At 56.3% G+C, this 53,785-nt stretch overlaps 2 protein-coding genes across 3 annotated transcripts; both read left to right on the forward strand.

The window, feature by feature from the left end:
* Positions 1-237: 237 nt before the first annotated feature.
* On the forward strand, positions 238-24,469 carry LOC119112099 (max dimerization protein 1). Of its 2 annotated transcripts, XM_037236110.1 has the most exons (7): positions 238-530; positions 994-1,105; positions 1,491-1,520; positions 11,728-11,842; positions 15,181-15,379; positions 20,776-20,940; positions 22,664-24,469. In XM_037236110.1, the coding sequence occupies exons 1-6, from the start codon at positions 476-478 to the stop codon at positions 20,916-20,918; spliced, it is 654 nt and encodes a 217-aa protein (XP_037092005.1). In that variant the 5' UTR covers positions 238-475; the 3' UTR covers positions 20,919-20,940; positions 22,664-24,469. The 2 variants fall into 2 exon arrangements, with proteins under 2 accessions (XP_037092005.1, XP_037092006.1); XM_037236111.1 differs by lacking the exon at positions 20,776-20,940.
* A 16,681-nt stretch (positions 24,470-41,150) lies between these two features.
* On the forward strand, positions 41,151-53,250 carry LOC119112161 (inner nuclear membrane protein Man1). The gene is made up of 8 exons (XM_037236216.1): positions 41,151-41,320; positions 42,121-42,326; positions 43,221-43,395; positions 44,209-44,354; positions 44,690-44,809; positions 49,556-49,758; positions 50,599-50,783; positions 51,580-53,250. Exons 1-8 carry the CDS (start codon positions 41,227-41,229, stop codon positions 51,726-51,728), a joined length of 1,278 nt encoding a protein of 425 aa, XP_037092111.1. The 5' UTR covers positions 41,151-41,226; the 3' UTR covers positions 51,729-53,250.
* The last annotated feature ends 535 nt before the right edge of the window (positions 53,251-53,785 follow it).

The raw sequence follows: 53,785 nt of genomic DNA on the forward strand, positions 1-53,785 counted from the left end.
GCTTAAATCTTACCAGTCTCTAAGTTTCTTGTATTTTTTGTACTGAGACCTGTGATTCACGGCATATTCATTGTTTTCGGAAAATTAAATTTTATAAAAACCTAGGGACTCATTTGGGTGAACATTTGCCATGCGGGCTGGAAGGACCGCCGCACAACGGTGGGAAATCTTAATCAAGTTGTGCAGCAGATGCGTTCTATGACGTCATCGCAGCCTTCTGCTGCAGTTGGAGACCTGTGCATTGAATCAGTTCGTTGTGGAGCACGAGGAGAGGGGGTTGGGCACGGGCGCTTCTGTTTGTGCTGCGAGGCTACGATTTGTTGATTGGTGAATTTTTTGACGGGAAGAACGTGCAGTGCTTAAGTAACGCTACCTGTTCTGCATTTAAGCCCGTTTTATACGTGGGTTCTGTTTCTGGTAGGAGAGGTGGGAGAAAGTGAACGTTGAAAGTTATTGGAATCAAGCGGCCCCAATTATGTCCATTGCTGCTCTAATTGAGGCTGCTGATTTTCTAGAGAGGAGGGAAAGAGGTAAGGAAATCCCGTATGTCTGCTAATTTTATAAATCCGTTGGACTTCCGAATCGATCCAAAGCAGACTCCAGGCATGTGTGAAAAAGTAATTGTTGTCTGCATAATCCTTGACTTAGGCCTGCACCAGTCAGGTTTCATACCAAAATATCTTCTTTTTTAAAGAGCAAGTTTTTTCTGTAGTCCATTTGGATGCGTTGCTGTGTCAAAGTCAATTTGTAGCCAGCATATGTGATATGCTATTCATGTATGCTCATGAAGATGATCCATTCCATGTGAATTGATATTGCTGGGTCAAGTTATCTTCTCCATATCTCTCTTTTTATGGAAAATTATCAGTATCCCAATGGTTTGAAAGTTATTGTGCTTAAAAATGTCATTGTTTAAATGCCCTGTTAGTCATATCACAATTTATTTTGATCATCCTATATGTGCACTGTGTTGTCATGTTTTCATTTTTGCAGAAGCAGAGCATGGCTATGCTATTGTGTCAATCATTCCTGCTGATATTCATCGGGCTGACTCCAAGCACAAAATCAAAAAGCATCTCAAGGCCAGGAAAAGCTTTAACAGCAGGTTAGTAAAATACTTTGTTTGCTTCAGTGATCCTTCATGAACATTTAGGTATACCAGTAGAAAGTGGTAACCTTTGTTATTTTCTACATGTGGTGAACATTTCCAGAGACATACTGCACAAGTTCTTGGTTTCATTTAATGACTGTGGTTACTCCTGTCATATTGGAGCTTTCAGATAGATGTTAATAGACATGTGAAATACACATGTGAAACAATGCAAATCTCATACACATGTGAAACAATGCCTTGCTGGTGCTGTTGGCATGCATGCCTTTTTACAGTTTGGGGGAGAGATGTGACATGTTGGCTTTTTAGTCTGAGCGGCAGTTGGGGATGTAGTATGTTGCATCATTTTTTTTAAAATCATGGTTCTGTCATGTTCCAGGTCCACTCACAATGAGCTGGAAAAAAATCGGTGAGTGACGGAAACCACCAGTGGTGGCATGGTGCGCTCCATGTATGTTGCACTGTTCACCTCAGGTCTGAACCTCAGTGAACTGCTGAACCATGCACGTGGCTGTGGCGGGCCGGCGGCAACCGGACTGGCCGTGACGCCATGTGCCGTGCCGTGCCGTGCCGAACCGTGTCGTGCCCACTGCGTTCCGTCCGTCCGAGCGTCGCTCCTTTGTTGGCCGAGAGCGTGCCGCGGCCGCTCTGCCTTGCTATTGATCACGTGGCGGCCGGTCAGCTGACGCGGCGCGCCGGCGCGCCGCGCCCGCTTTGTCCGCCGCGCCGCGCGCGCTCTGTTTGGAGGCTTGCAAACGGCCTGGCCGGTGCCCCTGGGCCGGTTCAATGGCACCATTAGGGGCGCCGCGGACGCCAGTGCGGGCGGAGCGGGGCGCCGCCAGTTTCACGGCCGCGGCGCCGCCCCGGCCTCGCGTGGGCGCCGGGACGGCCGGGCGTCATGGGCGCCAGCGCACGGGGCGATCAGGCTTATTGTGGGCCGCGCTGCCCCGGTTTGAATCTGGGCGGCCCCTGACTGGCGTGAGAACTGAAGTAGGTGCGTGCTGGTGATGATCCTTATCGTGGCCGGGATGGGCACATACCGGGCAATCGTACCAACAGCACACAAAGGCAGTCACCCAGCGTATTTATCGAGACATCAGTTCATTGTAATCGTGAATGGAAAGCAGAGATGGCTGGCTGATTGACGTGCGTGCGCTTGATATATTTTGACAATGGTAACGGAATAGTTGCGCAGTGCTGGAAGGCGGGTAAATGCGAGTTGAGTTGAATGTAGAGGATATCAGATGCAGCGCGTAGTCGGGGATATCACATTCAGCTCCCCGCTCATCTTCGGTTTACAGTTTTACTGCCGTTCGTTTGGCGTAGTTTTCATGTTTTATCTGGTGCTATGTCTCTCCTCCCCACCCCCTCCCCCGTGGCGTGCGTCCAGTTTTACAATTATATCATGACGGTGAAAGGAGAGCGTGGGCAAGGGCTATAACTCCCAATTTTCATGTCGGTTAAGCACTAATCCTATGGTCATGCGCGGAGATGATACAGCTGCGAGGCATGCCCCTACCCCCATACGCACGCGTTCTAGGACGTTCCTACGTCTCAGTAGCGTGGACTCGTCCGGGTATCTGGGCCGTTGCTGTTGCCGTCATGGCCTTGGCGGGACTTGCCGTCCGGCTGGACGCTGGCGGTGGGGCCGGCCTGCTGAATATGGGACGGACTCCGGACGGTCGGGTGGCGCGCCAGACACGGCCGCCGGTGCCGCTGAGTGCCCTTCTGTCTGACTTTGGCGGCGCGTGTCGCCTGCGGTGCGGGGGACGCACCCTGAATGGTGTGCCGCTTCGCTCCCCCGACGGTGGCGGGCGCCGACAGTGGAGCGGCCGACCGCTCCCAGCCGGAGGGGGCGCGCTCCTGTCTGTGCCGGCTGTGTACGGCGCGACCGCGGCCGCTGAAAGGCCACTCGGTTCGGTCGAGCGGTGTGGGGCACATCTGTCGTCGGCACCTCTCCGCTGGCGCGAGGCGGCCGTAGCCGCCTGATACCGGCCGCGCCGTCTAATAACGGCAAAACACTCGAGTTCGGCACACTAATGGCCAGCGATAACGGCGGCGGTAGTCTCTCTAGCGGCGTGTTTTTGCTGTGTCGTGTTGGGCCGGCTACCTCTTGGGTCGATGCCAGCGCAACTCGCAGTCTTGCGGTCAAGTGTGTCGGGCAGGAAAGCCCCAGCATATGTCGCCGGTGACGTCGCCCACGCCGGTCGGCTTAGCTTGTCCGCTGCTTGGTCGCTCCTGGCGACGCTCACCGCGTGATGTGCCACTTGGTATCGCCGCCTGCGGCGTCAGCTGTTAGAAAGTGTGCGTCAGTTGCCGCCTGCATCGATGGGCGTCAGTTGTTATTTGTTGCAGATTAAACGGAGCTCCACATTTGTGTGAGGTTTTGAACTGAAACAGCCGTGTTGAAGATCGTGCGCTGCAGTTCACAGCCCTGCCCTTCTTAAGGCTTAAGCCCTGCTAGTTCCTTAGTAACACGCCCGCGAGGATGTGAGGGCTATTTCGGGAGACTATCTCAAGATCATCCAGGCATCCATGACGCCATATTAACGTCACTCAAGCCGTCATTCCATTAGCCATGCGGCGATCAAGGCCAAGGACAATATGATTGTCGAGTCGTTGATATCTGGCATTCGTGAACACGATTTCCAGATGTGATTGCCGCCATTCAGCTCTCAACCAATGTTGCAAGGCGCTACGACGCAATAAAACAATGACGTATTGAGAATCATATTTTCTAGACAGAGAAGTTGTGTTGTCTAGAGCAGGCTCCTCCACCTACAAGTATATCAATGATTACGCGTGAGCTTACCTCATCATCATATGCGATGCATCATGTCTGAGGAATGTCAGTGCAGCACCGTGGAGACATAATCATGACATCAATTTTGTCTATTTGCGAGTCCTAATTGCGCTGTCAACCCTTTTGAAGGGACTGTACTTTTTCCCTCCAGTCGCGACCACCGTCATACAACCACCGCGCGCACCCCTTCTGTTGCGAATAAGAGAACGTCTGTGATTGGCCCAGCAGACGATAGCCTGTTACAGAGGAGTGCATTGGTTGAAACTTGACCAGCGCGTCGCATGGATCATGTGGTGCTCCCATTCCCAAAGCCAAAGTGCGTCTCGAGAAGAGCTGCTGTGTGAAACGCCTGGGATAGAAATCAAAGCTATAGTAAAACGTTCCTTGAATTTGCTGGCTACCACCTTCATGGACGCATACATTTTTCTCTGAACAGAGTGGTTCAGCTTCCGTAGCGTTTATTGCACAAATATTCGGCACATATGAGTGTTGCAAACGTTACAGAGCACGCACGATGGAAAAAGCAAGGTAAATGAAATATATTACTGCGATATTGGTGCGCAGGGGGTGAAGTGAGATTTCTCCCGCAGGGTCGACTACTTCAAATCAAAACTCTAAGCTACTTAGAAGGATTTCGAGAAAACTGGTATTACTAATACAATTGTATGCGTCTGAGTGACAATAAGTGGAAGGTACAAAAAGGTGGGATGCTCCGTTTGACGAGTAGATGCGTCTCGGCAATACCGTGTAATATCCGCGTCGGATGTTTGTTCTACCTGCCAACAAGCTTGCGCAAATGGGAAACTTGCTTTGCCACGCGCCGTGAAGCTCAATATTAGCGGCGAGATCAGACTGGCGCCGGCGGTTAAGAACATCAGTTACGTTTGAACATCTCTAACGGCTCGTCTTTTGTGTGAGGTCAATATGACGGCTTCGATTGAAAGGGGGAGTTTACGCAGCTGATTTCTTGTCTCCAGTAGTTAAAACTGGCGGCTGGGTTACGCTATATTTGCGCGATCAATGACTACGGGGTTGTCAGTGTTCGACTTCGAGGCGTCTGTTCATGCCCGTCTCCGAATCCTTCAAGATCCGAGTGGCGTATCCGTAGGCGTGCCACGCAGCACGCGACGGACGGCAAGTCAAACACTGGGCGGAAGCGGCCGCTTGCCTGCCTCGCAGCTCTGATGAATCAGGTGTCAAACACGTGCAGGAGCCGGTGCCGGGCGCGCGGCTTGAACGCCACATCTGTCGCAAACGCGGCGCTATTTTGGTGGGCTGCCTCCGATCCCAGCTGTTTATGCCCGGGCCCGTTTTTCTGCGTTTCTTTGGCAAGGGCCGAGGAGCGGGGCCATATTTTCCCTCCAAACATTTGGCACCGGTGTGCGGGGCTGCGCGCGCGCCGGGAGGGCAAGGCACGACCGCAGCGTAATGAGCGGGCCGGCTAATTGTACCTGCCATTATGCCGGGCACAGCGCGGCCCCGCGGCCGCTGGAGGGCAAGGCAACCGCAGCGGCACGGTCGGCGGGGCGGCGGCCACCCGACACTGCGGCCGGCTGTCCGGCCCGGCCCGACCGGCTGCCAGCAGCTGGCTCCGGCTCCGACTCCGGCTCCGAATCGGCGTGACCGAGAGCTGCGCGGTCGTCACGTCGTGCGGGCCGCCGCCCGCGGCCGGCAGGTGCGGACGTCTTACCTGCTCGGGATTTATGGGGCGGCGCCCGGCGCACACTTCCTGCGCGCTCAGCCCGGGACGCACTATTATCATCCCTCCCCACTTCCTGGGACGCTCAGCGTCGCCCGAAACGGCATTTTGGCGGTGGAGAAGTGGGATGCGCTTTGTTTTCGCTGCGCGCGGGGCGGCCGGCCGCGGCCGTTGTCTCGATTCCAGTCGCGTTGCCGCGCCGCCACCCACTGCAGGGGGGCGGGGGGGGGGGGAGGGGTCGGCACCGTCGCGCGGAGGCCCCTGCTCAGATCTTGCATTGACCGGCACGCGTAGCGAGGTTTCCGGGCCGAATCGGGCGTGTCCCAGAAGCAGCTGTCGTGCACTGAGCGGGCTTGGAAACTGCGCTAAGGGGTCGCCAGGGCGAGCTCACTGGGAGAGTCGCGACCGATCGGCGGCCGCTCAGCTGAGCTGCTGCCCGGCCGGCTCGTGCCGTTGTGGGGGGCCGGCCGGTAACCGCCCGAAGTCACCGGTCAGGCCGTGTCGGCCCGTTTCATTACGGCTCTGCCTGGACCAGTTTTTCTGGGGCCGGTCGGCTACTTCAGAAGACCGGCGCCGTGTGCGTGCGGCGAGGTCGGCTCGAAGGCCAACCCGCCGCTGCAGCCGCGTGAGCCGGTTGCGCCGCGTCGCGTTGACGGCGGCCGAGGCCGGCCGGCAGCCGCCCCGCTACCGGTCTATTGTTTCCGTCGACGCTGGCCGATGGTCGATCGCAGTCACTCTCCTCGCGGGAGTGCCCGCCGTATCCGCCGCTTCCTCCGACCTCGGCTGGCGGCCAGGGCGTGCGTGCGCTAATTGCACGGGATGCGGCGATGGGGCTGAAAATCCGGAGGAAGCGGCGGCCAGCTGGCCGAGCAGCTGGACACGCGCCGGCCGCCTTCCAGGCCGGTCTCTTCCGCCGCTGGAGCGCGACAGGCAACGCGGGCGCCGCTGCAGCCGTTTCCGTTTGAATGACCGCATGCCTCCTGGATGCGTAAACTATCTTTTGTTTGGGAAGCCTCCGGACAGCTAATTAGACATAATTTGAAACATGTGAACTCGGTGTCCCTATTTGTGGAAATAAATCGAGGCCCGGCGCGACGTAGCGTAGCGCCTTGGACATTGACGTCGTGTTTCCCTCGGCACGAGCCGTGCCTTGTCCGTTGGGTCGGACGGCGCTGGCTCAGCTGCGGAGACGATGACGCATTAGGCTATCGCGGTGCGGTTGATTCGCTTCCCGGGCTTCGGGCGCAACAAATGACACCTTGGTGACAATTGTCACTTTACTCGGCATCGGCGTTCGGGTGTGAACGGAGCGGAGCGGTGGCAGGTCTGGTGGGGAGGGCGACCAGCACTCACGCCCGCACCCGCACGGGCACCAGCACCAGCACCAGCACTCGCAGCCGCAGCCACAGCGGCAGCCACGCGCGGGCCGTGCGCACGTCCAGAGCGGGACCGGTCCGGATCGCGTGGCACTGCCTGCACTAACTGGGTCAGACCGATCGATGTGCGTGGGGCGGCCAGGCCGGGGTGCGGCGGCGGTGGGCCGACTCACGGCCGGCCAGGCCGGGGTGCGGCGGCGGTTGGCCGACTCCGAGCGGCGCCCAGCCCGCCCATGCCGGCGGTGTGGCCAGGGACGTCAGCCCACCGCAGGGCCGGGCTCCCCGATCGAGTCGGCCGGCCGCGTGCGATGAAGGGCTGAGTGGGGCGTGGCGGGGCGCATAGCGGAGGGCGTCGCAGTCCGGCGCGCTCCGCCGCCCCAACATTGTCAGGTGTCCCGCATCAGGCGCCCGCTAACAAAGCGGCCCGGTTTTCGAATCCCGTTCCATTAAGCTATTGTATAAACGAAGACAAAGCCCGCCGGCACTAACGACTCATCTAAGCCGTTGCGGACGTTCAAAAGCCGCTGTCCCGTGCTCGGTTTGACGCCGCGGCCGCCCCGAAGCGACACCGGAGCGGCGCTCGAGGGCGGGGCGGCGGCCGGGCCACTAAGCAGCCACTTGGCACTGCCCCCTCCCTCCCCGGCCTCCAGCAGAGGGCAGTGGGCTGCAATCGATCAATCGATGGCGTGAGAAGAGCGCGCGCCGGGACGCACGAGTGCGTGCGTGGGTGCAGCTGGCGGCGGCCGCAGCGGCTCGTGCCGCCTCTCCGGCGGCAGCCTCGGCGGGGTGCTCGCCGCGGCGCTGGAGGCGGCCGCAGCCGCTGCGCTGCAAAGCTGCCGCGGCGTCGGCGTCGGTCGTGGAATCCCGTGACGCGCGTTCACAGCCCCTGCCCGGCTCGGCATGCTCGCCCGCGTCGGTCGGCGACGCTCGCGGCGCGGTCGCGACGGTAATTGGCGGGCGGTGTGCAGTGCGGCCTTTATGACGCTCATGGCGCGCCGCTCGGTGCCTGATCGCGTCTCAGGACGGTGCGCCGCCGGCGGTGCCGCTGGCCGCGTGAATCTGCTACGCAATGAGCTCCGCGCGCGGACCGGGCGCGGGACCAAGAGGGCCTTGGCGCGCGCGGGAATACGTGCGTCGTTTAATTAGCGCGGCGCTCCGGTGACCATCCCGGATATGGACGCCGGACGCGGAAAGGAAGCGCTCTGTTCTGAAGCACCTGACGTAAAGGGTGGACCGCCGGGGTGCTGATGGGTGTCGTGCCGCACCAGGGACCGGAGAATGCGCGCGGGACCTGAGACCGGCGCTTACGGTCTAGGAGCATGCATGAGGCGCGTGATGGACGCGCTGGCCAACCAACGACCACGCTTCGACTGACCGTGGCCGTCTGCGCGTATAGATCGCAGAACCAGCAGCGGTACCGCCGGCGGGTCGTGCCCCGGGGCGCCGGCTCGCCGTTAAATGGACGTGACCGGCATGCTGGCGTCGCGTTTCGTTTTAATTAGCATGCTTAATGCTTGTAATTGGGCGTCATAGGCGGAAACGCTGGCACTTTCCGGGCGGCGTGGCCACTGAGACCGGTCGCCGGCTTCCTGGCGGTGCAGGGAGCGGCGTGACAGTGGCCGGGCCGGCGTGGGGTGAGCAGCGCGCGGGGTCATCCACCGGCGGGCTGGACCGGGCCGGACCATGCGCCGGCTGCAACGCTCCGGCCCCCTCCCTCTCGCGGCCCGGCTCGCGCGGCTGCGCGGCCGGGCATCGAGCCCGCGCCACCCTTATTCAAAGTTGAGCGAGGTCATAGGTCTTGGCACGGCTTGCCCTGACGATTGTGGCGCGGAGTGCTGTACAGGGACGACAGAGGGCCTGCTTCTGCGACAGTTTACCTTAGTGGCGATGGTAGCGCGTACTGGGCAGATAGCGCAGAGAGCACCTTTTGTTTCAATGTATGCTGTCGGCGATAGCGGCGCGGTACAGAGACGACGTGGGCGTGCTCCGGGCACCGTTTGCGGAGGCGAGGTGGAGGTAGGCGGTGTCGGATTGACCGTGATGGCGTCGGGGGGGGGGGGGGGGAGAGGGGGCCTCCGTGGGTTAGATCACCTCGGCTCGGCCCCGGACGCCCAGCCGGGCAGCGTCGCCACTGGCCCCGCTGTCGACCCCGCCGCCCGCACTCACGCACGCACGCACGCACGCACGCACGCACGCACGCACGCACGCACAGACTGTCAGCCAGGCCCGCTTTGGCAGGCGAGCCGCGGCCAGTTCGACGGGGACGCGCCAGCTACCAGGTTACAGGTCCGGGACGGGTGTGCTAGTAGGTTGCAGGTCTCGCACCCGTATCCTGTTTAGTGGCCGATGGCGGCAATTCAACCCAACGTCGCCCTTGGCATCCGACGTTTTTGGGCCGCTGTTTTTGGCCTGCGCCGCTCTCGCCGCCGCCCCGTTTTTCTCCAGACGACGGACAAAAAGCGCGGCGGCGGCGCGACGTTGTGCCGCCCGCCACCCACCTATGTGCGGTACCGAAGCCGGGCCAGCGCCGCGGTCGCAGCCGGCCCTGGCCGCGGTCGGGCCTGGCCGGGGCGCTGACGGCCGCGCGCCTGCTGGCCCTGGAGTCCAGGGGCCGCTCGGACCTGGCTTCGACGATAGGCAACAGGGCTTCGGTTGGCGTAGATCGCCTGTCTGGGAGGCTCAGAGGCCGGAGAAACGTGGTCAGTCCTGGATGCAAGTTAACAGAGTGGCGTTGTTTGAATGGATGCCGTTAGCTGAGGGCGGCGTTCGTCAGCCTGGCGGTTTCACAGATGTTGCTGAGTAAACGATCGCGTGCACCACATGCTAACTACGATAATAGCAATACGAGTATACATGTATCGCGCATTGCAGTGCACTAAGTAACGTAGTCAGGTGTGTTCACTCGGGTCCATTTGCATCAGTCTTTGTAAATTGCGGATTTTCGTGTTGACGTCGAATTACTCAGCCTCCGGTCCGTGTCGAATGCTCAGCGACCATCTGAGGCGGCGCGCGGACGGGGTAGCCACGCGGTGCTCCGATCCTCGAGACCCCCTCGCTACATCCCATGTGACCTGCAGCGGGCTGATGCAACCGGCGCTTTCGTCACTCCATCGCCCCCCCGCGACTTGGCTTTAAACACAGCTGTATTTGCACGTGATGCTTGTCAGTGAGCCCCGCGACCTGTGAGCTCTGCGTCATCACAGCCTTCTGTCAAGAACGCAGTACACAAAGCTGGCTAGTGCCTGCAGTAGCCGTACCTAATCTATCAGAGCACATGATCACCGATTAGTGACGTGCCTGTCGGGGCCGCGGGTTGACCAGATAAAACCCGAACCGTAATTATTCATCCGACACTTGGCGCTTGGAGCCTGTGGACCCGGCGCCACGGCTCCGGACGCGCGGCGCGCTATTTTAGGCGGCGATTCCATGGTCCGCTGTGTCGTGCCGTCGGTCTCCAGGTGGCCGGCCGTGCGAGGCAGGGGGCGCGAGCGGCCGCCGATGCCCACTCGGTCACCCGATGGCGGGCGGGCGGCCGCGCTGGTCTGCTCTGTTGACCTGGCACGCGTCTCAGGCGTGGCACCGGATGCGCCCGGCAAGCGTTGCGCCGCCATGCCAGCGCAGGCGAGCAGCACTCTCCGGCCGGCCAGCCAGCGCCCCCCGTTTATAGGACAATCCGACAGCTAGCCTTGGGCAGCGATCACGCGCACGGAACACCTCGTTTGGTGCGACACGGCGTGGCCTGGTTGGGAGTCCTTCACAGCGGCCGAGCCGCGCCGGGCCGTGACCTCGGCCCGGCGGTGCCCCGATTCGTGCGCCGGGCGGCAGGGGTTGACCCCGCCAGCGGCGCCAGCTCGGTAACGGGCCGCCGCGGACCGTGCGTGGCTGATGGCGACCGTGCTGCCGGCCGGTCTGAGCGGAGCCGAGCGCCGCGTCGGCCGTTCTCTCCGTGCCGCCGTCGCGCTCTCGCCGCGGTCGTGTTTGTGTTGATCGTCGTGCGTTTGTGGACGGGCGCGAGGCCGCCCGCCCGCCCGCAGATGAATGAGGCCGGGTGAAAGTGGTGACTGTGGCAGCACGCGGCACAGCGGCTCGCAGCGCCGGCGGAGGTCATCGGTGCCGTCGGCCAACAGCCGTGCGCGGGCGCGCTGGCAGAAGACGGCCGCTGTCCGACCCGCTGCCTTGCTTGTATCGTCATCCGACGCGGACAGTCACAGCGCCAGCCACCTACTGTCATCTGGCACGGCGGCAGCCGTGCGCTGTCATCTGGCACACCGCCAGCCACACACTGTCATTCGACATGCGTTCAATGGATACACTGGGAGATAGGTGTCAGCCGGTATACCCCGTCATCTCCCGACAGCTGCCCAGCCCACCGAGCGACCCATCGCGCGCCGGAGCGCGGCCGAGCCGCCGGTGCTGCCCACCAGCCCACTGCCAACCAGCTGACCCGTGACGGCGCCGCGGCGCCGCAGGATCTGCCCGCCAGCTGTCAGATCGCCGGCCAACCCCCCTCGCGCGGCCCCCGCCCCGGGTGACGCCGTCAGCCGCCGCGACCCCGCGCCACGGGCGGCCGGCGACGGGGCAGCCGCCGGTGAAAGGCGCCGCCTCCGCCCGATGGTGCAACGCTGCGTTTTCGGGCCGTGCTGGGGCCGATTGGGGGCGACGCGCCGTGCCGGCGGCGTGCGGCAGCCAGCGGACTAACGCACGCGGCGTTTTAACCGCCTGCGTGTGTGCCTGGCAGGCGGGCGCACCTGCGGACCTGCCTGGAGCGGCTGCGCGAGGATGTGCCGCCCGGCCCGGACGCCAACCGCCACACCACGCTCGGCCTGCTCACGCGCGCCAGGGACTACATCCGGGTAAGCGGCGCCCGGTGACGGCGCACTGCAGGCTGGCACGGCGCGCCCGTGGCGGAGGCGGCGGCAGGGACGCTCCAGGCGGGGGGCGCAGCGCACGACGCCGGTGAGGTGGCGGACGGGCGCGCGCACCGCGCCGAGCTGACGGAGCTGTGCCGCCCTCAGGACTCACGCCAGCTGCCAGGAACGGCACCTCCTAGGTAGCGCTGCCATCGGAGCGACATCGGTGCTTGTCCGCCCCGGCCGGTGAAATTGCGTGTCGGTCTATCGGCGCGAGTGCGTTGGCAGCCGTCATTGTTTTCTCATTCATGCTTCATCCTGAACCCCGCAATGCCTCGCCTATCCGGAGCCAGCTGCATGCATCAGCTTGAAGCAGGCCTAGGTGCCCCTAGCGACCGCAGAAACTCCGAACAGTGTTCTGTGCGTGGCAAGTCTCGACAGCGGGGCACTCCTAGATGGATACAGTCGTCCCAATCACTTTCCACTCTTCATCACATGGCCCGAAAATAGCCATTGCCAGCCTAAAGAACTATCGAACCCCAGCCAAACAAAATATGCGGTGTTTCGCCTTGTGTACACGCATAACGTGATAGATGGCTCATTTAGGCTCAAATTGTATGGTGTATCAACAGGTGAAAGAGTCATAAATCCAAAGGCCTTACAGGGTCACTTGCCTTGTTTCTGTTTCTGCTGTGAACTGCGCGATGAGGCGTGGAGCGTGGCTTAAGCGCTTGAAGTATTTTCGTTAAAACCAGGGATGTGAGGGCGGTAATTTGCCAATCCACCATTCGCTTGGTGGCGCGTGTCCAAAACGAACACCACGACCGGTAGTTTTGACCACATGATTACGACTGTGGTAATAACTGTCAGGTACGTCGAGACGACACGACTTCTGTCCCGCTGTTTGTCGTGCGTCCATGTCGGCATTGTTCCATTCAGCGTATCCGTGGTCGGAAAAGTCGTCTGTTGCACTTCCGTCATCTCCCGTTACTTGTCCTAACGGCAATGGTATTAGTGCTATAGTACCGTATATGTACTCGTGCTAATGTACTAGACTACTAGTACCAGAACATAAAACATAAGTGACCGGGTGACTAGGCGAAATGCTCGAGATGAGCAGTTCAAATTTTGAATCAATGCATGATGTCGGTTCAGGTATAGTAATGGGCAGGGCTCCATTATTTCATTGTCTGCGCGATGTTAAGATAGCGCGATTTGCGCTAGATATACCAGCAAGCGTAACTGTCGTGTTTCACTTTGGTTCTTGGGTCGCGCAGCAGCAGCAAATTCGTTCACTCCCGAGTGCGTGCTGTATAACCACTCGACTGACGCTTACCAAATCCAAGCTCTACATTATTTGACTGGGTGCTGGGAGGCGTCATGTGACCGCGGGTCACCCGATCCGCCTGGGGGTCAGGGGTCGACTGCGGCGGCGGCCGCCCGTCACGGAGGCAGGGGCGGCGGCAGCGGCGTGAGCTAGCGGAAAACATAACAGTAACATCCAATTACAGCCCACAAATGAACATGACTGTGTGGCCAGTGCGCGTGAGCCGATCATCCACGTCCGAAAACTGCTTCCTTATTTTTATTGTAACGAAGTGGCCGCCGTTAGCCGGCGCTCCCGATGAGATCTCGTATGGCTGCGGCCGATTAATTACGTTTGTGAGACGCGGCCATCGGCCGAGCGAGCCGCGGCCGGCTCGACAGCGGCCGGCGCCGGCTCCCTGCGTTCGATCGGCGCAATAGCCGCGCAGCCCCCGCCGCGTCTTTGGCGTAAATCAGGCCGATAAAGCGATTACGGTGCGGTGCCGGGACGGCGCGGACGCGTGTAATGGGATTCGGTGGGCCGGCCCGCGGCGGCACCCCGGGCCGGGCGAGAGCGGGCCGCCGGCCGCCGGCCGCCGGCCGAGCGTTTTTGCTCCGGTGGGTGCCGCCGGCCGGCCGGCTTGCCGACGCACTGACCGCGGTGCCGGAGAGCCACCGGCCGGCGGCGGCTTGACAGAGGACGCCGCGGCGGAGTGGTGCGCTGACGGCAGCGTGGGGGCACTCCCGAGGTTACGGTCGGCGCTGGGCAGGGTCAACCTGGGACCCCTGGCCGGGGACGGGCTTCTTACCGCGCGGCGCGTCGCCGGCCCGGGGCCTGCCGGCTGTCATCGGCCGGAGGTCAGGTGCGGCTTTACCGGGGCTTTGTCTGTCAAGGATAGTCTACGTCATCCCCCGTCCTTGTATGGAGCTCAGGCGTATCTGGGTGGACTGATATCTGAATTATGAGTCAGTTCTTTAGTGCATAAGCTACCCTTCGGGACGATCTCGTTTTAACATGTCATGACCTGGCAGTCGCAGCTCTCTAAGGTTCGAAGTCTCAACACAGTCATAGGCTATCGCACACGGCGGGGGAACGTCCCAAAAAGTGCCTGGAACCTACCCCTTTTCGGGGTCAGCTCGCTTCGTGCATCGCCGTTTGGTTGTTGGCAAGCTCCCACGAAAACAGTGAGTGTCATGGGCCCGGGAGCCGCTCGGGGTCCGTACGCCTCTCCTACCTCGGCTCTGTGGCCCACCGGCACGGCGTTGCGCGGTCGGGTGTCGGGGGAGCAGGCGGCGGCGCGCCGGCTGATCTTGACGCGGCCCTGCCGGCGCGGCCTCGTTCCACCTGCACGTAAACAGAATGCTGATCGCGTCGTGGCTGCAGCAACCTTGGGATGCTAAGCTGCCTGAGTAGGACCCGAGAATTAGGCCACGACCGGGACTGAGCTGTGAGCGACCGCAGCGTGCGAGGGCGCCGCTGCCGTGCCATTCCCTCCCCGTCCCCGCCCCGATGACCGCGCTTGAGTGGCCCCGTCGGCCCGCGGAACACCGGGGCGTATTGTTGTACCGATCGGCTGATTGACAGGGATCAGGGTTCCGCGTGACGCGACCATATCGGCGCCGGCCGCTTGACCGCCCGCGGCGGGCGAGCGTTCACCCCGGCTGCCACTCGGACGGCCGCCGACTTTGTGTCGGCTGACGTGTTTGGGGCGGCGTGCGTGGAGGGGGCGGCGGGCGGATGCGGGAGGCTCCGCTGTCGCAACTTCGCCCACGCGTGCCGCGGCCGGCCGCCAGCGAGGTGGCGCAGGAGCTGCTGAGCTGGGCTGGGTCGCGATCAGCTGATCGGGTCACTGGGCCTGGTCAGCTGTTTGCCGTCGCTGGGATAGGTGCGAACTGAAGGCTAGGCCAATGTATACGCGCGTTCAGTTCTGTATCAGTGTCTGTTCTGGATCTGGATCAACGTCAGGCTTGTTTAGGACAGCCGGGGTCAGCGGGGCATGACATGCTGCTGACCGCGTCTTCGCCTCCGTCCGCAGTCGCTCGAGGAGAAGGACCGCATGAATGACCGGTACAAGGACCAGCTGGCGCGTGAGCAGCGGTTGCTGACCGAGCGGCTGCACGGCCTCATCAGCTTCAGCTGGCGGACGCCGAAGTCGCGCGCCTCCAACAGCTGCAGCTCCTCCTCCTGTTCGTCCGTGTCGTCCGGATACGCCACCTCCGAGTGGGCTGACTCAGGTGAGCGCGGCGGCGCAGCGCGGCTGGCCGCAGCGGCCGTGCCCAGTTTAGCACCGGATGGCGCGGCACGGTGCGGGCCGGTGCCGCGGCGCCGTTGCTTGGCTCCGGCCTAGCGGTCCGTGTCGTCTCCGCCCCTCCGGCGTCAGGTCGCTGAGTGCGGGTCATTGCCGCCTGACTTATGAGCCAGCCACCTCCTGCCTCACGTCAGAACCGGCCGCGACGGCGCGACCCCGCGTCACCCGGCGCGCGCGCGGCCTGCCGGCTCCGATCCTTTGTCCGCAGCGTGCCGAGCGCCGCGTGGCGGCCGGCGCCGGCGTCATGGGGTCCGCCCGGGGTTTGCTCCGACGCACGTGAGCCCCGCCCCGCCGATCGGCGTCCGGCGCGGTGGGCGGGGCGCGAGGCGGCCTCGTCGGTTGGCGGCGGCGGCGGCGGTGCGTGCGGCCGCAGCCTCGGCGGCGGCGGCGCGCGGCGTCAGCTTCCACGAATCTCTCATGCGAACAGGGCGACGCGTTCGTCCGTGCCGGCGCGGCGGTTTTTGCGCGGCCGCTCGCTATCTGACCGAGCGGCCACGGAATACGAAGCCGGCGACCGCTGTCGCCGGGTCACGCTGACAGGCGTCGCACGGACGCGAGCCATACATGGTCGGCGGACCGTTGGCCGCTCGGCTCGCCGTGCAAGCATTAGGGCCGGCGTTGAGCGGCGGGGTTGGGTGCATGGTGGGCCTGCAAGCCGGCATGCGCCACACCACAGCGCCCGAGGCCACTATCAAACGGAGTTTTGCAGACGAGCTGCTTATCCTTTCGGGGACGTCTGCAGCTCAGGCGCTGCACGTGCAGCTTTGCAAACGGTTGGAATTAAAACAAATATGTCCCCGGTGTTGCTGGACCCCTGCAGGGTACCGCGCGACATGTCCGTCAACTTAGCGTCGTATTCGTATTCAAATGCAGTTTTCAGCTCATATTTCCAACGGCGGTTGCGTCGGTCAAACACTTCGAGCCATTCACGAATCTGCATCCCTTTTTCTCTAAGTCATTCAGTTTGACTTCCACAGGTTGATGAAAGGTCAAAACTGGGGTATACTAGCATTCTTTCGTTTATCGAAAGCATCCATTAAAAGGATCGTTTTATATTGATGCTCGAGATGTCCGCTTCCGTTATCTCTTAGCAAACAACTGCTAAGGTTAAGAATAAAAAGTAAATGTCATCTAAAATTGGATAACCTGACATTTCTTCGCTCATGAGGAAAGTACAAAAAGGGCGTCATATTGATGCTAGTGTTGTCCTCTTTTGTCACATCTGCAAAAGCTAACTTTCAATGCCAAAGGTCAAGGAAGCAAAAAACACTGTACCTTAACATTTGGGTGTCGACCGAAGAAAACAAACAAAAAGGGGCACCATACTGATACCATTGGTATCTACTTTCACCACACCGATGGACAAAATCAAGTATAAGGGTCAAGGCTATACAAAAGCGGTACCTTACCAGTATTTTCGTTGAATGAAGCAACACCACAAAACGGGTATCACATTGATGCTCTTGTCTGCTTTTTTCATACAAGTAGAAATTAACTCAAGGTCAGTGGTCGAGCTCACACAAAACGCGGTACTCTGGAATTTTTAAGGTCGAAGGTCAATGTCGCAAAAACGCGGTACCGTGACATTTATTCGTTTGCCCAATTAATGCTGCAAAAAGGGTAGCATCGATCAGTGCTCGTAAGGTATCCATGCTCAAGACGTCGGCCATCGTCACAATTTCATAAACTAAGTCAAGGTCAATGGTGAAGGTAACACAAGCGCGTTACCCCGGTATTTATTCTTTCACTTGAAAGATGCCACAAAAATGGTATTATATCGATAATCAGGATGTCCACATTTGTCACTCCTAGACACAATTATTTAGAAGGTCAATGGCCAAGGTCACACATGTGAACCGTAGGTATTTATTTGTTTGCTTTAAAAAAAACAAAGACAAGAGGGCATCATACCGATGCTCAGGATGTCCAATTTCGTCACACTGGGTGAAACTAAATTCCGAAGCAAAAAACCCAGCTCATTCAAAACGCGACACCCTGAAATTTATTCGTTTACTTGAGAAACACAACAATATTCTCGTCATGTTGATGTTCGGAATGTCTGCTTTCGTCACCCTAAAAAACTAACTCAGCGTCGAACGTCAATGTCACACAACACATGGTAGCCGGGCATTTATAAGTTTACTTTTTAAAAATGCAACAAAATGTGTATTTTAGTGGTGTTCGTGATATCCACTTTCGTCACATCTAGAGAATTGCTTTCAGGGGCGAAGGACAAGGTCACCAAGAAGGCTGCACCATTCCATCTATTTCTTTACCCAAAAAATGCAACAGAGGTCGTATTTATTGATACTCGATGTCTATTTTCGTCAGACATGTTCAAAGGTCAAGTTTACAGAAAACAGGGTACCCTGACATTTATTCTAAATTACTACATGCCCCAAAAAGTAGTATATCGGCACTCAGACCAATATAATATGCCGCATTAAAGAACTAGTCTAGTTTCAAAGGTCAAGACCCTACAAAGCGCTACACCCTGGTATTTGCTTCTTTACTTAAGGAGTGGAAAAATCGGTATCATGGTGGTCGTCATATCCACGTGTCTTATCGGGAAAAAGTGTTTCCAAGGTCAAATATCATTGTCACAAAAAACGTGGTAACCTGGCAATTATTCGTTAACCTTGAGATACCACGTAAAGGGTATCATGTCCATGCTCAGTATGTCAACTTTCGCCACACCTAGGAAAACTAATTCTGGAGGCAAAATTCAAGGCCGCTCAAAATGGGTACCCTGGCATGTATACGTTATCTAAGAAATGCGACAAAAGTCGCATTTTATTGATGCTCTGGATGCCTGCTTTGATCACTCTTTAAAACAAAATCATCTAAGTCAAAGGTTAAAACTTTTCAGAAGACGATTCAAAACAAGACCAAAGGGCACAGCTTTTTTCATTTCCTAAGCAAACGAAAAAATTCCAGGGCATCGCTTTTTGTGTGACGTTGACCTTTGACCTGGAGTAAGTTTTTTGCCTGTTTGGGGAAAGGCAGACATCACGTGCATCAATATGAAACCCGTTTTATTGCGTTTCTTGATCAAACAAATAAATGCATAGTTGCCGCCTTTTGTATGACCGTGACCTTTGACCTTGAACTTGTATTTTGGTGTAACGGAGGCGGACGCCACGAGCACCGTTATGATGCCCATTTTGTTTCATTTATTTGGCCAAGGAATAGATGTCAGGGCACCGCGTTTCGTGTGACCTCGACATTTGCCTTGGGAATTAATTGTTTTTTTTTACGTTTGGCGAAAGCGGACGTCACGAGCATCACTTCGAAAGCTCTTTTATCCTTTTTTGGTGACGGGATGAATGACTGGCTTTGCACTTTTTAGCCTTGACCTTTCACCTCGATAGTAAGTTTTTGATTTTGTGGGAAAGCAGACATCACGGCATCAATAAGATCCTTATTTTATAGTGTTTATTAAGCGAATAAATGTTAGGTTACCGCTTGTTGTGTGACTTTGACCCTTGTTTTGGTGTCTGGTATGGCGAAAGAAGGCAACGCAAACATCACTACGATGCCCATTTGTTTTCATTTATTTGGTCCACTTGTGGATCTCAGTGTGCCGTGTTTCGCGTGACCGTGAGCTTTAACCTTGAGGGTTAGGTTTTGCACGTGTGACAAACGAGGTGTGCGTATTTTGGACGTGTGATAAACGAAGGAAGGCCAGGATACCCAGCTTTCGATCTTTCGTTATCCTGTATATGTCAAACTTAGTGACTTACAGAAAAGAAGATTGCCGATCCCTGAACAACTCAATGAGCTCGACTAGGGGTTTTCGATGTTGGAAATCTAAACTCGACATATAATTCGGATACGAATACGACACTACCTTGATGGCTATCCATACGACGAGGATGAAATCCCTGCTCGATGCGCCGGCTAACCTTGATCCGTTTTGACCTGTTCCATCCACGGACTATTTACGAGTTGTTCCATGAGGCCGCTTTGAACGGCTCTGCTTCTCAGCCCCGCCCCCGGGCGATGTGGATCCACGGTGTCGAGCTCAGACGCTTCACGCGACCCAGCTGCGTCAGAGGGACGGCACCGTCCCATCTGCGCGGCCGGTCAGTCCCTGGCACGCGGCTGAGACCCTGTCGCTGCCGCCGCCGCCGCCGCCGCCGCCGCCGCCGCCTCCTCCTCGTGCCGGGCGCCGGGCGCCGGGCGCCGCCGCCGCCGCCGCCGCGCCAGACAAAGACGGCGCCGCCCGGCCCGGCCGCTTGTCCGCCGAACGTTTTTATCGAACGCTAATTTGCCGGCCGAGTGCGACACCGCGCCATCCTCGGGCGCGACCGCGGGCGGGGCGCGCGCGCAAACTGCCGACTCATCGGCTATTAGAGCAGGCGGGCGGCGGGCGGCGGCGCGCTGGCCGGTCGCAGGGTCGACGCTCGCCTCGGGACGGGGCTGGCCGGAAGCGGTGCTCTGCCCGCACTGTTTGGCGGGCGGCTCGTCCAATATTGACGCCGTCCGCCCGGCCGATCGCGCCGGGCCGGCCGCCCGTCTGATCGGTACGCCGCGAGGCGCGACAGACTGCGTCTGGCCGTCGGTCTGTAAATCCTGTGGCCATGTCGCATTCGCCGTCCCCATGGCATGGTGGTTTGCGCACCTGTTTCTTCCCATGGTGACTGGCAGACACGTTGGTGCCGAGCCATACTGTCTTGGTGGTTTGATTCTCATCCAGCTCATGGGAGCCCCTACTGAGAACGGTTGTGTACCAATGACGCTCGTGTCGTGGCTGGGGTTGTGCTTGGCGTGCAATAAGTTTAAGGTGTCATTTGCTCAGCAAGTTTTGGAAAAATGAGCTCGTAGTCCGGACCCATTGGGCGGCCGGGTCGGGTCCCGCACGGCAGGGTGTGCTCGGCAAAGGCTTCCCTTGACGTCACCCGAGGAAATAGCTCGGCGAATATAGTGGCGTTTGTTTGCAACCCACCCAATATTGGAAGTCTTTGTTCATGAATACCCGACGCCACGTCTAAACTCCAGTTGTGAACTTTTAATCCTTGTTACAACATTTCACATTGGATTGGGGGTTGCGTCAGCATAATTTAACAGCTGTTAACATTAATGGCTGTTTAGGCTACGCAAGAGCTATCTCAGAACAAAGGGCTCGGACGTGGTGTGAACGCTTGGGGTAAATTCCGATCCGGTCGGAAATCAAATAGCTGACAGCGTCCCGCGCGGCTTGTGTGCTCACGTGTGCCCTGAAACGTGTCAGCTCTCCCCCGGCGTCCTGCCGACCGCTGGTCCTGCGCTGTCACCCTGGCCGCGTCGCTTTGCCTGACGCCGCCCCTGCCCGGCCGCCAGACGAGCTGGAGAGCGGCGGCAGCCTGAGCCCCGGCTCGGACGGCGGCGCCGCCGGCGAGGACGTAGAGGGCGCCACGTTCGGGCTCGACTCGCTCGCCATGACGGCCGCCGAGGCGACACCCGTCACCGCCGGCCGCCGCTAGCCGGCTGTCTCCGTGACCTGAGGTGGGCGTGCCCGGCTGTGTGCCGCCCCACTGTCTCGGTGAGGGGCGGCGCCGATGCCCGCTGGTCGGCACGCCCCGGCGGTCTGCAAGGCTCGGCCGACGGCCGGCTCACGCTCGGCAGCCTGCCGGGCCGGCAACGTGTGTCGCCCGTTTGCCTTGAAAAGAGCCGCTTCGATCTGTGCAGGTTTTATGGGTTTGGGAGAGTTGTCAGACAGCGGTCAGCGAAGGTTGAACTTGATGCCGTTGTTGTTTGTCGCAAGCCTCAATTATCGTGAAACGACAAGCATGCTATGTGTGCCGTGTGTAGCCTTGCCGCATGGTTGGCATGGTTTGAAAGCCGTTTTCCGACTATTATACCGATTCGCCGGTGTTTGTGATTGTCATTCCGCCATTAATGTCCGGAAATGCATGCTGGACGTGGGGCATACAAATTATTGGTGACATTGGGTACACCGCAAATTATCGTTTGTGGCCGTCCGCAAGTTCTGTGCCGCATAAAGGGCGAGGTGGTTTTTGGTGGAGCATATCAAAGTGTGGTAAAAGGGGTTTTTGGGCAACGTCACCTCGAGCTCAGGTGTGGTTGCAAATCGCACTGAAACCTACAGAAAAAATAAAATACGTAACCAGGTTGTGGGAGAGCGGTCCATGCCCAGCGTTTTCAGTTGGTAAACATGGGGAGGAAGGGTGTAAAACGATGGCGGAAGAGCTATCGCCAAGCATAGCGTGCCGCCTGCATACTAAGAGCCGCTACGTGCATAGCTGGAGACTCAAGAGTTATGGGATTGGTTAACATCTGGAATTGGTGTGGTTGATTGTGGTACGGGGCATCCTGACCCTGTCGTCCGTGAAATCTGTCGTCTCCTGTTGCACCGATGCGCACGCAATGCCGCGCAAATAGGTGGGAGTATATAGGTGTATTGTGCGTACGTGTAACTGCCTGATAATGGCCTATGACGGACGAAATGTTGCAAAAATTTGGAGATGTAGCATATGTCATTCAGCCACGTAAGAGAAAGTATCTTCGCAAGACCGATAAGTTGAAGAAGATCACGAAGCTGGATCGTAACAAATCTTACGTCAGCTGCTTATTCCCTGGCACAATTGTACTCGGCACATTTTCTTTAATTGCCTGCCATCCATGTGTGGTCGGCGTTATAGTTTTTTGAATTTGGTGAGTTTGCCTTCAGTCGCAGGTTTTGAGCTTGATCAGCTTGGCTTCAACTGGTCGCCGGATGTAAAGATGCATTTTGTTTATGGGATTGTGCTGCTACTTTTATATAAATCGCATTGGCCATGACTGATGGCAAAGTCAGACAGAGCCGGTGAAGAAAGAAACAAAGAGATAATTGATGGAAATACTTCGTTATCGAACGATGGCATCGTAGCGTGGTTCCTTCGCAAATTACCTGGCATTGTACTTTTGCTAGTTTTATTTTGCCGTGCCCTTGGGCCTACTCACTGATAATTTACCTGCAATCGGCATGCCAATTTGCCAGCTGTGGTTGTTCCGTGGCTGCTCGCCGCCGCTCGTGCGCATAGTTTCCCATTTCCTCCACCGAACCTGCCGCCGCCCGGTGCCTCCGTGACTGGCCATCATGGAGGACAGTGGTAACTGTGGCCACAGCTGTTTGCGGCAAGCCCGCCGTGGTGTGTTGTGTTCTGTTTGACTGCACCTCTTTGTCCGCGCTGTCAGCGTGGGTAACGTTCGTCGCTGGCTGTTGCAGCGATCGGCGCCGCCTGACGTCTGGAGCTCGGCTGGATGGCGTCCGATGCTGTACCTGTCGAGACTCCGAGCCGCCCGACCGCCGCCTGACGTCTGGAGCTCGGGTGGATGGCGTCCGATGCTGTACCTCTCGAGACTCCGAGTCGTCCGACCGCCGTCTCCCAGCGCCCCGATCGGTCCAACCGCCGTCTCATAGCGCTCCGATCGGTCCGACCGCCGTCTCCAAGCGCTCCGAGCCGTCCGATCGCCGTTTCCCAGCGCTCCGAGCGGCCCGACCGCCGCCTCCCAGCGCTCCGAGCGGCCCGACCGCCGCCTCCCAGCGCTCCGAGCCGTCCGACCGCCGTCTCCCAGAGCTCCGATCGGTCCGGCTACCGTCTCCCAGCGCTCCGATCGGTCCGACCGCCGATTCCCAGAGCTCCGATCGGTCCGGCTACCGTCTCCCAGGGGTGCGAGCCGTCCGGTCATCGCCTCCCAAGACTGCGCATGGTCCGCCTTCCGTTTGGCAGGGCTCCGGGCAGCCGACCTGCCCTCAGCTGAGCTCTTAGGTGCGGGGCCCGCCGTCACTGCGCTTCCTCACGCCCCGGTCGCCGCGTTTCTGGCGAGAACAGTGGCCCGATCGGAGTGTTGGACACCTGAGAGCTGCCGACCCGGTCGTCCCGCGCCGCCCCACCGCTTTCGCGTCCCGTGCCGCCCAGTAACCTGGTGCCGCAGGGACAGCGTGTCATCGCCAGCTGTTTTGATACCTCCCAACCCGCTGGACAGTACAAACTGTATCATGGGATTGGCTAGTGCTGTGCTTTGTTACACTACAGCTGACCAGTTCCGAATCGTCGGATCATGCGGCCTTGGACTGACTGTCGGACGGCGCAGAGATGGCGGGCTGGGAGCCTCGAGTGAATGGTCCGTTTATGTCAAAGCTTTCATCCCACTATGCTCAAAGCTGTTAGGCCAGGGCACTTCAAACTCTCAGTTTTTGCGCTTGGAGTATGGGGACATTTAGCGTCAAGTTGCGAGCGAACTAGAGCCCTAAGCTGACAACGCCATGACCGTCAGCGGTGGGCGGACACCATGTCTGATGTGCTACTGTGGAGTTAGACATCGCCGCCGGTCTGAGGCGTGTTACCGTGGAGCTGGGAGTCGCCACAGCTTCAGAGCGTGTTACCGTTGACCTGGAGCGGCCACAGCTGTGAGACTGGCTGCGCGTGGAACTGGGAGCGGTCGGACTGCTCGGAGTCGCCCGGCGATGGGGTCGCCGGCGCCCCCGGCGTGCGACTCGCGGGCGACCGTCTACCTCGCCGGCCCGCTGGCCAGCCCACGGCGCCGCGCTACAACGTTTTTGGTGTGCACGCAAAACGGATGACTGAATTTTGAAGGTACAAAATGCTGCCGTGCAGTCAGTGCAGTACTCGCGTTCCGGCAGCGACCGTCCGGTCCGCCGGCCTCTGCCGCCAGCACGACGCTCTGCGCGTGCCAGCCGAGAGGCACGCCCGTGGGTGACGTTGATTCAGCCACTACGGCCTTGTCACACAAACGCTTCTCCAGTCCTCAACACCGCAAAGCTGTTGGCTGTGTGCTGATGTAAAGCTTTATTGATTAGTTCTCTAGCACGAACTTTCCAATCGGCTCCGTTTTTAGTGATAAACAACCGTGATTTAGAGATGTGACAAACGTGTCCGTTCAGTGTCGTAGGCAAACCTGTCTGCTCCCAGATAATGCATGTATCTGTAGCTGTGTAGGTGATTAGAAATTATTTATTGACCTTAATCTGTCTCGGTTCCAATCTCTCCATGAATACAATGTGAACCTACATGATCATTTCATTCAAGATATTGGAACTCGAACATGTGACCTGAATACTTGGTGGGCTTTTGGATGTGATTGCGGGCGGGCGAGGGCGAGAAGAGTCATAGTAACTCGGCTCGCCGCACTGCTTTCCACAAACGAGGAGTTTGCGGGAGCCAAATGACAGTTGTGGGATTCATGAATGAACAGATTGGACGTAACGAAAAGTTGCTTTCGAGCAGTGCACATTGAAGGTTGTGACATTCCGTTGTTACGGGATAGTTGTTCTTGCCAGCCCTGCTTCTTTCGTCGCGATTTGAGCATCGTGTTTATCACAGTTTTTTAGTGCGATTTCGTAGCAATTTCAATATTATCAGCCGGTTTGGGAGTTTTGAGGAACGTTCAGGGGTGAAGGTGTCTTCTGTTACCGACGAAATGCGGAAAGACCTAAATTGTCACCTGTAGCGGAAGATATCTGAAACCGTTGCAGTATTCCTTTGAAAGTGCTGAACCACACAGACCATAGATGAATGAGCTGCAGTGCAATATCAACGTCATAAACACCTCAATCGAAGGTGTTTATTTTGGGAGCTTTACTCAGGTCACGCCATATTCGCGTGGTTCGGACGTAGGCAGCAGTGCACGAGCGGCTGGCGACAGCGGGCCACCGGCAAACGACGAGGATATCACTTTAGTTCAAATGTAAAATAGCGCATGCACGGAAAAGGCGAGAACATGCATATTCAGCGCCCGTATAATGGCCATAAATGGCTGGTAACAAACCCCATGCACATATCTCAGGATCTATTTCACACTGAGGCAATACCGGTGTCGGAGAAAGCGCTCTTTTGCGCTTTAATCCATCCATAAAAATCCCTCCTCCGCTCTGCTGTCAGGTTGAACACTTATTGATGTGGCGCGCTACATTGCCTTAATTTGAGAAGTTGCAACTCGGATTAGCCTTTACAATCCGTGTCTGGGAAATTCTCCCCAATCCAGAACCAGCAACCAGAAATCCGACCCTGAATTACCTGTCAAATGATCTGGATTACTCAGGTCAGGTCAATGGGCCAAATTTTAAGAAATTCGTTCTGACATCGAAACATAATACACCACACCAGCACAGTGCACCGGCCATATCAGACATCCTTCTCACAGCGACTTCAACGTCGATTCCAACTCGATCGGCCGCCACCACGACGCAGCCCCGTGCCGTGGTGGACAGACAAAAGTAGCTCCACTCAGGAGGCCATTGCGAGGCGGAGACGTGTTTTTCGAAGTCGTCAACGACATCACGGCATCCCTCAGTTAATCGCCCGCACAATGAACGCTAAGAGCCAGGAAACTCATAAGGCCTCCAAAATGGGATCTCTGGCAAAATTTTTCGTTCCAGCCCACAGTGGTCATTATTAAGCAAAATTTGAAGACTGCTTTGTGTATGATCTGCCAAGCGGCCGCTGTTTTCACTCCCAATTCCCAAAGTAAACAACGCTTTAGTTATTACACCGCCGCAGAAAATAAAAAGTCCACTACAGTTTTTTGCACAATAACAAGCCAGGATTTATCAATCATGCACGGCCCAGCTTTGATTTGCCTCCGAACTGTCCCCTTTCTGGCAATACCGACGCTTACAGAGTACTGTTCTCCTCGCCAGAGCCTCGCAATGTAACTAAATCTACCGGTTAGACTTGAATAGGTCAATATTAATAACACCACACTTTCTTTCGACGTTTACCTAGCGGAATGTTTCAGCTCACTCCGAAATTTGTCAATGGTCTGTGGTCTTCCCACGTTTTTCCATAGGCGTGAAAGGATACAATAATCATTTTACCTTAAAATCGGCAAAGACACTCACCCAACCAAATGTCGACCCGTTGAGCTCACCACCTGCCCTAAAAAACTGCTACGCTTGATTGGAAAACGCCTTGGCTGGGTAATAGACCATGATAAGCTGATATCGGACCAAAATTGCAAATTTATAAACAACCATATCACCTGTAACGATATTATCCGCTTAGAAGCGGATGTTCCTCGTGTATTTCGTCAAAACGGCAAGTCACAGCGGTATTCCCAAATATCATTTGCGCCCACGATATGATATTCAAACCAGTCCGTATTTTCAAGTTCATAAGTTAGGATTGAAGGGAAATCTGGCACCCTGCTTTGTGGGATTTCACTCGAGGACGCGGCAGTTCCGCGTGAGGGGTCGGTCGGCTGTTTCCGGTGTTCACTTCCTAGATATCCGACTCACGCGAGGTAGCTGAATTTCTCCTGTGCTTTTCAACCTAATGATTAATGATTTATTTGATAAACTCCCTCCTGGCATTTCCTCTTCACTTTTTGCCGATGACAGCGCAGTCACAGAACACGATTACTGACTACCACATGTCCAAGGCGCATAAGACAAGATACAACAATGGTCAAGGCTTTGTGGTTTCCAGTTCTCCTTCAAGAATCGCTCCATACGATTTTCAGTAAAATACAACGAGATACACCATTGTGTTTTCTTCATATTGATGACCACCATTTTCATTTTGTTTCATCGTTAAGTTTCTAGGCATCGTTCTTGACCGGACATTATCAATGTGCAAACATGTCGGACATATCCGCACCAAATACATGGATTGTTTGAATTTGTTCAGATACGTTACAGGATCAATGTATATGCTGACCGCCATAAATCATTGGTTGTTCCGATCATTGAATATGACTCCGTTTCCTTTGCAGGTGGTGGTAATGATGGTCCAAAATCCTTGTCATTCAAAATAATTTTTGCGGCTAGCGCAGGGAGCGCTGCAGATATCTCCAATTTTCGCACTTGAGGAAAATGCCTCTCGCCCTCGACGTGTTGATTGCATCTTAAGGTACATCACAAAAGTTCGACAAGATCCGGAGATAAAGATAATCCTTCAAATATACGGAAGACCGGCAGAACGTCTATTGGGCCGTGATCGCTTTTCGTGCGACCGTCTGCTTCCAAAACTTAAGTTCCGTTGTACCACGGTTCTCCATGCTCCAGATTTCATTGTGCCTCCCTGGCCGTTGACACCACGGAAAGCTTTCTTTCTTCCCACAAATCTTAAAAGCTCTGTGACAATAGCTCATGTGCGACAGAGGCTCAACCGCATGGTCACAAAATTTCCAAACTGTCACTTTATTTATTCCGATGGTTACAGATCTGAAAACGGCACGGGATGTGCGCTTCTGTCACAAGCATTATTCACAAAAAAACACAGATTACCAGATAGCACATCTACTTACCTCGCGGAATAATTTGTTTATTTCGTTCCTAGCAATACATAGAACGACAAAATCGTAGGACCGGGACCCTAGTGATCTGCTCCGATGTAAAGGCTGCTTTGCAGCCACTTATTGACCCCGACTTAACTCACCACCCTCTCGTCAATATCATAAACCTGCATAATCTTTGAAACATACAGGGCATAGACATCACCTTATTGTGGATCTCAGGCTGTTAAGGCATCGCAGGGAATGAGCGGGCCGACCAATTGGTCAAGGAAGCCTTGCCGCCCCCCCCCCCTCCCCCCCCCCCCACATCACACCCAGCCCTGTTGGCCATGACACTATGGAGACATCCATTCGCAGCTTGACAAAACGACTTTGGCAAGGACTATGGATAGAAACAATAGAGCCCAACTTAATGATACCAAACCAGACATCACACATTGAACATAAGGAAACTGCACAGACCGTTTGGAAGAGAAGGTGTTGACCCGTCCTCGGTTTGGATGCATAAGGCTCACTTACATTTATGTATTTATATATATATATATATATATATATATATATATGCATATGCATATATGTATGTATATACGTATATACATATTCCCATATATAAACATATATATATATATATATATATATATATATATATATGACATATACAGATATATGTAGACATCTGTTGATATTTCGAAAACATGTCTTTATCAAAACAAATAGCAGAAGTGAATAAAAAATTGCTTGCCGATGAGCCTACCTGATTTGTCAGGGTTTTTTTAAACAACGAGCCACAGTTTCTGTAAAACACCAACATTCAGGGGCCATTTTCCATTCTTTCCTCCGAGGGTTATTACTACTGTCTTACCAACTTGGAATTATCTTTGGAACAACTATTAGGTGATGGTCATCCTCATCTGCTTGATGTTTTGTTCAGTTTTTTTGTGATGTTGGCCGGCTCCCGCATGGGTGCAACGGCAACGGGCGTTCTCCTAATCTAGGGGAAAGGGGTCGATAGTCATTTTTCTTACCTCCTTCCATTCCAGACCAATGGAGTGAGTGTTAAATTTTAAGAAAGTTTGGGACTCATCCCCCCCCCCTTCTATTCACGCCCGTGCGTAAGCGTATTCGCTTCCCCCGTCGATTAGATTTTAACTGCTTTGCTGAATATAAGCTCGCAGAACACATGCTCATGCTTCCATAAAATTTCACCTGGCCGGTTCGTGGATATACGCACCTACCAGCAATAATTAGTTGTTACTGATGGGGAAGTAGCCCGATATTCAGGTTGCATCTCCAACAGCCAGTGCGTGCGTGTTTTCGGTTTTTACGCCGAATTACATTTAGCTCGCTAGACATACGCACTCGTAATTAGCGTATCATTATGCTCCACATTACATTCTGGGCATTTGGCCTCCGGGTTGCATGCACCTACCCCCAACACTTCTTCATAACCCGTTAGTCAATGAATGGCTCGTATGTCATATATTTGCCACTAATGTCGATATATTTATCGATTGTGACGCACGGCATAATCCGTGTGTCCCAATTAGTAAATATATCAAAGCATGGGGTTTATACCAAGACAGATTTGTTCGGCCACCCAAAAGGAGGCAATGTATGAAAAGGGACACCAATACTTCATGCACGAATGTTCCGCCTTTGGTGTTCGTAAGGTATGGGCTGTGGTCTGCTATGAGCGTACGTTTTTTTTGTTGCTGTTTTTTTCAGTGGTCGCCGCGCCGGCGTTACCCCTCATGGTTAGCTGTGGGGGGTCGTGGAGCGGCGCCGACAGCGGTGGCTTGTGGCTGTAATTTGCCATGTGTGTGCGTGTGTGTGTCGTTTTTTGAGCGTGTGTTGAAAAGCATGTGAATAGAAAATATATTAGAAAAAGTTGCCAATTATCGGTACAAAGGCAGTCCGATATCCCGGTTGCCCATTTCAACAACAGTCCTCGCGTAAAGGTTTTCAATTTCAACGGCGATTTCACTTTCATGATTGGCCGCAGAAGTTTGCAAAGTGCATCATTATATTCGGCGTCAAATTACACGCGATTGGCCCGATAGTTACGTACATCTGCCGCTAGCAGTTGTTCATCATCGACGCGAAGAGAGCCTGATGTTCCGGCCGTCCTACCTTGTGTAATTACCGTGAGTACGTCCACACTTATCATGCCTTTGCATTGCACCCAATGGTTAGCGGCATAAGCTTGCAAAGCACATCATCGTATTGCCATTAAATTCAACGTCATCGGTTTGCTGGTCACATGTGGCTCCCGCTAACAGTTGTTCATTATCTGTGCGGAGATGCCCGACGTTACGGCTGCCCCGCAGTGTCACGTCCTACGGCTGGCGACCGCGCCGCGTTGAAGTCTCGGCGCCAATGATGTTATCAATCTGTATAAAGCCTGAGAAAACCAGACTTTTGACTAATCCCATGTACGGTGCGTATTTATCCTGGTGATATAAATGCGCTGCTTCCGGCAAAAATTTAAGCATATTTAGCTTAAAAGGCATATTTAAGTTAACGTATTATGGAATAATTTTTGTCTTCCTCGGACATGGGCGTAATTACGACTCTGAGATCTCGAGGCAAATCAGGATGGAGTGAGACTAAAATCTAGGGGAACTTCAACTGAAAATTGCATTTTGAACTGAGAGGTCCGAAAAAAGAGGTCCGTCCCCAAATCTCCATAGAGGTTCCCCCATCACTGGACATGACATGCCAGCCAGAAGATGGGAGGTGGAGGATAGGTGGCAACCAGACAGAACAAGACAGATTAGCGCCCGGGGCATGATAAAAGAGAACAAGGTAGAACAGGACAGAGGAGAGGATAACAGCACAGGACAGCAGATGACATGGCAAAACAGCAGTCGCCATCGGGACTTAACAACGCACTCAGCTACTGAGGCTATATGGCGTCATCTGTCTCTCATCCTGGCAGGAAAGGAGGGCATAGCGGGGAATCGACCTCCATACCTCTGGTTTCCCAGACGCGCAATGGTTAAAGGAAATGTCCCATATTGTAATATATTGAAGCACGCATCAGATGTGATAAAAATACTCACTTATAACTGAAGGCAGACTGAGGGTGGAAAAGACTGCTTCAGACAACACAATTTCCCTGTTTAGCAAATATGTTCATCAGTACGTCATTGTTTGGATACGACATCTTACTTTGTGCAATCTTGATTGATAGCCAATTAGTGGCCGTTATGCCTGGAAATGGTACTCACGAACGCCAGATGTGAACAACTCCACAATTATATTATTCTTGGTCCTTATTCGCCGAGTGGTCAATGGAACAGCACGATTCGAATGACGTTATTATGGCGTCATGGATGCCTGGGTGATCTCAAAGTGGTCTTCCGAAAAAGTCTGCACATCTTTGCGGGCGTGTAGCTCTGAAACTAGAAGGGCTTGGGTCTTAAGAAGAGTAGGGCTGTGGACTGCATTAAATGATCTTCAGGATGGCTATTTCAGTCCAAAACCCCATACAAATGTGAAAAACTCCCTATAACGCATACGCGTTAACCACAACACTATCGGCACCCTGGTGGTAGAACAGCACATGAAATACGTGAGGACGCCAATGGAGATGACATGAGAGGACAGGAACAGAAAGAAGAGTAGCACAGCACGCGCAGCACAGCACATCACGGGAATGAACAAAAGGAAGCTCGTCAAAATAAATTGAGAAGAGAAATTTATTTTATCCTTATCCCAATTACAATACGAGCCTCGGCTCTTGCACCCTCCCGCCTGCCTCCTCTTTCCACCCAGTATTGGCCATTGCCATCGTCATCGATCCACATATAACATCCCTGGTTTCTCATCAACGTGGAACACTCAACGGCGATTTACGGCCGGTGTGGGCGGTTGGCGGCATTGGACGGTTCCGCGGAACGTACACGGCGTTCTTACACGATTACTTTAACGTAGCCATGCATGATACCTAGGGGAAAACGGGGCAAAATGAGGCACCCTGGTAAAACGGGCACCCCGCGATTTCGGCTCTTAGAGGTGGCGCCATCGGAAATCAATGGTTTAAACTAAAGCTTCTCTGACACGGGACGGAAATGACGAGCACCGGGACATTTCTGTCGGCGGCCGTCGTTGGAGGAGAGCGTGAGTTTTCAGCTCCCACTTTTTGTTATTATTTTTATGGTGATTCGAACGTTGTTTATTCTACGAGTATAATGAATCGTGAATTCAAATATGCTGCGATTTAATGGTGTATGCATGCAGATTCCTTGTGAGCAATTGTGAATTTTTTGAGACATTTTTCGTTGCGTGTTGTAACTAATCATGTGTTGTTGGCGTCCATGGGGCAGACTGGTTGGGGCAAAATGGGCACTCGGGGGAAAATAGGACACAAAATGTCCCGGTTTCCCCCACCTGAAATATGACTATCGCAAGGAAAGTTTGGCTTTAATAAGCCATGAACACAATGTTTCAATGGTAGTAGCAGGCACATGAGTAGAGTCCGGAACAAGTGAATCGATCCTGTTTCAGTTCTATGATTAAATAGTGGTCGAACTACTGCGTCAAACTGGGAATGTACGGCCTTGCGATTTCAGCCGTTTATGATTTATTGAAAGTGCGCATGTAATAGCCTTATATTTATCGTTCCTTTTAGGCCTGATTTATTGTAATAATGTTGTTTAAGAAAGCTTATTTGTGAACATTACAATTGTAAGTACCTACTCGTGATGACTTGATTCAGTATCACGCATTTGCCCATCTCTTTGACAGCCTCTATGAATTACTTACTAGTCAGCAAACAAGCAACGACTTCCGACCGACCCGTTATGAAAAGTATCTTAAAAAGTAACTTGGGCTATGAAAAAGGTGAAAAGTTAATACATTTTTGGTCATTGCCGCACAAAGCTCAGTACATTTCGTACTTTTCCGTACATTTAAATGGTGTATTTCTCTGCATGCACAGGCACTGGCGTAAGTACTAACGCATAGGTATTAGTACTACGCATAGGTATCTGTCTGACAGAACTGGCGTAAAAATAAATTTAAGGTTTCTTTTCTCTGCTTATTGGCAATGCCCAGCGCATTGTAATAAGTTTAAATTTTTCTTTATCATGCTGTGCCCAGAAACGCTGCTGACTCCAATAAAGCGGGAAACAGCCTTACATTCCCTTTAAACATATGCGATTCGATGTTTTGTTTTTAAATTATTAAACAGTTCAACGGTTTCTTGTTCCTTAAACATTAGGACTGACTTATTGTGTAGTATTACCTAGAAGGTGCTTTATCATATCGCCCTTAATATTAAATGTAACTAATTTAACACAAGAAATGATATTTACTATTACCATCTAGCTATAGGCATGCAGTTAGGTATTTCGCTTTAATAACTGTACTTAATTTTTCATGGCAGGTAAACGTTTTCCTAGTTTATAAAAAGGAATATAGGTACACTGACGAGTCCAGGGGGGGGGGGGGGTGGGAACGGGGGAGCTTAAGGGGCAAATGACCCTCTCGAATCCGTTCAACGTTCACGCTGACGTTCTTTTTTAGAAGAACTACTTCGCCAGATGGAGAATGGTTCGAAATACAAGAGAAAAACCGATCGGCAATCCTGAAAGCAGGAATACGACGGCAAAGGCCATCAAAGCAGTCAAGGTGGGAAAAATGTCCACCAAAGAAGCGGCACGCCGCTTTCTGGTCCCGAAGTCGACTCTCGACAGACGGCTGCTGAAAAGGCACGGGCAATGTCGATAATAGAGGGCCACAGAGAAGTCCTGGGTCGACACAAGCCTGTTTTCACGGAAGCTCAGGAGCGAGATTTGGTTCAGCACATGATGGAGCTCCAAAACCGGATGTTCGGAATAACGCTGACTGACCTCAAGACCTCGGAAACAAGATCACTCACCAATTCAACACGATGATGAAGATGGCAGTGGAGGCGTGGATACAGTGCTTCCGCAAAAGGAACCCCCCGGTCTTACTAAGGATACCAGAGGCCACATGCGTTGCTCGCGCCGCGGCGTTCAACTCAGTCAATGTCAGCGCGTTCTTCGACAACCTTAAGTCGCAGATGGACTCTAGCCCAGTTCGGTCCCACACGCATCTACAACATGGATGAAACGGGATTCGACACAGTCGCAACAAAACAAGAGAAGGTGCTGGCGAGGAAAGGGTGCAAGCAGGTCTGCCAACTGACATCTGCGGAACGAGGCACGCTGGTTACCGGGGTGATGAGTATCAACGCTGCGGGGAGCTACACACCTCCAGGTGTGATGTTCCCAGGAAAGAGGGCCAACCAGCAGTTGGAGAAGGGTCTTCCCCAGATAGCCTGGTGCTGTACCATGAGTCTGGTTGGATGCAGAGGGAGTGTTCGTGAAATGGCTTGACCATTTCATACAGCACGCGAAGCACTCGAAACAGGATCAAGTCCTTCTCATACTGGATGGACATGACAGCCACACCAAGAGCCTCGCAGCCATCCTGCTGTGCAGGGAAGCAGGTGTGGTGATACTCACCATTCCTCCGCACACCTCACACCGCCTTCAACCACTGGACCGGGCGTTCATGCTTCCCGTCAGCACCTTCTTCTTCCAAGGTCAGAGAACGTGGCTCCGAGAAAACCTGGTAAAGTCACCACACTGTATGCGATGGGGGACCTGATCTTGTCAGCCTACGTGGAAGCGGCAGCAGTGAAGACGGCGTTGAAGGGCTTCGAAGTCACGGGGATCTTTCCCACAAACCGCCATGTGTTTGGACGAAGAAGACTTCGCAGCGGCAGAAACAACGAACCTCCCGCTGACCGGCACCGCAGACGCATCAGTGGGACTCAACTCAGCAGCAGCTCCTGTGCCCATGCCTGGGCCCTCTGACGTTGATGTCTCGCTGAGCACGAACGTTCGGGAGTCCTCGGAAACTGTCGCCGGAGACGCAACGCGGGCTGGAATATCAGGGCAAGGAAGCTCGACTAACGCCGAAACTCCGGTAAAGTCGCTCACCGCTGGGGCCCTGCCAAATGATTTCTCAAGCTCTAGCGATGACGAAGATGACGTACTAGAAGTGTCATGCTCAGCTGGACCGAGCCATGCTTCCCAAGATCAAAATGACACACCCGCAAGCTCCTATGTGTCTCCCCGCGAGATCCTCCCTGTGCCAAGAGTGCATTCAAGGGAAGAGAGAGGTAAAGGACGAAAGAAAGGTAAAACATATGTCTTGAATAGCACACCATACAAGTAGGAACTCGAAAAGAGACTCGATGGAAAAGAAGGTGGACAGGGAGGAAATAAAAGTGACGACAGAAGTCAGTCTAAAGGAAGAAAAAGAAAGAATGTAGAAACTCAGAAACCGCAGCGCAAACAAAAGAAGCGTACGCCGCGAAGACTTACCTTTGAGGAGTCCTCGGACGAAGAAATGTGGCCTGTCTGCACTGCGGGTCCTTCTTCTCCATGTCCAAATCGAGCGAGTCTTGGTCGCGATGTGCTCTCTGCAATAAATGGGCGCGCGATACCTGTGCAGGGATTGATGAAGAGGACGAGTGCGTGTTCATGTGCGAACTGTGCCGGGATGAATAGGCAGGCTGATGTCATGCCTAGTTTCTCCACTGGTCGTACCTGCTGACGTGTCCACTAGGCTGTGCTCTTTTCGTGTTTTGCGTTCACAGTGACTAAGAAGTGGATTGATGAGAAGAGCGAGTGAGTGTTCCTGAACGAACTTTGCTCGATGACTTGTCTGTTTGAGACTCGATCGTTGTCGTCTCATTGTGTAACCACCAGGCTGTGTTCCTCTAGTTCTGTGTCTAAGCCATGCAGCAATGGCTGTCGCTTCATACTAAGCTGTAATACACATTTGCTGGCCATTGTAACTTTTATTCGTGGGATCATACTGAGGAAACGAGTATGGAGTGGGATGGTTCGAACAAGATATGAGAGCCCAAGCCTAAGAAATATAGTTATTGGATGTCCAGATAAATACCTATTCACCGAGCAATGCATTTATTGATGCGTTTTCTTTAAAAAATGGCAACTTTGAAAATATTTATTTCGCTTATTCAGTCTCATCAGTTGTCCGTTTTGCCCCGAACACTGCTTCATTTTGCCCCAAGCCAGGGGCAAAATGAGGAAAAAAGCGTTGCCTGATATTTAGGAGGATCACACTTTAACATGAAGAGGTATCAAACCAGCGCTTTTATAAGAGATAGACGATTGATCAGCCTTCAATATCCACCTGCTAGACTTTCTGGACAGACTTATGAACTTCCCATATTAAAAAAAAAAAACGTTAAGGTGTCCGTGTTGCCCCGCATTCCCCTATATACTAAACACACAAAACTACACATCATTTTACTCTGGACTGCCCAAGAAACCCATCTGTTTCAAGTTCGTGTCGTTTCAAAGCATGATCTTATATATGAATGAACACATATAAAAATCAATAGATAAATAAGTAAATGGCATGAACGTGCATAGCCGAGCAGGTTTGATCCTCAGGAAAATTGAACCTGTTTGAAAATTGAACCATGATGGTATCGTAACAACAAATTATTGGTACCGATCGCGAAATCCCGTTGAGACCAATCCACTGGTGTTTTCCGCTGGACTTAATTTGTCTTAGTTTAGAAACGACAGAAAGGGGATGTCGCATCGACCCCGCTATTAGTCCACTTACGGAAAACGGCGAATCAGGGTGGGGTTTTTAAATCACTTGCGTTCTCTATTTCATGTCATCAGCCATTTTCACGTGCAATGAGTACGCACGTAATAAACTAACAACCTTAGGTTATAGGATTGTAGTTCTCTGTTCAGTGGGAACCCACAGCACTTGGACTTCAGCCTCCTCAACTTTCCGAAAAAGTGAGCAAATCTGCGGAAAATTCGCGTCAAGAGATGAGCGCTCATCCTCAAGAGATATGGTCTTGAGAATGGGGGCAGCTCGCAGCATTGAATTCCGTTAATGTAATCGCCGTGTAGCACCACAACGCCGTTTAATCAGTACCTTCATGTATATTGAGCGTGATTATCTCAGCGTGGCAACTTTGAGCCCATAATACTGAAAATAAACGGGAACTGCAAGCCTTTCTTTCTTGTATCAAATCTTAATTACGACCGCAGAGCTAAGTGGAGAAAATCCGTGAAGAAATACATCTCGGGAAAAAGATGAGCAAGGTCAGCGTGTTCGGTCCCCCCCCGATGAAAACGTTAAATCCCCCCTCCCCCCGGTGGAAAGTGGCCTTTTGCGACCTATGTTGCATCCACTACCAGTGACGTTATATTATCAGCTAATGCTCCACGAGCTTCATTTGGCATAAGTGGATCTGTATAAACTATTTGCTGTTGATGTCATTCACTCAGTAATCCGTAATAGCACTCTTCATTCAGCACGACATTACTTGGGCTTCTCCGTAGTCTGCCGTTGGCCATGTAGGAAAGAAAATGCCGAAAATGCCGAAAAGTGTACCTGGTTTTGAAGCAATACGATACTATTATCAGTGACGTCACAACATCAGCCGGTGCGTCACGGCCCGTATTCAGCACGATAGTACACACACCTTGCAGCCAGCTTTGCTCTCCCATCAGTCGGCGGTGTGGGTACCGAATGGGGAGAGAGCTGGGAATGGTAGCGCACCACCGTCCGCCCACTATTTTTGCGTCCTGTTTTTTTATCTGATGCGTCATTTGATTTTCTTTGAATCTGAACTGAAGCTGAGAAAACCGCTATCTGTACTTCATTGAATGTGGTCTGTTTGGTCATGTTAAATTTTGGTATACAAGATAAACTTTCAAGAAAGGATGCTGTTTGGAATACCAATTGCCCGCTCCCACCTCGATGGTGTTTTTTCAAATAAAATGCAAAGAAATTATGAGGCACTGATATTTTTTTCCAGCCCTCAAGCCATTTTGAATTTTGGATATGCTGTGATATTTTAACAGGTAATGGCAGTATAGGAATTTGACCAAAGTACCTCTGTTTGACAAAAAATTGTATTAGCAAAGGTCATGAAGCATAATGAGGCATGTCTCACCTCAGCATCCTTTTGTTGTTTGGACTAAATCTAGGGTGTTTTTCAGATTAAGATGAATTTGGCTTTGCTCCCTGTTTGCAAAGTGTAGATGTCCAGGGATTTGGTTTTCTAGATATTAGATCTATTGGGGGTGTTTTGGACATTCCATGACACTTTTGACATTCCTGTACTGGTGTTGTGGTGCTGCATAACATGTTGGCAGTGTCATACGGGTTGAGATGATGCATCATGTTTTGATTATTTTTGCCTCCGTGTGCCCTCAAGAAGTTGCATACGTGCAGTTTTATTTGGGTTGGGTTGTCAGTCAGGCATTTTATTATATTCTTAGATATATTATATTTGTAGTCCTGTGATATTGTATGCATGAATAATGATGTGCCACTTTCTTCCTCTTCATTTGTGTTATGCATCACCTTGGACTTAATCATGTTGAAATGATACTACTGGCCTTATAGTACCTCAGAATTAAAATTTGTTTCATCTCACATGTGATAAAAAGCTTCATGTGTTCTGTGAAAATATGTGGTTATAGTTTTACATTTATCACCTGTTCAAAATGTGTGCTCATGGGGACAAATGAAATAATGCCAATAGCCCATTTCTGGAAAAAATGTTGGTTGCAGCTTTTTTCCTTATGATGCAAGACACCTCCATTCAGTAGTGATTTGTGTTTGTGTGATTATTTCTGTGTGGAATGATTAATTTATTAATGTTTATGCTCACAACACATGATGTATTTTATACCTACATAATGTATATCAAGTGCAGAGTACAAAATTGTATTATATTATTAACATCAGAAAGAGCTAGTTGTTCTGAATTTGCTGCTGTAATTTTTGAAATAGCACTTAGTGGTTCTCCTGTAAGAAATGTCAGTTTGTGGCATGGAAACCATCCTGCACTGTTACAAGACAAAATTACTGATGTTGTCATGTCACACACCACTTTAATTACGGCTGGGTCCAAGAGGCTATGCGCCCTAAACCAACAACAATAACAACACCACTTTAATATAATTCTAGCATGTGGTTATGATATAACACACTGTTTTTTGCACTCATCTAGATGAACACATTGGTATGAAATGTATGGTAATACTTGTAATATTTTCCAGTGATATAAGGTGTGTCAATCATTGTAAATTTGTGCCAGATGCATATCATTTTCATGATCCTTTGAACACCCATGAGTTATTGATAATGTAATGCTTTATTGCCCTAGTATTAGAGGCATATGTACAGGCCATATCTGTCTAGCTGCTGTCTTACCCATTTACTCAGTATGTTTTCATAGTTGGCATATCTCCCCTTTGTCTATGACTGTATTGGTGGTAGAATTGCAAAACATGATCTTTAGGCTGTAAACATGAAGCTACATGAAATAATGTTCAGAAAACATCAAGCAGTGAGTAATAGTTGCCCTTTTAACAACATTCCATTCAAAAGCAATAGACATCTGTAACCTGTGTGACACCAATGCAAATTGTAAGAAAACTTATTCTTTTTGCTCACTATTGCAACTTATTCACACATGTTTTATCTTTTCAGAGGTGTGTTGCATAGCATGATGAGGTGAAGTTGCCAGCCATGCTGAGTGATACTGAGCTGAGAACTGAGCTGCTGCGTCTGGGCCACAATGCAGGCCCGATCACGGTGGCCACCAGATCCACCTACCTGAAGAAACTGAAGAAATTGCAGGAGAAAAATGGTGCTCCTCCAAATGGATATGATGAGGTGAAGTGACCAGCCTTTGGGTAATGCGTGCGTGATAGTGGGTTCTCAGTGCCATTTGAATTCACAGCACTATAACTGTCCAGTGCATTCATGGGCACTTTTGTATTCGATTTGCTGTCTCTAGATGGTATATTTAATATGCTCACTGATAAGGTTTTAGACCGGCAGACCTCCATATTTGTATGCGCCTGAAACAGACCTTTTTCCATCCATATCGAGTATGTGACTTCAATGTCGCCCCGCTTCAGCGGTCTTCCCGTGTGTGACGGCCATCCTCTGCTCCTGCAGCAGGAGTCGGAGCCGGAGCCGGAGCCGGAGCCGAAGCCGGAGCCGAAGCGGAAGCGGGAGTCGAAGCGGGCGGACGGACCGACCAACGGACACGAGCCGGACGAGCCGAACGACACCGAGCTGCGCGCCCAGCTGCTGCGGCTGGGCCACAGCCCGGGTCCCATCACGCCCGCCACCCGCCAGGTCTACCTGAACAAGCTGGCCAAGCTTCAGGCGGCGGCCAGCAACGGCTATGGCCGGGACCGGCCGGCCGGCGGACGACGGCGCGCCCCTCCCGCCCGGGCCCCCGCAGCGCCGCCGCCGGCCGACCAGGCGGACGAGCCCTCGCAGCCGATGGACGAGTCTGAAGATTCGGAGATGGACGAGTCGCGCCCACCTCTCACTCGGCACACGTACGGCTGGGACCCGCTGTATGTTCAGCTGCCCACACAAGCGTCCACCTACGAGCCGCACGCGTGGTCTTCTCGGCATCAGCCCGAGGCCTCGTCCTCCGCGTACCAATCGGAAACTGGGTCGTCTCGGTACCAGTTGGATACTGGGTCGTCTCCGTACACGGCGGATGCTGGGTCGTCTCGGTACACGACGGATGCTGGTTCGTCTCGGTACACGACAGATGCTGGGTCGTCTCGGTACGCGCCGGATACTGGGTCGTCTCGGTACACGACGGATGCTGGGTCGTCTCGGTACACGATGGATACGGGGTCGTCTCGGTACACGACGGATACTGGGTCGTCTCGGTACATGACGGATGCTGGGTCGTCTCGGTACGCGCTGGATACTGGGTCGTCTCGGTACACGACGGATGCTGGGTCGTCTCGGTACACGACGGATGCTGTGTCGTCTCGTTACACGACGGATGCTGTGTCGTCTCGGTACCAGCCGGATACTGGATCGTCTCGGTACCAGTCGGATACTGGGTTCTCCGAACCATCCGGTGGCAGCTCGCTGTACCTGCCTCGTTTGTCGGCCAGCGCGCTCCGGTCTCATGCGCCGACGCCACCCGCTCCCACTCCAGCGTCGCGCTACGAACCGGACAGCCACGGCGCCAGCCTGAGCTTCCGCGCCTCGCCTCGGGCGTCGTACAGATATGCCGACGGTGCGGGTGTGCCGGCCGCCCGACCTTCCGCGTACAGCTTCGGCGCCGGGTTCGCGCCGGCCGCGCGGGCCTTTCCACACGAGGCGGACGGGGTGCGGCAGCCGGAGCCGGCGCCTGCTCGTACCACCTCGCTGCGTCAGCGCGTGGCTGACTGGTGCCGGCAGACGCCGCCGGCGCGCCCGGCCGCCGCCGACTACGACACGGGCTCGGACAGCGAGCGCGAGGAGCCGGACGAGGCGGAGCCGGCGCTGACGCCCAGCCAACAGTTGCACGCCTTCCGCAGCCGAATGAGCGCGCTGGGCCGGGCGGCCGGTGGCGGCGCGCAGGCGGAGCGCGGCGCCGGCTTCCGCGCCGAGCCAGGCCCGGCCGCCTCGCACCTGGTGCCCTTGTGCATCCTGCTGCTGGCGCTGCTCTTCTTCGGCATGCTGGGGCTGTCGTATTTGCGGTTGGCCCGCTCCGACGAGACGAACGGCAGCCGGCCGCCGCTGGAGACCGCGCTCAACGACGCCGGCTCCGGTGAGTCGGCCGCCCGCACCGACTGGACTGTGTCGTACTAGGCGGTGCCGTTGTAGGCCTAATGGGTTTATTACGAACCCGATATACGAATATATACGAACGAATCCTGTGTGGGAAGGAAGCCACACGTTCCTCTTGCGTGTGCCCTGATCTAGCCTAATGCTGTGGAAGGACGGCCCGCCGGCGGAGTTGCGTCACTGAGCAGGGGAGGAGGCAGACGCGGCGTCAATCACAGGGGTACTGTGCGCGTGCGTAGACTTTTTTACTTTTTACTTTTTACTTTTTTAGACTTACTTTTTTACCCGTTAGCGAACTTGCGTAGCCGAACCATTTCTACTGTATCAGGTTTATTGTCTGCTCCTTGTTTGCCTTCAGCGAGACGTGATTTTTTCTGGTGTGTGTACCTGAAAACGACAGTTGTAAGTTAAAACTTCCTTACGGGATTAACAGACATGTCTGGCGTTCTGTGCTTCCTCACGGAGGTACGGAGAGGTATCTACGACCTGACGTTCTCGTCCGTGCATTGACGGCGTTGTCGCAGGGGACAGACGTGCTGCCCCAGGTCTCTGGGTCTATTCTGTAGATCACTCATCTTTGACGTATTGTCCGGCACTGCGAGTACACGGCGGCCGCGCCTGGCACGCCCCACGCCCCTTGTACCGTCCGCTGGCCGTCTGAACCTCTTTTGGCGCTATCTGTGACCTCTGTGGGCTGTGTGTCCGGCCGGTGCGCGCCGTATCCATCGTGACGCCCGGCAACGTGCTGGGCAGTGGGAAACTCATCGCCATCATTGCGGGCAGTGGTCACGTTCCCGATCTGCGGCAACGAGGACGTGGATCTGGAACTGGGCTGTGTGAAGCGGGAGCGGCTGGAGGCGGCCGTGGTGCTGCTGGCGTCCGTGCAGCCGGCGGTGGTGGCGACGGCGCGGGACGCCCTCTGCGGCCGGCGCGAGCACGCCGCCGTGCCGCTCTCGGAGCTGGCCGAGATCACCGACACCGACGACCTGGTGAGAGGCGCACTGGCTCGGGACCGGCGGCCGGGCGCCTGGCTCGGCTAGCCGCTGGCTCAGGACCGACGTCTGGTCGCCCCACTCGGCAAGCCGCTGGCTCGGGGCCGGCGGCCGGGCGCCGGGCGCGACTAGTCGTTTGCTCGGGACCGGCAGCCGGGCGCCGGGCTCAGCTAGCTGCTGGCTCGACTAGCCGCTGGCTCGGCTGGCCGCTGGCTCGGCTAGCCGTTATCTCAGGACCGGCGCCCGGCTCGGCTAACTGCTGGCTCGGCTAGCTGCTGACTCGGCTAGCCGCTGACTCGGGACCGGCGGCCGGGCGCCCGGCTCGGCTAGCCGCTGACTCGGCAAGCCGCTGACTCGGGACCGGCCTCCGGGCGCCCGGCTCGGCTAGCCGTTATCTCAGGACCGGCGCCCGGCTCAGCTAGCCGCAGCCCTCGCCGACAACGGGAGCGGGCGAGTGTTACGGTAATGGTGACGTGGCGCTGGGATCACAGGCCTGGGCTGCTGTACACTCAACTCGACGGAAGGTGAACGCCATGATGCTGTTTGTAGTGCAGTGTACGGTACACTGGCCGGTGGCCCATGTTGAGATACTGGTTGCAAGTTGCGGTGCAGCACAGTGTGAACGACGGATTTATGATGTAATTCACGTGTGGTTACATATCTCCACCGAAGACTGTGTTACACTGACGCGGACTGTGTGTTATGCCGTGTTGATGCCCCACATGATGCGCTAATGATGAGCCATACGCCGCGAATGGTGCAGTGCGCATGTCCGGCCGATCTCGGGCGGAACCTGTGCTGCCCGCGCTGGCTGTGGCCTATGTTGCGGCGCTGTGTTGGCCGCCGCGCAGTGTGCGGACCTCGGCCTGAGGCTCGCCCCGCTGCCGGCAGGACCGGCTCCGCGACGTGGCCACGGTGGTGGCCTACAACAAGGAGCTGGGTCTGCGCGCTGACCTGGCGGCCGCCGAGATCAGCCTGACCGCCGTGGGCGTCACCAAGCCCTGGCTCTGTCTGCTGGTCGAGGCGGCGCGGCTGCTTGCCAAGTGGACCTTCACGCTGACGGCCGGTCAGTGGCAGCGGCGCGGCGGCGACGCCGCGCTCACGCCGCGCCTTGTCGACAGGCGTCGGCTGCGCATGGATACCTCCGTGGCCGTTGTAGTCAGGGACTGCGGGCCACGTATGGGGCGCAGGGAACTGCGTAGCGGATGGAGTGGAAGTGGGGTTGGTGGGGGCTGACTGGTCGTGTGTTATGCGGTATACAGGGCTTCTAGATCACTTCCACTTACATATTTCAAGGAAGTGGCCGGGCGCTCTGGCTCTCTCCGGTGTCCGTGTTTCAGTGGTGGCCGCTGCGATGGTGTATGGCGCCTCTGACCCTCTCCGGTGTCCGTGTTTCAGTGGTGGCCGTTGCGATGGTGTATGGCGCCTCTGACCCTCTCCGGCGTCCGTGTTTCAGTGGTGGCCGCTGCGATGGTGTATGGCGCCTCTGACCCTCTCCGGTGTCCGTGTTTCGGTGCTGGTCGGCGCGATGGTGGTTTTTGGCACCTCTGACCCTCTCCGGTGTCCGTGTTTCATGGTGGCCGGTGTGGTGGTGGTTTTTGGCACCTCTAACCCTCTCCGGTGTCCGTGTTTCAGTGGTAGCCGGTGCGGTGGTGGTGTTTGGCACCTCTGACCCTCTCCGGTGTCCGTGTTTCAGTGGTGGCCGGTGCAGTGGTGGTGTCTGGCACCTCTGACCCTCTCCGGTGTCCGTGTTTTGGTGGTGGCCGGTGCGGTGGTGGTGTTTGGCACCTCTGACCCTCTCCGGTGTCCGTGTTTCGGTGGTGGCCGGTGCAGTGGTGGTGTCTGGCACCTCTGACCCTCTCCGGTGTCCGTGTTTCAGTGGTGGTCGGTGCGGTGGCGCTGCGAACCGGACTGGCCTGGCGACGGCGACGCCTGCAGCGCCAGCAGCAGGAACTCTGCGACATGGTCGACAGGATCGTGGACGTGGTTCGGCGTCACGCCCTCTCGCCGGGTGGCGCCGACGAGGCAGGTTCCGGCCCCATTCACTGAGAAGGATAACAGGCGGAAGAGGGTCGGAACAGGGAGTAGCGTGGGATCCACGCTGGATATTGTACTTGCGAGCGTGCTGATCCACATCGCGTCTGCATGGTGTCGGCCAATCTTGAACTTCCCCTAAGCACTTGTGTGTTTTGGTGTATGTGATTTGGTGCTTAGCCATCCAGTGATATAAGCATACTGATGTAAAACCCTGCCTTGAACGGTTTTCTCTCCTCAAAAAGTATTCTGTGTGAGTGCAGCGGCGGCGGCGCGCCCGCCGGGGTCACGCTGCTGTCCGTCTTAGCGGCCCCACCCGTCCGCAGGCGTTCGTGCCGGAGAATCACGTGCGGGACGAGCTGCTGACGCCGGCGGAGCGCTCGAACCGCGGCCAGATGGCGCTCTGGCAGCGCGCTGTGCAGCACATCCGCGATGGGGAGGGCCGGGTCAGTGGACGCGACGGCCGCGGGTCGGCTGCTGGCTGCCTGCTGCCTGCTGACTCCGCCCCCGCTGTGTTCTTGTGCTGACTCCGCCCCGTCTGGCAGGGTGTGGCGGGGCCAGAACGCCGGCCCATACGGGGTTCGGTGCGGGAGGAGTGTTTTGACCGGAAGAGTGTGTGCGATGCTGTCGGCAGGCACCTGAATGTGTAGTGGTGGCCGTGGTGATGTTGGAACTCCTCTCCATGTGGCCAGGTTTGGGAGCGTGTACTGGTGGCCGTGATGATGTTGTGACCCCCCACGTGACCAGGTGTGGGAGTGTGTACTGGTGGTCGTGGTGATGTTGGGACTCCTCCCCCTGTGGCGAGCTGCAGTGGTGTGTACTGGTGGCCGTGGTGATGTCGGGACTCCTCCCCATGTGGCCGGGTGTGGGAGTGTGTACTGGTGGTCGTGGTGATGTCGGGACTCCTCCCCATGTGGCCGGGTGTGGGAGTGTGTACTGGTGGCCGTGGTGATGTTGGAACTCCTCACGTGACCAGGTGTGGGAGTGTGTACTGGTGGCCGTGGTGATGTTGGGACTCCTCCCCCTGTGGCGAGGTGCAGGGGAGTGTACTGGTGGCCGTGGTGATGTTGGGACTCCTCCCCCTGTGGCGAGGTGCAGGGGTGTGTACTGGTGGCCGTGGTGATGTTGGGACTCCTCCCCCTGTGGCGAGGTGCAGGGGAGTGTACTGGTGGACGTGGTGATGTTGGGACTCCTCCCCCTGTGGCGAGGTGCAGGGGGTGTGTACTGGTGGTCGTGGTGATGTTGGGACTCCTCCCCCTGTGGCGAGGTGCAGGGGTGTGTACTGGTGGTCGTGGTGACGTTGGGACTCCTCCCCCTGTGGCGAGGTGCAGGGGAGTGTACTGGTGGCCGTGGTGATGTTGGGACTCCTCCCCCTGTGGCGAGGTGCAGGGGTGTGTACTGGTAGCCGTGGTGATGTTGGGACTCCTCACGTGACCAGGTGTGGGAGTGTGTACTGGTGGCCGTGGTGATGTTGGGACTCCTCCCCCTGTGGCGAGGTGCAGGGGTGTGTACTGGTGGTCGTGGTGACGTTGGGACTCCTCCCCCTGTGGCGAGGTGCAGGGGAGTGTACGGGTGGCCGTGGTGATGTTGGGACTCCTCCCCCTGTGGCGAGGTGCAGGGGAGTGTACTGGTGGCCGTGGTGATGTTGGGACTCCTCCCCCTGTGGCGAGGTGCAGGGGTGTGTACTGGTGGTCGTGGTGACGTTGGGACTCCTCCCCCTGTGGCGAGGTGCAGGGGAGTGTACTGGTGGCCGTGGTGATGTTGGGACTCCTCCCCCTGTGGCGAGGTGCAGGGGTGTGTACTGGTGGCCGTGGTGATGTCGGGACTCCTCCCCCTGTGGCGAGGTGCAGGGGTGTGTACTGGTGGTCGTGGTGATGTTGGGACTCCTCCCCCTGTGGCGAGGTGCAGGGGTGTGTACTGGTGGCCGTGGTGATGTTGGGACTCCTCCCCCTGTGGCGAGGTGCAGGGGTGTGTACTGGTGGCCGTGGTGATGTCGGGACTCCTCCCCCTGTGGCGAGGTGCAGGGGTGTGTACTGGTGGTCGTGGTGATGTTGGGACTCCTCCCCCTGTGGCGAGGTGCAGGGGAGTGTACTGGTGGCCGTGGTGATGTTGGGACTCCTCCCCCTGTGGCGAGGTGCAGGGGTGTGTACTGGTGGCCGTGGTGATGCTGTGACTCCTCCCCATGTGGCCAGGTGTGGCCACGCCGGTAGGCCTGAGCGCGTCGGCCGTTGCGAGCCAAATGAACACCAATGGTGCGCGGCGATGACCGGAGCGCGGCAGCTCTGTTACCACCGCCTGGGCGGGCGTCCGCGCGAGCGGTCCACGCAGGGGCGACCCACGGTGTCCGAACTGCGGACACCGCGGGTCGTCCCAGCGCTCGGCCGGGCCCGGCGGCCTGCGCGATTGGCCGTGCCTTTGTGTGTCGGCCCGTTGCGACCGCACCACACTGCTCATTCCGGCCGCGGCAGTGCCCTGGACGGGGTCATGTATTTACGACCACCACGCGATAAGTCCCAACAGGCCCAACGGGAGTCACTTCCACCACCTGTGGCGTGGTGGAAGTGACCTGTGCGAGCAGTGAACTTGGGCCGGTGTGGATCTACACGTGTTGGCCGTGTTGACATCCTGGAGATCGTCCGGCATTCCGCCGGCCCTGAGCTCGCTTCTTCCCGCCGCGCTGCCCTGGTCGTCCCAGCCAGTTGCTGTCTATGCGGCGAATGTCACTGGTACCGCTGCTGCTGCTGCGCCGCTTTGGTCGTCCTGGCCAGCTGCTGTCAAGGCGGCGAATGTCACTGGTACCGCTGCTGCTGCTGCGCCGCTTTGGTCGTCCTGGCCAGCTGCTGTCAAGGCGGCGAATGTCACTGGTACCGCTTCTGCTGCTGCGCCGCTTTGGTCGTCCTAGCCAGCTGCTGTCGAGGCGGCGAATGCCACTGGTACCAGTGCTGCTGTAAGAACTGTCTAGCTCACCAGCACCAGGCCGGATGGCAGGACCGCCTGTGCGCCGATGCCAGCGGTCTGCAGGCCTGCTGCTCGACTGCGGCGCCCGGTCTGGCCCGGCCAGCTCGGCCGCGGCGCCGGCCGTTTAGGGGACTCTCACTTCAGATGGGCATTGCCGGCAAGATCTTAGTCTGAAGCGTGGTTCATGGCAACAGATGGCCATGGAGATGCCTGCTATTTTCTTGCATCTGTGAAGGGAGGGCCATCGTCCACTTCAGCCCGAGGAATCCGGATTTTTTTCGGTGTGCGCGATCATGACGCAGAACACTGAATTTTCAGCGCCTGGCCGGGGCGCGCTCCGGTCTTCCTCACTACACACCAATATTTGAGCAAGAGAATGCTGTTCTGTTTGTACGCATGCAAAGTGAAGCACCTCGAAACGACCCCTAAGTCGTCCTGCAAAATGCCCTCAACGATGGACAAGGCAGATCATGCCATCAAGCCACCAGTCCCCTGCTGTCCGCGTGGCCAGCAGACACGCCACTCAGGTACCGTGAGCTGCAGGAAAGGTCTGCTCTGTGTGCTGCCCGCACAGGTCCGGCTGGCGGCCTGACTCGAGTTCCAGTGCCCTGAACAGGGCCATCATAGAGACCCGACGGTCGAAGGTCGCCTCACCAACATCTCCATCCAGCGGCTGCGCCGACTTCTGAAGCGAAGCGACCCGCCGCCCGTGCGGGGTGCAGAGAAGGCGCGAGCCGCGCGGCCGTCGGCGGGAGTGTCGCGTGCAGCGCCAGGGCCACGCGTTTGTCACCGAGACTCCGAGACCGCCGGGCGCCGGCCTGACCGCCGAGAGGCCGTCCAACGGATACGTCACCGTCGCCGCGGCCCCAGCAGCTCGCGGTCGGAACCCGCCCGGCCTTTGTCTGACGCGTCAACGCATGTGACGCGGGCGAGGATTCGCGCGATGACTGATGGTGACGACCCGCACGGCCGGCCAGCATGCGTCTCACGGACCGCGCCGAGCATCGGGAGCTGCATACGGCGGACTAGCATGCGTCTCACGGACCGCGCCGAGCATCGGGAGCTGCATACGTCCGGCCAACGTGCGTCTCATGGACCGCGCCGAACGCCGGGAGCTGCATACGTCCGGCCAACATGCGTCTCGCGGACCGCGCCGAGCATCGGGAGCTGCATACAGTCCGGCCAACGTGCGTCTCACGGACTGCGCCGAACGCCGGGAGCTGCATACGTCCGGCCAACATGCGTCTCACGGACCGCGCCGAGCATCGGGAGCTGCATACGTCCGGCCAACGTGCGTCTCATGGACCGCGCCGAACGCCGGGAGCTGCGCACGGAGGACCAGCATGCGCCTCACGGACCGCGCCGAACACCGGGAGCTGCGCACGGAGGACCAGCATGCGTCTCACGGACCGCGCGTCGGGAGCTGCGCACGGCCGGCCAGCATGCGTCTCACGGACCGCGCCGAGCACCGGGAGCTGCGCACGGCGGACCAGCGTGCGTCTCACGGACCGCGCCGAACATAGGAGCTGCACTTCAGCATTCCGAACAGGAAGGCTCACCGGCGCGTCTGTGTTGTGGGAGGGGGTAGGGCTCCTGCGCTTCGTCTGCCCGAGCGCGCTCGGCGCCTGGCGGCCAGACTGACAGAGTTCGCAACGGACAGTCCCATCTGGCGTGACAGTGACAGTCGGTGGTGTGATGCGCCACTGTGATGTGTCCACTCTCTCTCGGCGTCATCTCTGTTGTGTACGCGTGCTAGCGTTAAGCAATCTCATTAAACCGGAGCAGCTAGTTGAACACCGCCCGCGCGCGACGATGGTGCTCAGCTAGTCAACAAGTGGTAGGAACGCTGGTGCAGACGTCCGCACAGGGGCTGCGCCCAGGCGGCGACAATAGCGGTGCGCTCCGACCCGGGCGCGCCTCTGTGCGAGCGTGCCGTGGCGTCCAGGCCGCGGTGGCCGCCCGCAATCGGCCGTGTCGCTGTTATCTGCCGCTCCTGCCGCCGGCGCTGGGCGCGCCCGTGTGCCGGAGGCGACGCCGCGGGCGAGATCTGACCGGGGCGCCCGGCCCGGTCACGGCCGCCGCCTAGGAGGGGTGACCGCGGAGTGTTCGGGTGTGTGAGTACCTGCGCACGGCGGGGCTGCAGTCATACTGTGAGAAGTGAGCATCGACTGGCATTTGATCTACACGTGTCGGTCACATTGATAGTGTTGTGACCGCTCTTCCTGTGTGGCCAGGTGCGTGAGGAGTGTGTGCTGGTGGCCGGCGAGTCGCACCTGGTGTGGCGCTGGATGCCGGGTAGCGCGGCGAAGGCGGCCGGCGGCCCGGGTCGGCGCCGCATCTGGCTCGGCCAGGCCTTCCAGACCAGCAGCGGCGTGAACACGCCCGTGCACACGCGCACCTCCTGCCTCAAGATCCGGCACATGTTCGACACCAGCTGGTCAGTATGCCGCCGGCGCCTCCCGTTCGTATCCCCCCCCCGCGCCTCTGTAGATATCCCGCTTCGACGTCTCGTAGTCAGCTTCTGTCGTCACGAATGCGGCGAGGGTGAAAAGTGAATTGCCCCGATTGTCTTACTTTTCGGTAAGTGTAGATTACGATATAATTCAGTTGTGAGGTGGTTTTGTGTAAGTTGATGTTGATTACATGATCTTGCTGTTGAGTTTGACTTTGTGGTGCGGTGTTTTATGAGGCTAGATGCCATTCCCTGAGTGGTCAATGCGTGAAGGATGCAACTTATTCAATCCTGGGGTAGCTATGTAGGTAAAGTGACATCTTCTGCACGTAGGCCGTAGCACTGTTCCAACTTTTCATCTGATAGTGAAAATGTCCCGTGGAAAAGGGGCGTCCACTATCCGATCGTGCCACGTGGGTGCGTCTTCAGCCACCGATTCAGCTACCTCCGAAACCATTTCTGGTGCGATTCGACCTCACTGAGTTTGGAGCCCTTTTCACTTAACTCACCGAGGTTATTCGAAGGTGTGACCTGAACGTCCCAACCGGATCTGCCCGGGGAAAAGGGGCGAGTCCTATGCTCGCTGTGCTGCGCGGCACATTCAGCATCATTTCATATTGCTTAGTGCTTCTGAAGACGGAAATGTATTCAGCAATAGCTTTCTTGCCGCGTGCGACATTTGTAGAATGCGTTCGTGGTTGCTTTCACATCAGGACAAATCTATGAGCCGACGCCAAATTAGTCCGTTGACCTGCGCATTCTCAGCCGCGCTGACTGGAAATGCGTCGTGGTTGGCGGGACCATCATGCCACGTGTGTTCCGCAGCGAGACTGGCACGGCGTGGATGCAGGAGGTGCAGGACGCGCTGCTGGAGAAGTGCGGCGATGACGTGGCCGTGCTGCACATCGCCGTGGACGACCGCAGCACCGAGGGCCTTGTCTACGTCAAGTGCCGCTCGGAAGCCGACGCGCTCACCGCCTTCAAGCGCATCCAGGGCTGCTGGTTCGACGGTGTGTGGCGCTGCGCCCGCGCGGCTGGTCCGTGGTCCTTCAGGCTGGGGGGAGTGGATCAGCTGTCCAGCGCGGCGTGCTCCAGCCCCGCGGGCGGCGCTCTGTCACGTACCGCCGCCGTGCGGAGCGTAAACAATGCCCCGCTCCCGGGAGTGAACAGAACAGACTGAGCGGAGTGAACGGAGGCAGAAGCTGCCTGCTGGTACTCCCTGCTACTCGTTACCTGCTGATGTCCCCTGTCGTCGGGCATTGTCGCCAGGTGGCTGTGCATATCGGGCACAAGGGGATGTGTGTGTGCATGTTATGTCAGCATCAACTGGCATGCCAGCCATGCCGCCCACCCTCGGATCTGGGACGTTACACATCGCGTTGCCGTCATGTCAATGCTACACTCGGACCGCTCCTTGTGTGCCAGTCTCGACTGGTTCCTCGTGTGCTCCCTCCCCCTCCCCCGCTCTCAGTCCTCCCTGTGTCCCCTATGAACATTGTCCAGTGTCCTTTCGACCTGTACCCTATGTGTCCTCGTTGACCGATCTCTACCGACTGTTCTCACTGCTCTACAGCTGGTCGTTGTGTGCTCCGACTGCTCTCATCGCTGTACACTGATCACTCCCTTTGTGTATCACGTTCTGACTGTTGCGAGTCCTTTCGGACTCACCTGTGCGTCCCCGTCACTGTGTCCTGTGCGCTGCCCTCTGATTGCTCCCTGTTTGTTTCCGCTCTGGCTGCTCCCGGTCATCCCGTAACTGTTCCGCGCGTGTCGGTCTCTGACCCCCCGCCCTCCGTGTCCCCCCAGGCCGTTTGGTGTCGGTCAAGTTCATCCGTCTGACGCGGTACCACGAACGGTACCCGGACGCCGTGCGCGCACAGACGCCGCTGCAGCCGTCCAACCCGCTGCGCCGTTCGGTGGCCGGCCTGCAGCAGCCGCAGCCTGAGGACGACTAGGCGGCCGCCCAGCTGGCCGGCGGGCCGGCTCCTCTCTCCGGGGAGTGGCCGCCACGCACCCCATGTTCACCGGCGACTCCGTGCTGGACTCGCCACCCCTCCTCTTCACAAGGGTCCACTTCAGCTGCCCACATATTGTCCATCGATCGGTCCACGCCCCCTGTTGGTCGTCTCTCCTTGAGAGGCATCCCCACACCGGCTGGGCGTCCACCCCGTCATCGGTCGACGCCGTGTCAGCGAGGCCGGTATCTGCCAGCGCCATCCGACTCCCCCATCCCCTCCCCCGCGGCTGTCCACTGCTGTGGGTAAACTCGTCTTATTCCCTGTGCGCCTCGTTGGCGCCTTTCACAACGTTTCGGCCCTTCTGGTACCTCGTGTGGCTCTCCACAGACCCCCGTCCGTGTCCGCTGTGGCCGGCTCGCGGTGGAGCGAGCTTTGACCGGGCGCGCAGCGGGCCAGCGCCCCGTCGCGCCAACTGTACATACGTCACCCGAGTGATGCTACTCCATGATTGATGTGCCTTCCGAAGTGGCGCCGCGTGTTGTGCGGCGCGGCGCGTGCGGTTTTGGTATTTGGTCGCGCGCGGTCCGGCTTGTCTAATGTGTATTGTGTGGGCCGCGGCTGACGGCGGCGTCGCGCCCAGTTCGTCGGTCCGGCCGGACGAACCGCAGCCCCGTTGCGGTGCCGGCCCGGCTCAAGCTGGCCGGGAGACGCGCTGTCTGGCGCCGGTAGATAAGTGGTTCTAGCAGTGGCTTTGGGAGTCCCTCGCACGCCGGATGCGTGCGGTTTTAACACTGATGCGTGAGCAACGTCCTGACGCGGCCGACGGCGCCCGCCGGCAGCTCGCGCGGCTCCACGGCTGGCGGGCCCGCCGCGAGTGCGGCTCCGCCTGACGTCCCGCACCGGGCATCGCGGCGACCTGAGCCCAAGGCTCAGCGGCCGGGAGCCGTGGCCTGAGCGGCCGGGGTCGTGAGCTCCGCCCGGAGTGACCAGTGTTCGGCGGCACGACGGCTCGTGCCGCCGTGCCGGGCTCGGGCCACTCACCTTGCATATGTCAGGCTGTGGACGGTGACTTGGTGTGTGTGTGCGCGCGTGCGTGTGAGAGCGCAGTTCAACAGTACAATGGCGGGGCGAGGGGCGCGCCGCCCGTGTCGGCTCTCGACTGCCACACGCGCTCATCCTGTGCCCTCTGAAGGGCGCGCCACCGGTGTCGGCTCTCGGCTGCCGCACGCGCTCACCGCTTGTCCGCCCCTCGCTGTCGCGCGCCGCTTCTGCTATCAATAATAAACCCCGCCCCCGCAATCGGCGTCTGTGCCGAGCGACCCCAGTCGAGTCGAGTCGAACCGAGCTGAAAGCCGAGCAGAGTCCAGAGCTGAGCCGAGCTGAGCTGACCTGAGAGGCCGAGTTGAGGTGACCAGAGCCCAGGGCCGAGTTGAGCTGAGAATCCAGAGCTGAGCCGAACTGAGGTGACCAGAGAGCCAGAGGCGAGCCGAGCTGGGCCGAGCTGAGAGCCCGGAGCTGAGCCGAGTTGAGGTGACCAGAGAGCCCAGACCCGAGCCGAGCTGAGAGCCCAGAGCCGAGCCGAGTTGAGGTGACCAGAGAGCCCAGAGCCGAGCTGAGCTGAGCTGAGAGCCCAGACCCGAGCTGAGCCGGGCTGAGAGCCCAGAGCCTAGGTGAAAGCTAATAGCCGAGATGAGCCGGCCAGGCGGGATTGTCTGCAGTCCCGCCCCTGCCTGCTCGTTTGCACGCGCGTTTTCAGGTTATCTGGTAGTCTAGGTTACAATGGCATGGGTGCAACGGGCGCCAGAATGCACAGCGCGGCAGACATGTGGCGCAACAATGAGATTGCACATATTTACCTGGACGGCTTGGGAGAATGTGTATGAGAAAATAAGACGTAGGTGGTTAAACTCCGCCATAGGTTTTGAACGTCACGAGCTTCGCGCAGAGCCAGGTGGCTGTCGGAGAAGCTTCATAAAGGAATCAACGGGGAGAGAGAGAGAGAGAGAGAGAGAGAGAGAGAGAGAGAGAGAGAGAGAGAGGAGATAGAGAGCGAG

This window comes from Pollicipes pollicipes, unplaced genomic scaffold (genome assembly GCF_011947565.3).
Source record: "Pollicipes pollicipes isolate AB1234 unplaced genomic scaffold, Ppol_2.1 Scaffold_7261;HRSCAF=8764_pilon_pilon_pilon, whole genome shotgun sequence".
Lineage (NCBI taxonomy): Eukaryota > Metazoa > Arthropoda > Thecostraca > Pollicipedomorpha > Pollicipedidae > Pollicipes > Pollicipes pollicipes.

Excerpts from the sequence above, each read along its gene's own strand:
- LOC119112161 (XM_037236216.1), top strand. The coding sequence starts at position 41,227 with ATGCTGGGGCTGTCGTATTTGCGGTTGGCCCGCTCCGACGAGACGAAC. Across the intron at positions 43,396-44,208 it reads GACCTTCACGCTGACGGCCG|TGGTGGTCGGTGCGGTGGCG; the intron begins GTCAGTGGCAGC and ends TCCGTGTTTCAG. Across the intron at positions 44,810-49,555 it reads TCCGCGATGGGGAGGGCCGG|GTGCGTGAGGAGTGTGTGCT; the intron begins GTCAGTGGACGC and ends CTGTGTGGCCAG.
- LOC119112099 (XM_037236110.1), top strand. The coding sequence starts at position 476 with ATGTCCATTGCTGCTCTAATTGAGGCTGCTGATTTTCTAGAGAGGAGG. Across the intron at positions 1,106-1,490 it reads AGGAAAAGCTTTAACAGCAG|GTCCACTCACAATGAGCTGG; the intron begins GTTAGTAAAATA and ends GTCATGTTCCAG. Across the intron at positions 15,380-20,775 it reads CTCCGAGTGGGCTGACTCAG|ACGAGCTGGAGAGCGGCGGC; the intron begins GTGAGCGCGGCG and ends CCCGGCCGCCAG.